The sequence below is a fragment of the Centruroides vittatus genome, unplaced genomic scaffold, assembly GCF_030686945.1.
Source record: "Centruroides vittatus isolate TY-2023 unplaced genomic scaffold, ASM3068694v2 contig_728, whole genome shotgun sequence".
NCBI classification, from domain to species: domain Eukaryota; kingdom Metazoa; phylum Arthropoda; class Arachnida; order Scorpiones; family Buthidae; genus Centruroides; species Centruroides vittatus.
Window position 1 is genome coordinate 165,749 of NW_027122465.1, and position 54,062 is coordinate 219,810.

The window sequence follows — 54,062 nt, forward strand, 5'->3', positions numbered from 1 at the left end:
TTTAATACCATGCTTATTATGAAAAGGTCAAGTAAAGTAATTAATCCGTGTATTTTTTACTCGAATCTTTACATTTTCTTAATCCAAGAGGGCAAAATTGTGTATATATATATATATATATACTCGTCCAACTGGTTTCAACCAGTCGCATCAATTGACAGATCTTCATTCATAAATATACCGAAGATAATTGGAATATAATTATCGACTCGCCAGTTTATCTTCCATATCTGTAAAAGAAAAAAAAAAACAATTTTATATAATCCTTATAGGTGTGATAGCAGTACAGAATCCGACTTTACTACGTAATAAAAAAAGGCAATATCGGATATTTCGTTACGCGGAATTGACAATATACAAATTATTATCGCCAATTATTAAAAAAAGTTCGTGTTCTGTTCCGCTATTTCGCTGGAGAGAAGCGATATTTGATTGGCTACGACCGACTTCCTTATAAGAAAGCAGTCAGACAAGTCTTGAAAGGCGCAGGTTGCTACTACACGGAATAGGTAGATTCTTAGTTAACAAGCACTCCATGTATATAGTATCTTGTGTTGACATCGGACATGTAAATTTATCAAACGGAACATAAAACAGCATGGCCAAGAAACTAAGAAAGTTTCTGATTATTCTAGACAACGAAAGTCTATTATATTTCCCAGGATCTTTTTTATCGGGACGTGTTTTAGTAGATTTGGATGAGGAAACACCTGTTTTGGGTGAGTCAATTATCAAATTTTTATTCCATTACTGATGTTATCTTCGTCTTAACTAAACGAGTTTCTTATTATGTTTCTATTTAATTAAAAAAAAGGAAGTACATTTAGGAATTTAAAAAAATTATGCGTTAAGTTTTGTATTCCTTTTATGAGTACATCAAAAAACTAAGTATGTACAGTACATTTAACATCGTTTTTGTGTTAATGAAGTATCGCGAAAGGAGGATAAAGTTGTGTTTTAGGGAAAATAGTAATAAAAACCAGAGAAATATACATAGAAGGAATGATTTAGGCCTTTAGGAGTTGTCCCATTTTCGTAGTTTGGCATTAGGCCAAATTGTAGGTGGTGTAACCTGCTGGATACAAAGATGTACAAAGTTAATCTCGACCGAATAAAGTTTTTAACAATCAAAATAATCGCTTTCTATCACTCGATCGATTGGAGTAGACCCACCACCGAACTAATCTTGGCCGTGAATAGTGGTGTTTTGTTGACACATAAGCGACCCGTACTTTTTGTGGTCTCTAATGGAATTCCCTTTAATGATACAAAGATTTATAGAACTAAATGAACTGATCGTTTTCTTACCCTCCATTCAATCAGTAAATCGTTAAATATCATTGATAATGCAGCGTGGTAAGTCGGAAGAAAAACTGTTATTATGAATAATTTCAGTGCGATTGTCACACAATATGAATCCTGCCTGACCCCGAAATTTGCGCTACATTAATTTTAGAGCAGAGAATTTTAACGTGCTAATTAATTTTAATCTCCTAGAGACGTTATAAATTTATTTGAACAAATACAGAAAATTAAAATTTCGCTTTAGCGAGAGATTTAAACACCATAGAATATCGCAAACTTAACTAATTAGAGCCGTCAACGTAATTAATTCGGAAGTTATGGCACGTTTCAAGTGTTAATGAAAACCTCATTACTAAAGTTAATAGCAGGCGATTCGAGTGATGCGAGGCAGATTTATAGGGAAGGGGGAAAATATACGCTTACGTAGAAAATATTTAGAGAATAAGAAAGCCGAGTTAAACGGAAACGTGTCCTAAATCGTTCAAAGAAAACAATGTCCTATTTTTCTTCAGAAAAAAAGAACAAAATGTGTGACTAACGATCCAAGAAAGACAGAACGTCAAGACAAGAAGAACTGCAGGAGACATTTTCTAAAAGAACTACACTCAAAACATTTGTTGAGTGAATTATACATCCTTTCGGCTTAAGGACTTCACCTTATTATTATTATTATTATCATTCGACTTGTTTTCCTTGAAAAGAACAGCCTATTACTTGTACATTTGAAAACCAGTAAAATTAAATTTAAAAAATAATAAATTAGAACTACGTTTCATACGTTTCTGTATGATTGGATTTTCTTTTTTTATATACTTGATTAAAATTATTGTGAGACGGATATTAAAATTCTATTCTTTGCCGGAAATAAATATTCAAATAAAGGAAATGAACTGATGGAAAATGAAAAGAAAAAGATCTACAGGAAATATTATTAAATGTGCTTAAGGAATAGAATTGTAAAGTTTTTCGAAATCCAGAATATATAAAATTACTACGTAAGCTCACATCATTGGCGAATTAAGGCACATTAAGAGCGTGGGGCCGGGGAGAATTTGAATTAGGAGGCCCCATGTAGGCTACAGTATTGACTTCGGACATTTTTCTTTTGTTTCTTATTAAAGATTGGTTTGGGGTCCTCCTATTAATGGGAGCTGCAAGCAATTACCCTTTTTTTGCCCATAGGATAACGAGTCCCCTAGGGTGGGACATCTCTTCATAATTTTACATAACGTTTAATTGAACTATTTATAAATTATTATATACAACTGCAACGGCAAAATTTCTTTATTTTTTCCAATTTTGACGACCTGGAGACCCGAGCGTGCCTCACACTGATTTATACGATAGTTTTAAATGAGTAAGAAAAGTAAATAAACGAGATTTATGTACTTACTTCAACTTAATCTCACAAGATATATATAATTCTTATAAATAAAGCATTATATTTTTATAGTTAAAATAATAATATATTTTTTAAAAAATAAAATAAATAAAGCTTTTCATAAAAATAATAGAGGAAACTCGCGACATTAAGAAAACTTATTGATAATATTAGGAGTTATAAAAGGAAAAAATGGCAATGATAAGAAAGCGTGAGAAGAATAAACGAAATGATGACATTGATTTGAAAATGGGAACGGAAAGAAAAAAATGATTATAGAGAAGAAAGGATACCGAATGATATCGAAAAACGTCATTTCGTTTCTTGTTTTCTAAGAAAAACAAGGAAGGCAAATGACAAAAACACTCCAACAATTCCAATAATCTTCACCAACCTTTATTATTATCGTTGTTGCAAGATGAGTCAAATTAATACCTCGTTGCTTTTCATCCCCCGTATAGAAAATATAACCTTCCTCTATAGATAGTCTTTCTAAGTAAGGATTATTTAAGGAAACTAGCATCAAATTTTCAATTATTTCGTCTAAATGCATAGATTATTCAATATTTAATTCAAATTTCAATTTCTACCTAGTGTATAACGTTTAATTAGCTGTTAGATGATAATTAATGCCGGAAATAAAGTACCAAAGAGAAAAATAAGTGTACAGAAACGAATATAAAATCGAATACATAGACTGGTAGAGATTTTCAAATGAATGTTTTGGTAAATGGCTGCATTCCTTGGGGAGATGGAAAAGTTGTTTCAATATACGTCAAACACAACAAATATACTTAAGTTATATATATATAAAATCAACCACACGAAAACTTCTTTAATGAGAAAGGAAAGTTATTAAATTGCCCTAAGGCACAGATCTTTCGTCATAGAAAAATCTCCTGTATTGAGTAAATCTAGGAAACATCAAGAATCCAGGTAATTTCGAACACTAAATCATATTTTATACCTATACCTATATATATTTTGTACGTAAAATAAAGTACAGTACTCAGTTATAAATGGAACAAATATAACCACCAAATTGAACTGTTGAATGCTTACTTAATCACAGAATTTAGTGATTAAAATTCTTCATTAAGTCCAAATGAGACGCAATAGAGTAATGATAACAGTGATAATTCCATGGTGAAGATGACTTTTAAACCAATTTCTGGTAACTACTACCTCAAAATACTTATCAGTTACTGTTACCTTCCACATAAAGTGTTCTCGAAGTATTATTATACTTCGAGAACACTTAAACTTTCCTTAATTTCGTGTCAACCGTATCGACAGCCTACTTTTAACCCATTACACCATACTTTTCTATATGATGTATAAGGAAAATTAAGTGTAATTTTGCAAAATACGTGCGATTGTTACAAATATTATGCAACGGAATCGATTGTACGACAAAATAAATATGTTTTTTCTTTTATAATCGAAGATAATGAATGGAAAAAAGTGACAAACGTTACTTTCAGATCGGCTTATCGTATGTCATCGGATGACAGTTTTCCCTAAGAACGATCAACCCAAACAATTTTACAATGGTTCGATATTTTCATTATCGTCATCCTCATGTTTTCCTGTTTTTTTTTTGGTTAACCCAAGAAATAAATGTTAAAGTTTTCGTTTTACATCCGTTCTTGCGTTTCGTGCGAAGTTATCAGAGCTTATAACAATGAAAATTACAGGACGCGAGCCATTAAATAGGGGGGGAGAAATAATAATAATAAGGTTCCTTTAAAAGGAAATATATAGTAGAAATCACCTAAATACTTGCAAATGAATTTTCCACATAAATATTAAATAGAGGAGAATCCTTTTGCATCTACGAATTAATTAACCAATGTAAAATTTTGCATTGTAAACAACATTATTGCCACCAAACCGTGTGACTTTAGAACATAAATTTAAGCTTATGTTCATTACTACACATAATTCGCATTGTTTGAGACATTTCGGTTTAACGCCACACTCGATTTAGCGCCGATTTCGACTTAACGACGCTACATTTCTGTAACGTAATGGTGTAGCTCTATAAATTAATTTAAGTAAAAACTGTTTACTATTACTGTAAAAGTCACCTTTAATGTTGTAATTATGAGAGTATGTTCGTGTACAGTACGTAGAGTGACACGTTATCGTATGGACAAAAAGAACAATTGCCTGGAGCCCCATTAACCGGGATACCAGGTTTTTGGGGGATTATTTTGGGCCCCAAACCAATCTCTTATAAGAAAATACTTCTCCCAAAAATTCCCCCGAAGTAAAATGTCTGAACTCAACAATGTACAGTACATGGGGTCCCCTAATTCAATTTCGCCAGGGCCCCACGAAGCTATAACGCTCCACTGTTTATGTAGAATTATCTTTAAAATATTTTATATACGCTTTATAAATAGCAACATTTTAATATGAGTTCATTAAAATATATCTAATTTAAAATTAAATTATATAAATTAAAGCGAAAATTACGCAAAGTGAAATTAATTATATAGTCCTTATTATTAAAGTCAATATGAATTAATTTATGAAGTTATTATACAGTATTTAGTTCATTAAATCCCATAGTTTATTTCTCTCTTGTTAAAATGTAAATAAATAAATATCTGTAGAAAATTTTCCCCATTTTTATATTTTATTATTATTATTATTAGGAATAAGGGAATCCACAAGTGAACTTCGATCTACCGGTTGAGAAGTAACAATTTCTCAAGTAATCGATATTGTTAATTTCCCTGCACCCAATAACAATTACTAAACGGCGGTTATCATCGATCTTAAAATGTATAAATGCGCCGAAATTAAACAGGATACGAGAAAATTTATAAGTTTCTAAATTTAGAAACTTCTATAAATGCCAAAATCCAGTTTGATTGTATCGTGAATTCGATCGGAACAATTTCATGCTTAGACAAAAAAAAATGAGAGTTTTCTTAAGCGTAAGAGCACGATAACAACATCCCAATTCCAATATTATCTTAAGAGCCAGAAATATCCTTTCTAATTTGTTTCGCATTATTGCCGAACGAAAACGAAAAATCTTCAACCATACGAGAATTACATAGAAAAATAAAAAGATTTCAAGAAAGTACATTATGCTGTTCAAACATGAAATTCACATACTGCAATGTTTAAAACCATAAAAACAATCTGTTTCCATGCCCACAACGGGAGAGCCCTGTCGACGAGGAATGGGCCTGGTCATCTCTCATCAACAGGTTCTCCTATTGCGGGCCTGGCCAAACCATCAACTTGAAAAATCTTTGGGGTTTTGGGAGTCGGGATTTGATCCCGGATCCTACAGAGCGGTAGATTGATGGCTTTTGAATGTACGAAATATTTCCATATTATTATTATTATTATGAGTGATGCTATAAATAATCATAAAAAGGTATTGTTCTAAATAAAAAAAAAAAAAAAAATTGGGAGATAATCGTAAGGAATAAATAAATACCATAGAATACATTGTGTAGCACACATCAGAAAACAATACATTGCTAGGTCAATATGAAAAAAAAATAATAAAAAATTTATAGGAATTTATTGAACCAAAACTAAAACCTATTTCAAAATTGTATTTATTTTAATTTAATTTAATAAAAGTTAAAGAATTTATTCACTTGTTTATTTAAATTTAAAAAATAGCGTGGAAACACTCGGTTATTAAAATCCAATAATGTGACATTGAAAGAAAATTGCATTTAAACTATTGCAAAATTTGTTCTGTTGTCAACTGCATCCGATCAATTTGATCGATAGAAGAAGTGTATTGATTTTTTGCAACAGCAAAAGAGCAATTGCGAATCAAAAAATACAAAAATCTTTAGCTTTAGCCAGAGCATAGGGGATCGATATCCGATAGTCTTTTGTTGATAGCAAATTGTTTCAGATATAACATTAAAGTGATCTTCCTTTGATTCCGTAAAATATAATTCGTTACAAACCGCAAATATTATAACAACTGTACATAAAATCGAGGAATAAACGTATTTTTATCTAAAATTTCAGCAAAAAATAGAGTTTCTTTCTGTCGGAAAATCAAGTGACAAAGATTCTTGTATGAAATGTTTACAATATTTAAGAAAAATCGTTTGTATATTATGTCATATGATATATTTAGAAAGGATATTATTCGCCACTGAATACAAAATGATTTAAATAAAGAAATCACTCGCAGTCGGAATTAAAAGCACGATTCTTTCGCGTTTCCACAGAAAGAAATAAAGGAAAACAAATCGCACGCTAATTCGATTGTTTCTTCCTTACCTAAACATTAAAAAATCTTATAATCTTATACAAAGCCGAAAGATTCCTTTTTAACTTAATTGATTTTCGGATGAAAAAAGAGAAAAAAACTTTCATTACTTTCTACGATGATTAAAAAACAACTAATTTCTTTCTTTTTTTTTCAATATCGAAAATTGCTTCCAATACCACCGATGATTTAAGTGTATTTCTATTAAGAGAATTACTTAAAAATAAAAAATGTATTCTTCAATCCTTTCAGATTAATGTTACTCGTAATCAAAGAGATTACATCGGATATATTTGTTTAAAAAAGAGAAGAACCTTGAGGGAATAATAAAAAAAGAAAAGATATTTCCCCGAGTAAAAATCAGCAGAGCAAAAAATATGCTTTATATATTCATAATTCAGGAATTTAAAGTATAAAAAGAAAAAAAATCACCCTTTAAATACTCGAGTTACGTAAATCAGTTCATTTGTTTCTGGTGTTCTTCACGTTGCTGTGTAATTTTATTCAAATTTCGAATTCTTCGCTGCCAAATCTTATTGAGACGTGTTCAAATCGATGAACTCGAAGCCATTTTTATCTAGTAAAAAGTTTTCGTTAAAATAAGAGAAGCAGCATCCTTATTAAATCTTACGAATAGTTTCATAATTAAGTTATTACGTAACTTAATAAATATCATTTGAAATATTGATTATCCTTTTTTTAGGGCTCTATTTCCACATCGTTGGAGAGGGTGTGGTTCGTTTATCTAATACCACCGGTGCCGGCAGTTACAACGATAAAGAAAATTATATAGATTTTCGCATGAAACTGCTTGGAGATACTCAACCTAAAGAAGGTAAGATTACCTTTTTTCTTTTCTATAAATTACCTCGGCTAACAACTATTATTTTACTAACAGATGGCAACACTACTTTCAAAGAATTTTGGAAACATTTTTATTTTGGACACTGTAATTACGGGGGAGAAAAAAAGTACACTTCGATACCAAGAAATTACTTTTCGCGACGTAATTAGATCCGGAAAACAATCCGAGATACGGAAAATAGAACTGTTTTTTTTTTTTTTTTGAAACGAGATGGTAAAACTCGTTGATAATTGGACACATATCGGGTAATTCGGCTTTCTCAATGGCATGTGACTACCGACACGTGACGTTTGACACCATCAGATACCATCACGCCGTCCTTCGAAGAAATGTTAGAGAAAACAAAGACTTAAAAGGCAAGAAAAAACAAAGTTCTTAACGACCGAATACATTCGAGCCAATTAAGCGAAGTGTGAGAGAATTTCTGATTTTGTGGCGTGTAATATCAATAACGTAGCTTTTGGAGTTAGCTACTTTAAAGCAATTAGCTTTCTCCTCTAATTGCAAAGATCCATTGATCCGAGCAAAAGTATCTGTGCGATACACTCCATTCATCGTCTCATCCTATGCCATAACCTAACTAGAATACTAATTATAAAGCTTCGGTTAACAAATCTTGACGTTTCTACGTAGATAAGTTCCTTTCGATTGTTCTTTATGAAAACTTATTTTGTATTATGTAAAAATATTTTTAAATTAATTGACTCTGAGGTTATTTCGTGAATATTTTTTGAAATCGCGATTCGGTTTCCATTCGATTAAATAGGAAATTCGAAACGAGTCGAGTCAATAGAGCCAGGGGGAAAAAAAAAAACACCAGCATTTGTAGGTGTTGAAGGTGGGCCTATTTACAAGATTCGTGTCACGGTCAAACAAACATCCTTTCATTTTCCTTTTACAAATTCTCAATCACGTCAGCGGCAATTGTTTTAAAAAACCTCGACATTTAATCTGTTAGCTTTTATTTAATAAGATTTATTCGTTTATAGGCCCACTTCTGTATTTATTTAAATAATAATTATTTATGTTTTAAAAACATTATTTATTTATTTTTTTCAGAAAATTTAGATCGAGTAGTCATTCTATCGCCCGGAGTTCATTCGTTTCCGTTCAAACTGGGTTTGCCTTTAGGCTTGCCTTCTACATTTTTAGGTAAACATGGCTGGGTACAGTACTATTGCAAAGCGGCTTTGAAAGAACCTTCCGGTTTGATACACAAAAATCAACAAGTGTTCATAGTGATGAATCCTATCGATTTGAATCTTGAACCTCCTCTTCTCATGGTAATTTTTTAAATTTAACTCGTTCCTTTCTATTCTATATTTAAATACAGGGTGGTTATAATTAAAGTTTCCCTACTCAGACTTGTCTAGAGCCCGTTCTCGCGATCGTATTTTGATGAAACTTGGTATATATATGGACCATGGGGAAAAGGAAAATGCAAAAAAAATTTAATTCGAATTTTTACCACTAGGTGAAAAAATGGCGCATTAAGAATAAGAAAAACGCAAAAGATTTTTATTGACAACATTTGTTCAATGTGCAACCCATTTGCATCAATTACATATTCAAAATGCCTTACAATGCTGTAAGGCACGTTTTGAACACGTGATTGATGCAAATGAATTGCACATTGAACAAATGTTGTCAATAAAAATCTTTTGCGTTTTTCTTATTCTTAATGCGCCATTTTTTCACCTAGTGGTAAAAATTCGAATTAAATTTTTTTTGCATTTTCCTTTTCCCCATGGTCCATATATATACCAAGTTTCATCAAAATACGATCGCGAGAACGGGCTCTAGACAAGTCTGAGTAGGGAAACTTTAATTATAACCACCCTGTATTATCCAGCTGTGTATAGAATTTTTACATTAAATTTACATTAACCCCACAAGTAACATACTTACAAAAGAATAAATTTAATACGTTAACCTACCCCGTATTATCATTTAATTTAACAAAAATGTACAGAATTATTAATAGAAAAATATTCAAATATATTTTTAGCAACCTTTCCATTGCGAAATAGAGGAAAATCTTGGTGTTCCTTGTATGACTTCCGGTCCGGTTACTTGTAGAGTCCGACTAGACAGAGGGGGATATGTTCCAGGAGAAAGCATTTGTATTTATGCTACCATAGATAATAATAGTCGCGTCACTATCAAGAAAACCAAAGCCATCCTGACCGAAGTAAGTCCATCGTCTTTCGTAATTATTAAAAAGTGATGACTGGCGACATTAATGACCATTCATTATTTGCAGACAATACAATATACGGCTAAAAATAAACTAGTGCACTCGGAAACTCGGGAACTAGCATCGTTAGAAAAGGGACGTATTCAAGCCGGAACTTCTGATTATTGGAAAAATGAAATGTTATACATCCCGCCTTTACCTCCAACGAATTTACGAGGATGTCACTTGATACGTGTTCAATACGACGTTTATGTAAGTTTTTAAATTAATTATTCGATATAAAATAACATAATAACTCTCAAAATGCTAACCGTATACAGTATATATTGTACTGACAATCAATACAATCGAAATTTAATGTAATAGGCTATATTGTTTTATCAACACTGTATGCTTTGAATATGCTTTTATAAAGGATATTATATACAGTATTTTATGTTCTGTAAAATAAAATAATATACGATCTTTACTTATATACTTTAACATGGATTATTTTAGATTTATTACATGTAACAATGTTTTTTTTAGGTATCTTTAATATTGATATTTACCAATTTTTTGTTGTTGTTGAATGAAAATCTCAGTACAGTATTGTTTATTAATAATGTATCTTTCTATTTGATCTTACATTTGAATGATTTTCTTATAGGATTTGTTATTAGATATATAAATAACCTAAGATACATACATTATGTTACTATGAAGAATATTAAATTTATATTTTATGGAATTTTCAAAATATTAAAATAAAATATAAGTATTTAAAATAAATGTAGCAGATATGAAGAAACATTTGTCTTTTTAATTTATTTTTCTAAATAAATTTAATCACTTTTATTTATGAGTAGCTCTTCTTTAAGTAAAATAATTAAAACTGTAATTTTAGAATGACAACATATATTTAAAGTTTTGGTTTATAATTAAAAAAAAAAAGGCTATTAAACAAATTTGAACAAATTATTAAATGTTATAGTATAGAAAAATAAAAAACAATGAGACTAAGGGTTTACTGGCTACAGAATACTTTGTTGTTATCAATTAATGCAGTTCAGTATGATAAGGGTTAATTTGCATATATGTAAATCAACATTGTTCCAAGATATTAATGAATAAAGAAAAAAAAAAGACTTTATTATCAAGTAGAAATGATGTGTTTAATTACTTTCAAAAATAAAAATAAAACAATAGACTTGTTTTATTTTTATCTTTTGAGATGAAGCTCATAATTTTCTTCTGGGAATATATTCTTCTGAAGATAGAATTACATTATTCTGAGAACATTAAGTGTTATAGTAATTAACATTTTCTTAATGTTCTCAGAGTAATATTTTTTTATTTACTTACGTTTTTTTGAAATGTTTCATTATATACCTAAACGTCTACTTTCACATATTTCTACTTAATTAATAATTTTATCCTTTGCTTTCTATAGTTCTTAGTCTCAGCTACATTCAGGATAGTACTTATATTCTAGTTACTATAAGTATTATTATTTGCATTCAACTTAAGTCAAATAGTATAAATTTATTATTTGAAGACAATTTTCTATCAGAAATATTGTTTAATTCAAATTATTCAAGGTGTAATCTTAACATGACAAATATTTATGTATATTTAATAATTTTTGACGTTATTATTAACAGCAAATTTATTTTTTATTCAGCAAGCAAATCAATAATTAATAAAAAAATAAATAATGATTTAAACTAAAATTGTAAGTTTATAACTTCTTTAAAATGTAAAAATATTTTCTAGATTAGAATGAAAAATTTCTGAAGAATGTTGTCATGATAAACATACAGTATATTCAATAACAATTATATTTTACAATTCTTTATCATAGTAAAAACTGACCATAAATGGAAATTTAGTTATGATGTACTACAAAACAAAAATCAAAAATAAAGCATTCTTTAAAAAATTTGTCAGACAGTGCAGCAGTATGATTGTTTTTGTTAAAAATGTAAGTGAACTTACTCTCTCTATTAATTAAATCTGTGCTAATCTTGGTCAAAAGATAGCTAACAAGTTTGTTTACTTGTATTTGAAAAAAATAATGCATAGAAGTTATATTGTTCCAGTTTGTAATAACAGTTATGAGTCATAAAGTCAAAAATTCTGCTTTTACATTTCCAAAAGTTGCAAACAGATGAAAAAATACATAAATACAATTCCAAGTAAAACAATTCTTATCCAATTTTAAATAATATGGATGCTTCTGAATTATATTTTGAAGATCATTATATCAAAAGAAGTTTTGATCATTATATTAATGACATTCCATAGTAACAGATAAAAGAGTTAAATAGAAAGGAAAATGCAATACAAATGTCATTTCCTAACTTCTATTTCATATTAGTAATACTCACCAAATCCATTAACAAACCTCAAACAAAATTAAGCTCAAGTAAAAAAAATCCCTACAGTGACTAATACAGTAAAATCCAGCAAATTTCACTTAAATTGGATTGAGGTGAAGCATTATAAAAAATGAAGAGTTTTACAGCATAGTGATGATGCTAATCTATCTGAATTTTCATAAAGGTATTATATGTGCAAATTCATATATGTATTAACATCTTAATGACATCTGGTGGCTATGAAAAACAAGAGTGTAAGAGATGAGGCATTATGTTATTTATAAACTATGCCATATACAAAAAAGATTGCTACATTATTAATATTTATTACTACTTTTATTCATTTTCTTATTTCTATAATGCAAATTATGAACACCCTACTGTAAAAAATTCTAAGATGAAACATTTTATAACAGTGTATATACTTAGTATGAGTACAATATACTAAATAAAATCATTGTTTTATATGTTAAATAATGTTTATAATGTATATTTAAGGGCATTTTTTTCAAATCATCAAATTTATTTTTGTATTTAAAAGATTAATTTTTTTTTTCATGTTATGAAGTATTTAAGGTCAATGAATGTACAGTATGATGGTAACTTAGCTAGCAGCAGGTTCCAGTCATTTAAGTATCCAAAAATGTTCAGAGTATTGGGAGTAGAATAAACTTCAGTCAGGCAGAAGTGGACCTTGAAGAAAACTAGTTTATTAGGACAAATATTCAAATGATACTCTTCTGAGCTATTTTAGCTCAATATTTCAAACGTACAGGAAAAAACCTAACAAATATCTATTAATGATAAAATAAATAAATTATAATTAAACAAGTATCTCACATTAAATCATATATACTTAGAATAGTTTGGAGCTTTTAGAATTCTACATACATTACTATATAAGCAAACTTTAAGCAATGAATGACTAGAAAAAAATTCAAAACAATGATTAATCTTGTAGATATGGAATATTTATGATTAGCTACATTATAAAAATGATTTACTAGTAATATATATATAGCAGTATTATAGCTTTTCATATATTCTTTAAATGAGTGATATATTAATTCTGTAATATTTTTTTTTTAGTTTTTAGTGCAGCCAAAAGGTCTTGATCGTGAAATAAAATTACAACTTCCTATTATGATGGCGACGTATCCCATTAAGAATACGGATGGAACTTTACAAAGAAGGAAAGGAACTAATTATCCTGCTATGTTGCCTGTATTTCGACCGTGGTTAAATGGAGGAACTCTAAAAAAATAATCTAAATTTTGTCATTCAAGGCCAAATGTTTAAGTATTTGAGATGCCAGAATCAAATTATGTATAAAAATTTTGTAATTCTGATGTAACATTTTCAATATCCAACTGATAATGTATCAGTTAAAGCAATTTAATGTAACACAATTTTATATATGTGAATTAATCAAAATTTAATGTGTGCCATTATTACATTGCCTTACTTTTATAACAAATAAAACAAAATGTACATATAAATTTAATTTTGCATTAAAATTTTTTAATTATTTATTAAGGACTTGCAAATTTTTAATAATTAGTAAGACAAATCTTAATACAGAATTAATATAAAAATTATTATTATTATTATTATTAAAATATAAATAAATCTATTGAATTAAATTACATTAAAAATAAGCAAAGATTTACAAAAACAAGATTATGTATAATTTTTCAAACTGCATTAAAGAATAATTAGAAATACTATAAATATAAAACCACAAACTATTTTTTCTAATCTCTGATAATGAAATTTTTTGACATCAGTCTTGCAAACAGATACCTGTTTCTTTCAAATCATTGTACTGTATTATTAGAGATGAAAAAGAACAATCATCATTGTGTTTTATATTATACGGATCATCAGCAATATCAAATAAAGGCACTTCTGGCATAGTAACTTTTGATAACAATTCATCCTCATTCCAAGAAACATTTATTATATCTTTAGAAGATAAGTCTAAACTTTTTGAATCTCTTTCAGTTGAAATAAAAATGTCATCAAACATAGATTGCATTTCTTGAACAGAGTTATTAAGTGATTGTGATAACATCTTGGCACTATTAATAGAGGCATCTGTAATAAAATAATTTCATTCAATTTTTCATTTAAAAAATATGTTAATCTTTAAAATTAAGGTTTATGTTAAATAAATTGAATACATTAGTAAAATTATAGATTTCAATCATGCTCTATACCAAAATGTACATATTAGCAATGAATGAATATTTAACTACCCATTATTTTTTACACTATGTGCTTATAAGGATTCAAAGTATTGAGCGTGTCTTTTCAAAAATATATGTTATTCATTAGTCATTACTCTTGGAATCTCAACAAGCTAAATTATTTTTAACAGTGTATTTGATTATATACAGTAGAGTCAAAGATTAAACAAACTTTAACTTTGAAAAGAGGGTAACTGAAGATGCTTATTATGAAGACCTTTTGTAAATATTTGAACAATTAATGGAATAAAAGTTATATGAAGAGTTTGGTTTATTTTTGACTCTACCACACACAATTTAATACTTCAAAAAAATATAAAGCCATAAAATAAAACTTATTTCATATGTTAATATAACTTTGTTTTATGCAACACTTTATTGTGTAAAGTAAGTTTCATTGGGATGTAACTTGAATTATAAGTACAAAATTAATAGTAATTGGTTTGTGAAATCTAGCTCAATTTCTACTATAGAAAATGTGAACTAAAAATATGAAATTTTGAACAAAACTAAGACTTATGAAATCTGAAAGAAACATTAAAAATATTATTTCAAACTAATCAATACTTGTATACTGTAGTTTTGTAGTACAAGTAAATTACCAAATACAAATAAGTATTCAATAACAAATACTGAACATCCTGTACTGATACATATCCATTAATCAAAAGTAATATTTTTATATATTATTATTAATAAATATTTATTTTGGGATTCTATAAAATCATTTATCTGTACTTTTCATTTTATATATGGTATTACCATTCATATTATTAAAACTTTTTGTATATTCAGATTCTGAATAAGTTGCTTTCTTTGATCATTGACTACATGATTCTTTATTTCTTTAGTAGAGAAAGAATCTCTTTTGGATAATAATGCAAAGATTATGATATGTAAATGATAATGGAATCAGAAGTTAGCCAATCCACAGTCTGTTTCTTCATTATATTTGTGATTTCAATCAACAAAGCATCCAGTATTCAGTATTGTGAATATTGGAGATGAAAAAGAACAATCATTTATTAAAGTAAAAAAAATTTTAAAAGATAAAATGATATGATAAAAACAATCAAAAAGAATATGCTGAAAATGTGACAAAAGTATCTCTCTCCAAAGAAAGTTTTAAAAAACTTGTCTATTGGAGGAAAAAATGTTACAAGCTATCATAAACAAATCAATTTAATAACTTGCTTCAAATCATTAGTAAATACTATTTTTAATTAGATATATTCACCAGTAATATGTAATAATATACCTAATAATGTGGATTACAATAAATTAAAGTAAATTTCATTATTATTTATTTTACAATGGATGCTTAAATGCTTACATAATGTATGCTATATACATTATGTAAGCATTTATCAGCATAGGCAAATTGCTTATTAATGTTTACTACTTAAATAATATTTGGATTTTAAAATTGAATTCTATAATTTTTTGTTTATCAATGTCTTCTTTATATTCCTAATAAAAAAACCATAATTATTTAAATAAGTGCTATTTAGATATGTTACAATACTTACAATACTGATAACACTCATTTTCTTATGTATAAATTGCTTAGGCCTACTTTTAAAATAATAATTTCAAAACTGGATAAGTTGTTAGGGGCTCAACTCAACTTGAGTGGGTTCAACTAAATAAAGATAATTGATGAAAAATTTGCCAGGTGTCTTCGAAATATACTATAAAACTAATGTTTAATAAGTCAGAAATACAGAAAAGGACATGGTTTCATAAAATAAAATTTTTTTTTGTTAAAATCTTTCTATAAAATCATACTTAAAAATTATGTAAGACAGGGAAGGGGAGGGAATCAAAAAAATATTATGGTTTCTTACGCAGGGGTGGGTGGGGGTCTAGAATGTCCGAAATTGCCCTTATGTAATTTATGGACAGCCCCTTAGTCTGAAATCACAACAACTTAGCATTTTATGAACATTTAAAGACTGGTTCATTTTTTCCATTAAAAAAATAATTCACTACCAATTGTTTTCAAGAAAAATACTTTGCAAAGTCATTAAAGTTAGATTTGATTTGAATTAAATTTCAAAATGATTCATTATGAAAGATAAATATAAAATGTAAATGTTTCATGTTTATAAGTTCCTTTTTTTTAATGAGTTTCAAGTACTAGAAGTTTTGTCATATCAAATACTTGGAAATAGCTATTCAAAATATAAGAATCATCCACAGATTTAAACATAGAAAACAGTTTCTACAAAAGACATGAAGTTCCATATATCAGTATTTCACGGATTCTTTATTGTTTTACCCAGAAAAAAATCAACCACAAAAAGCTGTGTTGGGAATTTTCAGTTGACTACTTATTCATATATGATGTCATATATTTTCTTTCTTTGTGTTTTATTAAAAAAAGACAAGTAATAAAAATTTATCTCTATATTTTAATTTTTGATGATGAAACCTCTAACTTTGGTTTTATATTTCAACAATCATGTATATACAGATATTGAATACAAAGAAAATATATTACAGTAGACTGATTTCAAAAATGTGCACATTAACATTTTTTTTTGTTTGTGAACAAAATGTAATGTAATTATTCTATATATTGACTAACAACTGATTTGTAATAAATAAAAAAAATGTCAATAAAGTGTATATCTATTTTTAACTACCCTGTATGTTGTATGTTGTATTTTAGATATGTTACAATACTTACCCTATATCTTACTCTGTATGATTTGATAATTTGTTAATTGCAAAGAAAAGATTAAAAAGTATGTAATTTATAAGCTTTAATGAATTCTAACCTATTTCTTCATGTTGCTGACAATTTGAATTTATAATACTGGAATCAACTGGTGTTCTTTTCAATTTATCTCTTGTAATAAAAGCACTTCGTTCTGTAAATAAAAACATATATTAAAAAAGCTATAATAATAAAACATTACTTTTTTTATTTAACAAAATATTTATAAATGTTAAAATTATATCATCAAATTACCAAATAAATCTGGTGTTAAATTGTCAACTGAATATGATGGCACATTCTCAAAACTATCTGATTCAGATCCATTCAAAACTGTCTCAACAATCTACATAATAAAAAACATAAATAGGATACTTTCAGTAATATGCAAATATATTTTCTTTGCTATTCATTTTTTAAAATACATCAATAAATAAAAGATAATACTTTTTCATTTTCATTTTTTAATCAATTAAATTTATATGAAATCAAAAATAATATAAAAGTCAAAATTGGCAACTACTATTATGATTACCTTTATTATATCCTTTTTATCAGCTAAATATGGAATAAGATAGTAATTGTTGTAATTAATAATTACTATTAATTATACATAAATATAGAAAAATTATCTTGTGATATTATTACAATGTAAAAATAGAGAAAAATCAAAATTTGAAAATTCTCTTAGAAACTCTTTCAACAAATTCATATTATTGTTAGTAGATAAAGGAATTGAAAAGCATGAATAGAAAACATTATTTTCTATCTTTAATTATATACTATAATGTTTGCTATTGTTTGCGTACTAATTGTACATTTAGTTAATAAATAATTTCAAGTTTATAGCTATCAATAAAAAGCTGAAATAATATTTACTTGATTAAACTTTTAAACTTATACAATTCCATGGACCAGGGAGACAGTTCCACCAACGGACAATTTAAATTTTGCAATGCGTACCTCGTCAAGAGACTTCCCACATTATTGTTAATTTAAATGGTATCCATGTACTGAATATGCAGTATGAATTTCAGCAAGAAGATGCAATACATAGTCATAGGAAGTGGTAAACCAGTTTCAGGTGTCTTGTTTAATTTTTTCAGGCAACACTTATGATTCTCATCAGCTTGTTTTGCATTCCAGTTGAGACTAAAATATGAAGAAATATGTCTGTTGGGGGTGCTTGTTTAACATATAGAGTGTTTAACATTCAGATCTTGGGACTGTGATCAAGTGGAATTCAAACTGTAATCTTAACTTGTTCCATTAACCTCTGGAAGTGGTCAGCTTCAAAGTGGAAAAGTTTAGGCCTTGATCCTGTCCTCCAAATCCCTTTCAGATCTAGCTTCCAAACCATTTTCATAAACTTTTTGCTTCAGTTGATATCAAAATCTCCAAATTGGGCTCAATTGCAAATCATTTGGAATACTGACTTCACCTAAGATGTATTAAATTCCATAATGGTCCAGTTTGGCAACGGTGTTATGAGCATAATGAGTACTAGCTAGTCCTTGTCTAGCCAGAAAATAATATCCTTGGTCAAGGGTACAGTAATTTTTTAGGAAGGATCATCCCGCCGCAACCATCTATGCAAGTCTCTTCGCATTCGACAAACTGGAAGCTTCAGCGAAATCTTGGAGTGCCATTTGAATTTGACTTCAGGATCCACATCTAGCCCGTCTGGTGAAACAGTGATTGTTAGCAGCACATTTGCTTCCATCAAAAGTGAAATAGGACTTGTTATCCATAAGCACATCAAAATTGTTTGATGACTTTAAGACTCCATCAAGCAACTTCTGCAGAAGAACTTTTTCAATAGTAAGTTGCTTCATCATGTATTTTGTAGCAGATTAATCTGGCAAACATATCTGTATGAAATTTTGAACTTTCTAAGCATTTGTCCAACTTCTTCCAAGACCTATTCCTCTCTTTTTTTCAGCCATCTTCTTCATCTTCAACCACTTCCTGTCTTTTCTGCAGTCCTTCCTCTTGCTCTACCCTTAAAATGATGCTATACACTATACACAATGAAAATCTGATTGTACAGAAATATTTAACTGTATAAAATATTTTCCATTTTTGTGGTTTTCAGTATAAAATCTTCCAATTACGTTTCTTTGATTAAATTCATTAAATTCTTCTATTTTTAAAATGGAACATACATACATAAACTTTTTCAATAAATGGAATCAAGAACCTTCTAGAAAGAATGTATGTTGTCTCATGCACATGTGCAATTAATTGAAATTACCAGAAAACAGTATTGAAATTTGTGCAGATTTTAACAACACACCTGAACATACACAGATTAGTTGATGTAAATGACTAGGGAATGTAAGGGACATTCATGGACCTTATTTTCCAAGCTACTATCATCAATACCTATTGTTTCTTCATCCTTTATGCAATATCTGCAACTTTTTTATTCAATATCTCTTTTGATGATTATGCCAATGTTAGCTAATATTAAAACATTTTATTATTAGCATATATAGCTGTGAAAAGTAGATATTTTGTATTCAAATTTTATCATCATCAAATGAGTATCAATCGTTTGATACAATCCTATTTTGTAATTATTTAAATAAATACAAGAATGATAGTTTTAAACTTTTACAAAATGTGCATATCTGAATTTTTTTGTTTCTGAAATCTTTATTGCTAATCAAGTTGTGTATCACCCTATTCCACAATTGGATAATTTACCATTTTTGAAAAGTTACCTTTTTTTTTTTTTTTGAGAAACCCACTTTTAATACTTGATAAATTACACTTTTAATTTTATAGACAAAATAATAGCTTGAAAAGTTGGGCAATGGACAGTGATGTGGCAGTGTAAAATTATATTTGTTCTACAGCCTTAATCCACAATAAATAATTGTAAATCAAAAAGTATCCAGATGTGGAGTAGGCTCTCCCAGAGTTAATTTTTATGCATTTTGGAAAAGGTTTGATCAGGCAATAGAGAGGTGCGGCCAAAGTTTTCATCTCTAAAACATGAATGTCGAATGTTGAGTGCCGCAATCCTGTAAGCCTAGAAGTTTGACAATGATGTTTGGAACATCGAGCATGATTCCGGTGACATTCCAAATGCCATTATCAAACTTCTAGGCTCACAGGATTGCGGCACTCAACATTCGACATTCATGTTTTAGAGATGAAAACTTTGGCCGCAACCTCTCTAATGTTTATCCACATCTGTAATTTTCACAGAAAAGTAATAAACAATTGGAATGGCTTAAATAAATTATTACTCTATTAATATAAATTACTAATTACTATTAATAAATTTTTATAAATTAAAATGGCTTAAATAAATTATATAAATTAGTAAGTCTAATTAACATCATTATTTTAAAAAATAGTAAATTTAAATGTTTTGAATAAATATCTATTTAATCAAAGAATTGATTTCAAATATATGATAAACGTTTATCGATTTTCATTTTCAGACACTTTAATGATTTATGTCTGTTATATATGTTTTTAATTACTGTATAAAATAATTTTAAAAATTGTACATATATTTTTGAAAACTTTAAATCAAGTAAACAATAATAACAAATTACTCAAATCATTAAAAAATAATAAGCACACAAAGCATTGTATATTTAATATTTATCACCATATGAAAAAATTCAATCATAAAACTGAACACAGTTTAAGTGCATTTAAAAGTGTATTATTACTCTTTTATAAATTTTAAGTACTAAATTAAAGTTAAAAAAGCAAATAAACTATGTTCAGTGTTTAAAGAAAAAATTTAAAAAAAAACAAATAATAAAAATTAGAACTAAAGGAAATTTTAAACAAATATTTCAATAATGCAGACTGCAGATATTCATTTTCTCTTATCAATACATAATAATAATATACAATTAACTAAATAAATAATGTTTAAAAAATAATAAATGAAAAAAATTACAAAGGAATTTCATTATTTATACCTTTTCAGCAAATTTACTTTTAACATTACAATCAACAGTGGAAAATTCTCTTTCTCCATTAAAAACGTTCATAAGTTGCTTCCTAGAATTTGTAGATAAAATATTATCTGATCTATTAGCATGATTATATGCTGTAGAATAATAGGAATCAATTTTTCTGACAGAAGAGTCAGACAAATTTTCATTAGAGGAACAATTAGAATGCCAAATGACTTTTGTTGTTTGCTTCTGACCAATCTTTTCTAATTGTATAACAGGAGATTTCCTAAATATAAATAATTATTAAATAATTATATTTAAATTTAAACTATAAGAAATTACTGAAATATTAAAAGAAAAAAAAACCTTCTGTTGTTGGAATCTCTTAAATTTGGACTACAAAGTGGATCATTTAACAATGGGCTTCTAATATATTTTCTTTCTCTTTTCAAAATCACTTCTCCAGATGTTCCTGAATTTTACATATAATCAAAAGTTGTATAGATATAAATATTTATTGAAATCATTTAATTATAATAAAAACATACCCAAAGTAGGAGAAAGACAAAAGATTCTTGAAGGCAAAACAGACTGATCTTGACTTTCTGATGGTGAATAAATATAATCAGGGGTTTGTGAACATAACTGAAACGACTGCTCCTATATTAAAAATTTTGTTATAAATTTTTATTGAAAAACAAAACATAAAATTCACAAAAATTACTAACCTGAATATTAATAATAGAATTCTGGTTTCTTCCATTATAAATCCCATCTAAACTGTTTACAGAAATACCAATACCAGGTAGATATTCTGTATTTAACCTCAAACTAACATTAAAAAAAAACTGTTTTAGAAATATAATCATTTGGTATAACTTAATCTAAAATTATATATATTAATTAAAAATTTATCACCACCTTAATATAGTAACTACTACTCTAGATTTAATCAACACTTTTAACTTTTAACCTAAAAAATAATTTCTATTATGAAAACAATTTAAATTTATACCATTTTCAATCTTATATTGATTACATAAATAAAAATGAATTTTAAAACAAAATAAATTTACATTTAAATTTATATTGGCAAGAATTTATAAGGAATTCTATGAAGGAATTATCTATAATTCCTTCATAGAATACCAGTAAATGACTCTCTCATTTTCCACATTCAATTTAACAATATATTGCTGCTTTACTTTGATGATGACACAACTAAAAAAATACTGATTTTGCTTTTTTCTTTTGCATAAATAAACTCCTTAGGTACAGTACTTTTAGCATGTAAAATGGCATGTTTCTACCTCTTATTGGATTCCCACCAGAGATCACAGATGTCATCAACTGTTAATCAATTAGAATTTTTAAATGCTTCCCTTGTAAAATTAACATTTTTTAAATTATGCTACTGTAATAGATGTTTATAAAGAAAATTATCTAGGTATAGATAATTTTCTTTATAAACATCTATACTAACCTTAACTCTTGTAAGATATGAAGATCCAAGAAAGAGGGGTTGATCATTTGTGAAATTATTTAAATTAATAATTTAAATTTGAATATGAAATGTTGTTTCATAAAATTGATATTTTGTAAAAATCAATGGAAACAAATACTTTCATTTTTAAAACTGAAAGGAAATCGACTTCCTCCTAGAAGATGACTAAAGCTGAATCATAGAACGGGACTTGGCCGTCGGTCGGCCGCTCGTCTCTATTAAAAGGGACATTTTCCTGCCCAAATTGCGCAGTCCTGAGGATAGGAGAAGTATTATAATTGTCAGATATTTGTAAACTTTCTCTCCGCGCTTTACGCTCCACGCGAGTTAGGTAGATTAAGATTAGTTTTAAGATAGATAGTCTCGAATTATTGATAGATTGTTCATTTATCCGCATACTCAATTTGATTGTATATTATTGTATTTATCTTTGGGTATTTTATTAAATTCATTTATTATTTCTAATGAATGACTTTAGTTATTTACGCATGTTATTCTGCGAATAATAAAACTGAATAACTGGTGTCAGGAATCCTGACATGTAAAGGATAACGTTGATCTCCGATCATCTAACTTTAAGTCCCTCCTACCACTTCGGAACCTTAAGGTAACCATCTCCTTAATTGGGTATGACAAATTGGAGAACTGTTCTTACAAACAGTGTCATGTAAGCGGTAAAGAAGATAATTTCCTATCTCTATACCCTCAGCTGCTCTTACACTACTATCAAAGCAAAGCAATGCTATCTGACATATGGCTAATATTTCTTCAGCATTCTCAAAGTTTTTGGAGACAAGAAATAAAGATAGTCAAAATAAAAAGCAAGAAATAAGGGAACAGACAGCTTAAGCTTAACACAACTATTATTATATATGAACTTGTAAACAAATATGACATTCACTGCCACAACCTCCATTAAATGTGTAGAAAGCAGCTAAATAACTGTTTACCAGTGGCGTGCCATGACATTTGATGATAGGGAAGCTATGTTTCTGTAAGAAGCCGACTTTCAGGGGCAATCAATTAATTGCGCGTCAGGGCCCGTTCGTATTCGTTTGTTCGATAAGCCAGTAAAAACCGTATACTTCTTTAAATGTATTTTTAATAGATTATCTGACGTACTTAATAAATAAGAAAGTTCAATATAATTACCTCCGTTATTAGATTCAATAAATTTCCTATGCCCTCTAAATGCCAATTCTTGCTTTGAGAAAAAACATATAACATCTATTAATTTAGATATATCTATTAATCGTAATTATCTTGTTATAATTTTCAATATTTATTTTATATTGTCTACCAATGTTAAATTCTATTCCGCTTTGATTTCCAAATTGCTTCAATTTTACGAAAGAATCGTCATTCGTCATAAATTTTATCGTCAAAATGTCGAAATTTTTTGTAGACGTATTTATATTTAATTTAGGCATTGGTCTTTCTCTTTTAATAATGTTTTCTTTTTCATTATATGGTCTCGAGCCAAAACTTTTTTAAAATAAATTTTTTAATCACTAGCCACAATATAAGGGCTAAAATTAAAATTATCAGAAAAACTTACTTGGTAAAACAAAATGTGTGACAAATATACATACCTAGTACAAAAATTCTTCAATTGTATGAATATACTTTTAATGAAACTTATAATTAAATATAACTTTGTGAAGAAACGTACATAAAAATAAAATATTCTTTACTTTTTAAATCTTAAAACAATCCACTTAGTGAAATAGCTCCCTACGAGTGGCTAATGAATGGAATCAGAGACGGTCCAGGTAGGTGTGTGTGTGCCATATCCCGAGGGTGCCTGCCGATACCGGTCAATGTCAAATGCCTCTTTTGACGCATCACTAGTATATATCAAAGGACGCAACAGAGTTGTTGTAGATTTTAAACGTTTCTCACCATAGCTGTAAAAATCTAAATATGTTAAACTTAATAGATTGTCCGTCGTTCATTTTAGGACCAAGTGTTCACGGAAATTTCCAAAATTTACAACTTTTTGGTCACTCTCATTGAACTGGAAAAATTTCTGTCTTTATTACATCTAATATTACGAAGAGATCAGACTCCACTGTACTCGGCAAGAGATTGGTTCGGTTAAGCTTCTGTTTAAGTAAAATTTCGGCTCTTTCATCAGAGTTTTATTTATGTTTCTAATTTCCTAATCACTTAATTATTTAACTACTTCTTAAATAGAAATAAGTCAAAACCGACTACTTTGTACTTGAATATCTGTAGTTTTGGGAAAGAAGTGGAAAGAAATTTTTATGACAACCGATACATAAATTCGTAAATTTAAGGAAAATAAATTCTAGAGCTTTTTTTGTACCATTGTACCATTCATTAAATTTGGTTGTAAATAATGCTGCCAAAGTAACAGTTAATTTTTTAACACTGTACTAGAATTGTACACGTTTTTTCTGCATCCCCTTACAGATGGGACATACTAAATTGTAATATCACTGGTTTAACATTGAAATCCGTAAGTAATATAAGATGGGAGAGCAGAATAAACGCAGAATAAATATATCAAACATTTTAATGGATTTTTTTTAAACTCCTGTCAACTATACAGAACTATCATAAAACCATGCCAGTAAATTCCTGTCGGTTGGGTTAAGTTATAAATCTAGTCTACAGTGGGCAACCTTTTTTATAACATGGGCCAGAATAAATTTTACGTTTTTTCCGCGGGCCATAGTAGTTAATTGATGCCTTCTTGTGACTTGTAAGGTTTTAGTCTTCAAATATGAAATAAATAAATAAAAAGTTAATTACTACATTTATTTCTCTTATCGTTTTCGAAAATTACAAAGAATTGGAAAAATAACTATTAATTAGTTATTTTTCCAATTTAATAATCTATTAAAGATCTAGCAGGCCGGATAGAAACTTTTTGCGAGCCGTAGCTGGCCTGCGGGCCAGGGTTGCCCGCCGTTGATCTAATCTACTCATGATTCACATAATCGGGTGAGGGTGGCTGAACATCTAGCAGGCAGGCGGCTAACAGCCCACAACTGGTCCGGAATATAAAATTAGAAGCTTTATGCGTCTGTTGCTTCTACCAGCTAAACCGAGTGAGGTTGGTGCTCTGTAAAGCGCATGTGCCAATGCCTATATAATCTGGCTGATTGGAAGTTTACAGGCAGGCGGCTAACAGCTCAGAACCGGTCCGGGATATAAAATTAGATGCTTTATGCGTGTGTTGCTTCTACCAGCTAAACCGAGTGAGGTTGGTGCTCTGTAAACCGCATGTGACAATGCCTATATAATCTGGCTGATTGGAAACTGACCCGGTTTCGACACTCCTTCCGCCACCGAATTATTCAAATATACAATAGCAATTTAATATTAGAATACAATAGCAATTTAATATAGAATACAATAGCAATCTTATCGTTTTTTTCACATGTAGTATAGAAATTTGTAAAAGATACATAATGCAGTTATAATAAAATATTAATTTAAATTAATGCAAAGTACGTTAAAATATGAAAATTTATATTTTATAAAATACAAGGGAAGGTCATTGAAAGGCGGAATTGGCACTTCCATCGCTTCCAATGACGGCACGCCACTGCTGTTTACATATAACATAAAGTTTTGCATTTTTTAAATTTATATATCTAAATCAAAAATACATATAGTAAGATATTTTAAGATATGAATTTTTCATGTTTAAGAAAGAGAAGTTTCATAAAGAAAAAATTTACATAATAGGATCTAGGTATAGAAAATTTTCTTTATAAACATCTATACTAACCTTAACTCTTGTAAGATATGAAGATTTAAAATGTGGTTTTCTAAATAATTTTTCAAGACAGGAAGCCATTGTTTTGCATTTGGTAATGTTACTGAAAATTAAAAATTAAACATTAAATTTTTTCCACAAAAATAAAATAATAATAATAATTGTAGTGTTTATGAAACCGTGCCGGTGCTTACTCTGCAACTTGAACACAAACTATATGGTGTATTTTCTCGGACACATGGCAAATTTCATCACTAAGTTTTCCTCAGTTGAGGAAAACTTAGTGATGAATTTGCCATGTGTCCGAAAATTAAAAATTAAACATTAAATTTTTTCCACAAAAATAAAATAATAATAATAATTATTGTTAACTACGAAACACATGTACAATAAATAACTTCCATGTTTAAATACCTTTCTTTAACTGTTTTTGTTGAAACTTTAAATATACATTCCAAATTCCTAGTATACTGAAACAAAGTCAGAAATAATAATGATAAAAACTTAATTTATAATTGAATATTTCATTTTATTCTAGTTATCATATTCTTATAAATTCAAGTGTCATTTATTTTATTCTGCTATTATAATAATTCAATCAATAAAAAAACTGTCCTAATAAAGCATATTTAATTGATAATTTTTTTTATAAGTTATAACATAATAATTTTTAAAATAATATTTATTAAGATATCTAAATCATTGTTTTACACAACAGCATTATTAAGAGTAAATGTTTTAAAAAACATTTCAGTATCATTTCATATACAGAAAGAATTAAAATTTATTTTGGTAAAGTTAATTTTCTATTATCTTGTTATATTTGAACATTTTTACAATTATTTCATTTTAGAAATAAAAACAAATCAGTTCTGTAATAAAATAATCATTTAATAGTTGCTAAATAATTGTAAATTAATAAAAAAAAAGAAAAAAGGCCACAGTTTATAAATTCATACTAATGTAGCTATTTTTTCATTTCATCTACAGTTATTTAGCAACTATTAAATGATTATTTTGTTATAAAACTGATTTATTTTTATTTCTAAAATGAAATAATTGTAAGGAATTTATAGATCTACAGTTTTTTAAAACTGCAGCCCATAAATTTTCAAATATAACGAGATAACAGAAAATGAACTTTATCAAGACATCAAACATTAAATGTGAAGAGAAAAAGGAAATATCTTATGAGCTATCATAAAAGCAATCATTCTTAAAATATGTTCTTCATATATGAATTAAAAATGCATCAATTAATATTACTTTAATAATATTAACCAAAATGTTTGAAAATTTAATGAAAATTAAAACATACCATAAATATTATAAATTTGTTTATTTAGTGAAAACTTCCAAGAATGCACTCTTGCAAGTTTTTAAAATGTTTATAATTATTAATATAATAATAAACAGTAGTCAATATTAATGAAATCATTAATTTAGCAGCACCTATTGTCTCTCAAAGTTATATATAAATTTTACTATTATGTTCCAATCAATAGAAATGAAAAAGTCAATTCATAATTTTATGAAAAAATAAATATATTATAAATTATACAGTGGAACCTCTTTTAACGAGCATAATTCTTTCTAGAGTCTTACTCGTAATGCAAAACACTTGTTAAGCAAAACCATTTTTCCCATAGAAATTAATGTAAAATATGATAATTCATTCCACGCCATAAAAATGCTCAAATGTTTTATGTACAACGTTTATTCAAAAAAAATTGTACAATATACACTGTTAAGTAGCATGAATCATCATCATCTTTTCTTCTAGCACAGAATAAATAATCCTGGAATGAGAATTCGATTTGCAGAAACAAAAAAAAAAAAAAATATCACAGTTAATATGTTTGATAAACACTCCAACTGATATGCCAAATTCTTGGGTTATGTAAAGGCTATAATTAAATATTAGAAATTAATTAATTTGACTAGAGATAGGCAGTTATGTTTCCATCTCGTATTAAATTTAATAATTATAAATAATTAATTTTTATTTCAGACATTTCTAAAATTTAATTTGGAATTGGTCATTAAATTTAATGACCGAAAATTTGGCTTATCATTTGGCATGTTTATAAAATATGTGATCACAAGTGACAGTAAGATGCTAGCAGAATGAGTGCTAAACACAGACTGATGAAACATGGCGCATGTGCATAATTCGGGACTTCCCCTCTCCTCATCACTCGTTATACGAAACATTGCTCATAAGGCGAGGCAAATTTTTACAATTTGTTTTGCTTGTTATGCGAAATACTCATATGAGGTGCTCATTAAGTGAGGTTCCACTGTATTAACTTAATAATTATTTGTATAATATAACAATATATTAACAGAAAAATAATCTAACTAGCATATTTAACAAACTAATAGCTAACTAAGATTATCTACATCAACCAACAGCTGAAATAACCAGGGAGAAATTATCCTACAAATATTATTTTTAGAAATTACATGTTAAGAACAACTAGAGGTAGACATTAGGTGCTATTGATAGATTATCTATATTATATAATAATGTATGTTAATTTCTGCTAGCATTTTTCCTGTTAAAACAACTTTAAATATATAATAAAATTTCCTTTTAAAAAACATATACAGGGTGCAGCACCAAAATCCAGACAAATTACACATTTTTTCCAAACATATTTTTTATTGCAAAAACGAAAAGGTTTACAAATTTTTTTTAACCACATTGTTTGTAAGGCCATAAAGAATACATTTACTCAATATATCCCCCTCCTGTTTGAATGACCACCTCCATTCTTGGTCTGAAGCATGCACAGGTGCACTTTAAAGTGTCATGGTCCATATCGGCAAATGCCACTTCAATAGTGGCTCTCAATGATGCGACGTTTGGAGATCTGGACTTGTTTGTGACCCTTTCAACTATGCTCCATACACAGAAGTCCAAAGGATTCAGATCTGGACTGTTAGGAGGCCAGAATTCTTTTGACCAAACTTGTCGACGTTGTCCATCAACCAATTTTGCACCAAATGACTTACATGGCAGGTGCACCATCCAGCTGGAAAACATATGGCTTTCCAAATGACAGTTTCCATCCACAGCTTTACTACATTTGTCAGAACATGCAAATAAACTTTTGTGACATTTTCCTCTTTGTTAAAGAAATACGGTGGCATGACATCACCCTCGCTGGACACAACACATAGCACATGAACATTTGCTGAATATTTCATTCTTGCAATAATGGGGACATTTTTGTGGGCGAGCCAGTGGTCATTCCTTCGAGTGATTTTTGCATCGACAGTAAAAATTTTCCCATCAGAAAAAAATCTGAGTCATTCGGCAGCATTGTTTCTTAAGGAACACAAAAGCAGGTTACAGTGTTCAACTCGCTTTGTCCTGGCAGCTTCGGAAAGCATCTGTCTCAGTTTAATTGTGTAAGACTTGTAGCAGAGATCCTCCTCAATGATTCTATGCATAGTTTTCTCGCTCACACCAACAACCGATGACAATTTTTGGATCTACTGACCTGGATCCTCAAAAATCAGCTCCTGAGCCCGTTGAATGATTTCGGGCATCCTGACAATGCACTATTTCAAGTGAGTTTTCCTTGCCAGTGTTGTAAAACCTTTGTTGGACTTCTCTGACTCATTGTACTTTGTGATATACAGTTGATCTCAGGCACCTAATGAACTGAATGATTTCTGTCAATGAGTGCCCAGTGCAAACACTTTTGATAATCACAACTCTTCGGTTATACTCCGCACTTGGTTTCAACATTGCAACTGTTTCGAGGTTATGATGGTTTAGTACATGTGTCAAGCTATTTGAACACCAAACATGACATCTACTGGTGGTACAGAACAGTGTGAATTTGAAATTGAATTTTGTCCAGATTTTGGCACTGCACCCTGTATGTGTATGTTTAACACTAATTCACTCAGAATTATAGTATGAGAAAAGCATGTAATGATTTCTTTTTACTGTAGTAATAATTTGAGAAAACAGTAGATACAGGCAACAGATATTTTAATCTCAAGATAATGTTAAAAAGTTATTCCGGTTTCTGTTAGTTTATTTTAAAGTTTAACATAAGTACATAAAAATATTTATTTACAATGTTATTTTCAACATAATGTTTTGTTTTAAATACATTGAATTTATTTTTTAATAACATTAATAAATCAATTTTCTAAATATACAAACCTGTTAATATTTACTTTGCCATTTTTGTATGTTTTTGTTATTCCTTTCTGAAAAAATTCAATAAATATATTTCAATTTTATTTATTGCATATAGTATGCAACAAATATAATACTACTAATAATAAAAAATATAATAAATTATATTTTTAACCTGTAATAATTCCTCTCTACATTCTTGCAGAAAAGTATCAGGAATATGAAAATTTAACAATTCTCCTTCTAAAGTTCTTGAAGAATTATCATCATCTATAACAGAACTTATAATCTCCCAATAATTCTTTTCTTTAGCCTGAAAATTTTCAAAATTCTTCCACATTCTGCAAACCTATCATTAAAGAAAATTTCATAAAACTTTTTCTTGAAATATAATCTCTCAACAGCTAATAAATATATTTCATGTATATATGTTTCTAAAATATATCTTAAAAAAAAACCATGTACAAGAATAGGAATGTTCACGATTAAACATTTTAATACACTCATTATACAGTTTTTATTATTTTTCTACTAAATTATTATTACAATTAATACTATTTTTAATTTATTCATTGTTATTTTACTCCTACATTAGAACCTGGTGTATTAGCAGATCTTTAATGTAATAAACATTCACCATTAATACCACACACTATACTGCATTTTATTGAGGATGGACTGTATTATTAAGTATTAGATTAAATTAAACTTTATTTTAAAAAAAATTGTAAGATTTTTGTTTGAAACAAAAAATGCTGTACCAACTAATGAAAATTTAAATTATAAAACTTACTTTAATATAATCTTTTATATACAAATGTTACAAATCTAAAAAATTTAGACAAGTTTTTAGGTTTCAATAATAATTACATTATACTAATAAAAAAGAATGTATTAAATTACTTTAGAAAATAAAAAAATAATTATATCATTTGATTTCAAGATATTTTGTATATCTTAAAAATAATTAATTCTGTCCCGGAATTTCCCAGGATCCTGGGACAAGCAAAAGACTGGGAAATGAGAAACCCTAACCATAATCTTATAAGTAAGTAAACACATATTAATAATAACATTCTACATTAATGTTTTAATTCCAATTATAACAATAATACATCAGATAACTGTAATGGATAGAATACAAACTATTATCAATGAATATTTCCAAATTTTATTGTGTTACAGAGGATACTAATGAGTAAAAGAATTTCAAAACCATCATAAATTCTACATATATTTAAGTTTTATTAAACCTTTTAACATATAAATGTTTTAATTTCAATTGCATATTTGCTATATTTAACAAGTTTTCATATCAAGATTCTTCAAACTGCATTTAAGATACAAAACAAAATAACGTAAATCAATGTTACAAAATTTTTATCATCTATGGCATTTTCCAATTTTTATATTTGTAATGCTACACAAGTTATTAATTTTAAATTATAAATATATTTAATCAATGTAAAGAAAACAGCAAATATTAACTTAATATGTATTTTAAAAGAAATTATCATTGGTATTATATTAGATACTGGTCAATTTTTATTTCTGTATGAATAACAAATTTAAAATAAAATGAGTAATTATTTATTGTGACATCATCACAATGCCAATTTTTAATAATCATATTTTTAATTTATTTAATTTAAAATATATGCTCTCCACCTCAAATTAGTAGTGTCTTGCCCCTGTACAATGGAGATGACTTAAAGGACTGTCACAATGACTTAAAGGAGTTATAATTATATCATTCATATCATTTGATTAGATTAAATTAAATTTTATTTTAAAAAAATTGTAAGATTTTTGTTTGATACAAAAAATGCTGTACCAACTAATGAAAATTTAAATTATGAAACTGTAAAATACAAATCTTGATAGTAAGAATCTTGATATGAATCTTGATCTGAGTCATCTATCTAACTCCTTCAAAGGGAAAAGTTTTGAATTGAAAAAAAGTAACTTCTGGTTTCCATATCTGGTCTTGACTTTCATGTATCTAACTTCTGTTCTTGAGATTAAGGAAGAACAGATAGACGACAATGGGAATTTATAGATCTACAATTTTTTCAAATTGCAGCCCAATGAATTTATATTTATAATTTCATTAAAATTCTTAAATTTAAATTTTTACTTGTCTGCAATAATTGAGTGATGTTACCATTAAATATTTTATTTCTATTAATCTTTTAGTATTCAAACTAGTACAATTAAAAAATAAACAAAACTTACTTTTTTCATTTTTTCATTTTTACTATTTACACATTTTTCTAATTCTACTTCCTGATTTTCTCTCTCTACTGTTTTCAAACTGAGATTTTTTTGACATAAACTATATAACAATAAAAAAAAATGTATAAATTAATTGGAAATTAATATGTTATATTAGAAATATTAATATATTAATTTACAGTTAATTACATAAAGATGAAAATACAGCAAGCAGTAACCAGGGATGAAATCATCTCATATCAAAATTCTTCTTTTAGTGTAATATTAGAAACAATTTTACAAGTGATAAAAATAAATAAAACAAAATATGTTACCATAAAGAAAATGAAAAATTTAACTTTACACAACACAGATAGCAAACTTAACCATTGCAATGTGAGAGTTTAATCTTTCAATTAAGTGTCTCATAACTTTATGTGATTTAATATATTCTTGTGTATGTCTCTTTAATCCAGATAATAAATTCCAGTAGACTAGCTTGAAGCTGTAAGATAGTCTACCGGAATTTATTGTCTGGATTAAAGAGACATACACATAGACAGCTACCAAATTACAGAAAATTGTGAATGATTTAATATAGTCATACAACCATACAAGAAATCCAAAATATATACAAAAATTCTTATTCTTGGTTAGTATAAAATATTTAATTAGTCAATTTATTACCTAGCAATAAGTTGTTTTTGTTTTTCTTTCAGTAACTCTCTTTTCTCTGTAATTCTTCTTTTTAATGATTTATGAATGGAAATCAAGTCTCTGAAATAAAATTATATGAAATATTTGAAATAAATTTTTAATATATCTGTCCATCTATCACAAAGTGACATTTTTGAAAAAGATTGAAATACCATTTAGCATCATCTAAATAATAATTAATATAACTATAAAAGTAAATAAATAAAAAATTGCTAGATTACTAATAATTAATTAGTAGTTTTAATATTTAAAAAATATAAAATATTTTGAATTATATATTACTGAAATGATGATTCACTAATGATTTATAAAAGTTCCATATCATAAAAAACAAACATTTCAAATTATTTACACAAATTATAATACAGATTCTATATTTTATCATTATTAATATTGATGGGAAAAATTTTCTAATAAACAGCTTGTTGCTTGTTTTCATTTTAATGAATGAAATTTGTTTCTAACTGAAATTCAGACAGCAAAAATTGTTCTTAGATACAAAATTCAAGTAAAATTGACTTCCTTATTTGAAAATTAAGAGTCAAATCTTAAAAATTTCAAGGCATGATGATTTTTTAATGTTGAAAAAATGTAATGAATAATGACCACAAACACCAAGCATATTTAAATAAAGTAAAAATACTCTCTTTTGGTGTTAAAATTTTAATACAATTAAAAATACTGTATTTATTTCAATTAACAATGCAGCTGAAAGATGAAAAAAGCTATAGATAACACTCTCTAATAGTAAGTGCATTGTCTATTGGAGAAAGATATCCAGTTAAAATATATAAAATCAACAATATTAACTCAGCAAATGTATATTCAAGATCAATGAATGTTTTTCCAATTTCTTGAAAATTTATTCTAATAAATAAAAAATGTAACATTTTAATGTACAGCTGACCCTTGATAATCCGACAGGTATAGGACCAAAGGGGTGTCGGATTACCGAAAGTGATTACTTATTTGGAATTGTTTTGCTAGCAGTAGCCTACAGTATTCCTACATTTTATGAGTAAAATGCTGCCTAGGTTAATATGGAAATGAAACACCCATTTCAGTTAACTAAAACATGTTTATTAAATGAAATATGGAAGCCAATAAATGTACGTACAGTATGTATAGGCATAAATAATACAGTATGTACAGAACTGCTCACGGAAAACACAAGAAATGTGTGTCATTGTGTAAGAATTGGGTGGGGAGATTCATGTCGCGACATCCTTCTGTGCAAGCAGACACGTAACGGGACGGGGACTATGGTGACCTTGACGGGAGGTCTGTCAGACTACTGAGCATGTTGGATTACAAAAGTGTTGGATTATCAAGGGTCGGCTGTATTTATTTTTTGTTATAAATTTATACATATATACATTAAATCCTTAATTTAACAGATTTAAAAAAATTTTTTTTCCTAAAAGAAATAACTATAAACCCTTTCCTTTACTTGCCAATAGAGCATTTTAAAAGAGATCGGGTCAATAAGTCAATGGATCAATGAATTAATGATCATAAATTACTCAGTGCACATTATAATCATATTTTATTTATGCTTGTATATTATAAAACTATTTTAATACATCCTGTACATTGTAATTTCATTATTAATGTATGCTTATACAACACATTTTATTTAATAGACTTTCAGCAATAGTGGACACTTCATTCCTCCAATTAGTTCATTAAATGAGAATTTATGAGTGTTCTTTTACTTACCTTGCATTTTTATGCCATTTTTTGTGCAATTCTTGTGAAATTTCTTGTAATCTTAAAAAATTACAAATGGATTTATCTGTGGATAACTGAAGAATGGTAGTTGAAGCTTTTGAATATTCAGGTGAAAACAATGGTAAACAAAGACCATGTTGCCAACCATATTCACGAATGATCACTTTTCTCATAACATAGCGAGAAAAACAAAGATATAAAATACAGAATTTATCTCCACCAGGAGATAAAAATATAGAAGGTACAATTTGAGGAAATCTTGCTTCAGAATATTCCTAAAATAATCAAAATTTCATAAGAACTGAATAGTCAAATTAAAATTTTAAATATTTCTTGATATTAGAAAAATATTAAAAAACTCATTACAAAATTTTAAAATTATTATTCTTCAATTATTTTTATCTAAAGATTTTTAAATTATTAAAGATTTTGAGTTTTTAAAATATAATTTCAGAAATTACAATTTCACATAAAAAGCTACTACTTCTCTAGCTTTACAATAAAAAACTGAAAACACACACATTTTCAGTCTTTTAACAGTTCAACTATTTAATACAAATATTCTTATTAGTTTTATTCAAATTCAACATTCATATGAGAATTCCTTAATAAAAAAAAAGCAAATCTATTTCAGATCTTTTTTATTACAAAATTCTCATATGAACATTGAATGTGAATAAAACAAATGAGAATATTTGTAATCCTTGCAACCATTCAAATATAAAAACAAGTAAAATTAACTTGTTACTTTTATATAACTTACTTTGCATTTCTCAAATAATTGTTTGTGTTTCTGTGTATGTGTGGTGTTTATGTGTGTGGTTTTTTCCCCTCTTTATACTAAGTACATATATATAAAATTAACAATATATGAAATTGATATATTTATATCCTTTAGTTCAAACAACTCTATAATATCCTAGACACAAGCAGTTTGGAACACTGACATGTTTTGATGTTTGATTTGAAAATTAAACGTCAAAACATGTCAGTTGCTGTAGGCCTACCAGTAAGAGATTCAAAGCTGAGACAAACAGTCTTGAAAAACATAAAAGTGGACTCCCCAACTAGTTTAGCATCTACTTTTTATGTAAATGATATATTTTATACATTGTTAATTTTATGTATATATTTTATAAAATAAACTGCTAGAAAAATTATTACGATTAAATACTTAATATTTTTCAATATAAAATAAATTACAAAATTAAAATGTAGGCTTATTATCAATATATTCATATACAGTAAAATCTGTATGAACCAGACTTGCACAAGACCAAATATTTTTTCCAGTTTGGCTGATTGGGTTTAAACAGGTTTTACTGTAGTATGATATATATTCATATATCAAGTGACTTATTTTTTTGTCTGTTGTTAACTCTGTTTAAACCAAATGTTTAATTGATAAGCTTATTATATTTCTTTTACAAAACTACTGAATACAAAGTACAGTAAGACTCCGCATAATGCTGCCTCGATTAACGCTGATCCAATATAATGCAGTCTGCTCGAAACCTAAAAAAAGCTCAAAATTTACTCTGATTCAAATTATCGTGGCATTTCATTGATTCATATATAATACGATTATTCCCAAACATGAACCAATCGGCAAAAGATAGAAATTCATCATAGTGCTATACTTTCCTTAAATCTAGCCTATGTTTGTTTGGTGCAATTTTGCATGGATGCCATAGGTAATATCAACTTCACTTAGCAAGAATTAACTGATAAATGCAGGAATGAAGTGTAGAAGAAGTTATGGCTGAAGGTATCCAAGAATTCTCAACGAGAAGAGCCTATCACTGTATCATTAGGTTGATTAAATTCTCAGCCTAACTGATACAGAAGGACTAGGAGATGTAGACAAGCAGGATATTGAGAACTTACTGTGGGTTTCTGGTGAGAACCTTACCAACGATGACCTTCAAGAACTGGCATAACAAGGAATTCATGTAGAACTGGAAAATAGATTCTGAAAACAAAGAACCCAAAAAACTTCTCTACAGATTTCCTCAGTAAAAGTTTGGTAAGTCGTTGATCAAATGATCCAGATTTTGAAAGGAGTGCAAAAGCAAGACAAGGCATTTTGGATGTGATATCCTACTACCAGCATTTGCTAAAGGAAAGAAGAAAAGCAACAAATGAAACTACGCGACTTTATGGCAAAAAATCAATTTGAGAAAAGCTAGGACTTTTCATCACAAAAAATGAAGTTTACATTTCTGTGTGCATATGTTTGTGTGTTATTTAACATATATTATTATGCAAATTAATATTAAAATAACTTAAAATTAGAGTAAAATCTGTTTATTTTCAGTTGCATGTTCCCCTTTCCCTATTTACTCTATGTTAAAATTATCTTTTTTAACACTTTTTTGTTTAGTGCTTTGTCATCTAGAAATGCATAGTTTAACACGTTGACTGCCATCTACAAGATGACTCGTAGTTACCGTTTCTGCCTAGGACGCCACCTACGAGTTATATCGTAGTTTGTTTCCTTGCCATATTTGTGCAGCTACGATGTAATTCGTAGTATATCAGTGTAAATATGAATAGATAGCTTCAGGGGCAAGAACAAAAAATCAAGTTTGGCTTACATGAACAGAACATTTATTAATAAATGAACAGAAAATATAATCATAAAAAGTTTATTCAAAATCGAAAGCAAAACAATATTTTTATTGTTTGTGATAATTTATAAAACAGAAATATAAATTTAAATGAACAGAAAATATCATAAAAAGTTTATTCAAAATCAAAAGCAAAACGATATTTTTATTGTTTGTGATAATTTTTAAAACAATCTTCTACGCAAAGGGCTGGCTTCTCTAGACAGATTGGACAGAAATAACGCGTTTCTCGGCGTTTTTTAGCTTTGGTACAAATTCGACATGGCTTTGTCGGATGTTGTTTTTTCTGAGTAGGTGGGATACTCTGTAAATAGTGAAGCTCTTGCAATTTAATTTTTTTTGAAACTGGTTGAATCTCTTCTCCAATCAACGCTTTGACGAAGCCAATGCTTCTCTAAACTTTATAAGTTTTATTTTAGAAGAAGTTGCTTTTTGAAAGAGTTTGTGCGCATTATGTATATATATTTCTATAATATGTAATGCAACCTTTTTGGGCCATCTAATAGTCTTTCTTAGAGCTGTGTAGTACGATAGCATTTGATCTGATCGGTCAATGCCAGACATTCCATGATTATAATCTCGAATTATATTCGGTTTCATCGAACATTTTCCATTGCGATTGAACACCTCTACCATTTCAACAACGTGCATGTTTGAAATGGTAAGGACTTCTCGTTTGTCTTTCCATTTACATACAGTAACAGGACCATTTCGCTGCCAAATAAACTCCCCCTTTTTCAGTTTTCGATTTACCACATCTCTGGGATTCCCCTTTCTGTTATTTCGCAGAGTTCCACACACACAAGTTTTTCGTGTAGTCAGTAATTTCGTAAGAGCAACAGAATTATAAAAATTATCCATGTATACGGTATATCCCTTATCAAGATAGTCTTCAAGTAAGTGTAAGACAACATCAGTAGTGTGGCCTAAATTACTGTCAATTCCTTCAGATTTTCCGCTGTAAATTGATATTTTCATAACAATACCATCGGATTCACATAGTTCATACAGTTTGACACCGTATTTGTGTTTTTTATTTTTTATGTACTGGCGAAAATGCAATCTTCCACGCCACAACATCATTGATTCATCGATACACATATTTTTATCAGGCACATAGTTTTGGTGCATAATATTATTGAAATGGTTTAGTATAGGTCTTACCTTATATAATCTGTCAGAAGATGGTATTGAGCTATCAACTAAATGAAAATAACGCAGTAACAATTGGAATTTATTTCGACTCATATGTGATCGCCAAAACATTATATTATACAATTCGTTTGTGCTCCAGTAATGTTCTATTGAAGGAAAAGAACAAGGACCCATTTGTAATACAAGTCCAATAAAAACTTTCATTTCTGCAGTGCTGACGTCTTTCCACTGTGATACCCTTTTAGATTTTTTTATTTCTTTATGTTTTGCAATTTCTTGTGCAGCATACAAATTGGTTTGTTCGACCAGTAATGCAAGAAATTCTTCCGAAAAAAATAGGTCTACCAGCATTTGCACTGTAAGGTTTGTCATATCCAATTTCAAACCAACATTTTCTTGGAAAATAAATAGTTCAGGATTTTGTTGAGTTTCTGTCCACAAATTATCGTTTGGATTTGATGTGGTTGCTTGAGACGCATCGTCATTGCCTTCAGGTTCGAGAATAGTCTCATCTTCAGGTTCGGAGACGACGTCATAATCACTGTCCTCACTTGAATCCTCAGATGGTACATAATCGCTACTGTCGTTACCATCCTCACCAAAAATTTTGTCAGATTCTGAATCACTTAGATTAGTGTAGTAATCAAGTTGTTTTTTAGTCAGTGGTCTTTTCTTATCCATATTGGGATATTTATAATTTGATTATAGAAATAAATAAAAAATAACACTCTCAAAAAAGACGTAAATGTGATGTGCTCGCCTCTATATCCGATTTATTACTAATGAATTTAGACGCACATCTCCAACTGGCTGTAGCGAAGTGACAGGACGAATCGTGTCTGTGCACGAATTGACTCATAGTTTGGCTTTAGCAAAGAGCTTTCTGTTACATAAGCCAACTACGAGATAATTCGTAATACCTTTATTTTAAGAAAAACACATTCTATATGCTTTTTGATTATTACTATGTACTCTGATTAGAGTTTTTAATAATATAATATAATTAAATTAAGTTGGCGTTTTACAACAGAATCCTGAAAAGTCACGTGGCAGTCAACGTGTTAACTATGTGCAGTTATTAAAGTATTTAAATTTATTGAATACAATTAGATATACCATATATCTCGGCAGATAAGATGATAGTTGAATCATAAAAAAAGGCCCCCAAAATCCAGGGTTGTCTTATAGGACAGATACAAGAAATTAGATTGAAATTTATATAAATTAAAACCATTATAAAAAAACGGACAAACCATAATTATTTACTAGTAGAGAGTAGGGTATGTCCACAAAATAGAATAGCCCATATGACGTTTTTTTGCGAATAGTCAAGGTCATTACCCAAATGCCAAATCAGTGCGAATGCTTGCAACAATCGCAAGGCAGTGCTGCAAGACGCAAGAAAATAAATTTGTTCATTTGAAAAATTACAAATAGGACATAATTCCATATATGCTAAACAGTATTATTATTCAGATGATGATCACTGATCTAAACTAAATTCAAAGGCCGTTGATAGTTTGGGGGTCGTCTTATAGGACAGATATAAGCTAAAACTATAAAACTTTGACTAAAATTTATACCTTATATTCATCTTATCTGCTGAGATATACGGTACTTATTGGCAAAATAATTTATCTATGAGCAATTTTTACAGATTATCAATTATATACATGCATAATTATCTCTGTGCTCTTATTTACAATATATAATAGAATGATCATATAAATACTCACTACAGAAATATCCTTTAACCAGTCACAACAAGTTTTACGAAATTCTCTTTCTTGTTTCTTATCAAAAATTGGCCAGCAAAATCTGAAAAATTGTTTTATAAGAAATTTTAAAAAACAATTGTGTAATTGTCTTTAAAAATAATATAAATAGAATATTAGAAGAACCACTCGATAAATTTTTACAGTCAGATATATCTGAATAAGATGTTTGAAAGTTAATGTACAACTGAAATCTATGACATTTTCTATCCTTACATAAAAAGTTTCTTGTAAAGATAGTTCAAGTAACTACCATGGAGTTCACAACTGAATAATCCTGCACTATTATCCTTTATGCTATATCAAATTTATCCCCAAAGAATCAACTGAATGCTTGAAACAAACTTTTAAGAATATGGAACTTTCAGACAAAACCATTTATAACTAGTTAAATTTTATCAGGAACAATCAATACAATTATCCCTAACCATCATGGCTATAAGTAGCTTGTTGCCAGATAGTTATGTTTATTGACAAGTAAAAGAAGACTGTTTGGAATGGTGTGTATTTAAAAATTCAAAGGAACTTTCAAATATTCAATGTGGGACTTTCAACTGGCAATAAAATTTGAATAAACAGTTTTGAGCCTGAAACAAAAAACAAAGTAAAATTGTTACATCATCACAATGCCAGGCTGCAATTTTTAATCATATTTTAAATTTATTTAATTTAAAATATATGCTCTCCACCTCAACACTTTGTACTCCACCTGGGGACCTGTTCTGAGTTGTATCGTTAAGCTAACGAATACGATAAAAACCAGTTTCTATCGGAACCACGTAATTTGCATTTAATCAATCGTAAAAACACTATTCCAAGCCGTACGTTTCATTTTCAGTTCCGATAGCCATGTGCGATAACTAAGCTTTTGTTATCGGTCACTCTCGAGCTGCCGTTAGGAACGTAACAAAAGTGAAAACAACATGGCGTCTTTTGTTGTAAGAATGATTTTACTTCATGAGCAGTTGGAGAGAGAGTTAATAAACTATATTGTTGTACTGCTTAAAAATAATTACCGTAACTGTTTATGAATATTGTATGAATAATGTAATTGCTTTCTTGTTAAAATTTAAAGTAAGTAGCTATAGCACAAATATTATTTCTGAAATAGGTTTCATTTGCATATGTATAAATTAAAATGATAGTCATATATTTATATACGAGGCGTGTTTTTAAAGTAAGTACCGTTTTAATATAATGCTGCTGGAGCACTGCAGTCGGCACTTAGTGCATGCACGCTGTGTACCTACATCTGTTGGGAAGCCACAAACGCCATTACGGAGCCAGTTGACTGTGTTTACTGTTGGTTTGTGTGTTATTGAAATGTCCCCGCTCATTGAGAATCCCGCCGACTGCAAAGTGCATGCCGTTATTCGTTTTCTGTGCTAAAGGCTCGAAAGCGGCTGAAATTCATCGTCAAATCAGTGAAGTTTATGGTGAAAGCGTTATGAGTGATGGAATGGTACGAAAATGGGTTAGAGCCTTTAGTAATGGCCGCACAAACATTCACGATGAGGAACAAAGTGGGCGACCTTCAGTCATTATCAACGATTTGATTGAAAAAGTGGACTGTAGAGTGAAAGAGAACAGACGATTCACGATTTCATCTTTATCTAAAGAGTTTCCTGCAGTTTCAAGAAGTGTTCTCTATGAAATTGTGACCGAACGATTAAATTATCGGAAGTTGTGTTCCCGTTGGGTGCCGAAAATGTTGACGGAGCACAAAACCAAACGTTTGGCCAGTGCATTGACTTTTCTTGAGTGCTACAGTGACGAGGGAGATGATTTTTTAAGCCGCATTGTTACAGGCGTTGAAACGTGGGTAGCCTACATTACACTGGAATCGAAGCAACAATCCATGGAATGGCGACATTCATCATCTCCAAGGAAAGTCAAGTTCAAGCAAACAATTTCTGCTCAGAAAATCATGTGCACTGTCTTTTGGGACAGATACAGAGTGTTGCTTGTTGATTTTTTGCCTCATGGTGAAACGATCAATTCAGCTGCATACTGTGAGACTAAAAAAACTGCGCCGTGCAGTACAAAACAAAAGGCGGGGCTTACTGAGCAAGGGTGTCATTTTGCTCCACAATAATGCTCGTCTACATACGGCAAATCAAACTCAAGACCTAATCACATCATTTGGTTGGGAACAATTAGACCACCTTCCATACAGTTCCGACCTAGTGCCGAGTGACTATCATTTGTTTCTGCATTTGAAGAAGCATCTGGCAGGGCAGCGCCATAACAATCACGACGAAGTCAAAACGACCATTCTGCAGTGGTTGTCTCATCAGGCGGCAACATTCTTTGAGGATGGAATACAAAAGCTGGTCCCACGATACGATAAGTGTCTCAATATTAATGGAAATTATGTAGAAAATTAGTGTAAAATATGGGCTTTCACATAAATAAAAATTTTGTTAAAAATGTTTGCTTGTTTTTTTTATATTTCAAAACGGTACTTACTTTAAAAACACGCCTCGTATTTATATTCAAAGCTATCAGTTACTTTTTGCCAACTTTCTGGATCTTTTTGTGAGCAGACTCCATCGGAATTCAGATGATCGGCTATTTCTTGCCACAATTTCTGTCGATCTTTTATGGTAAAGAAAGCATCTAACTTCCCTGACATTAATTTATTGTCTTCCATAAAATTAATGAGCATCTCGAATTGGCGACTTGTAGTTCGCTGGCTTCATTGTCCTTTCTTCGACATTTTAAAACAAAACTATTTCACTAGCACTAATATATGACAATGCTAAAACCACGTGCTTTGCTTAGAAAATGGCAGGTTGTAGTCACGTGACAAAAATACAATGTTAACTAAACTATGATTGGTTAAAGCGTAATAGCTATCGATAGCATAGAACCCAGACTCATCTCGACTGACTACCTGTAGCGAAACCCACTTAACGTGGAGTACAGAATAGCAATTTGTCTAAGGTTCGTTAACTGCCTTTCACTAAGGGGACTTATCGAATGTCCCGTGTATCGCTCTCGTTGAGTTATCAGAAGAGTTCAGAATAGGTCCCCTGGACACTTAGCACTTAGTACTGTAGTGTCTTGCTCCTGTACATCATACTTTTCCTTTAACAATAGAATTGTGCCAGTCATCTATCAACTGCTTTCTGGGGAAAAATTTTGAATTGAAATAGCATGATTTCTGGTTTGCATCAGAAGTTTGTATAAGAATAGAAATATGGTACTTAAAAAAATGCAAAATGGAGGCCATAAAATTACCAACATTAAGTTTACCTGTGAGTCAGGTGAAAAATAAAGACTGTTTATTCTGATTTGTTTTCTTAATTTGCAGAACCAGTCCTACAGTATAATAAGTCCTAGTAGACAATTAAATTATAAAACTATAGTTAAGGACAAAGGCATAAAACTTTTGTAAGTTTGATTGGTCTGTGGCAGTGTAAATCTGAAACTATTTGAAAATAAACATAACTCAAATTTAAAAAATATCTTTAAATTAAAAAACACTATCAAATTTAATTTAAACAACAATGAAGATCATTAAAATAATTTGTTTTAAAAAATCTAATTTAAAAACAAATTGTAGAAATCTCATATATGTATTCATAAAGTATATTGTATAGTGGTACCTCATACTTTGACTCTAACTTCAAATGCTTCAGAGATCAAATGCTAAATTTGACAAAAATTTGCCATGGAGTTTGAACGATGCTTCAAAGTTCAAACTCTGCACACAGTGAAAAAAATGCCCTCAAATCATAAGCACAATCTGTTGTGTGCCTAAGTATCTCTTGCTCTCGCATTACACTCATATGTTTTCATTGCTTTTTCATTTTATTTTTAATGTGTTTGGTTATGTTATGTGTTATTCATTGATTTTTAACAATTTCTTCCTTGACAGCTTTTGGGCACACACTATGTTTTGTATCATTTAGTTCAAAATTTCCCAAACAGAACTTTTTAAACCACGTTTGACACATTTGAAGTTCAGGAGCATCTTCCCTATACACATTACAAATTATTTTTACTGTTTGTACGATGTTATTTTCTTTCTGAAACTTATAAAGCATAATATGCTGGACATGCTTTCTGTCCAAAGACATTTTGACTTGATTTTATTCAAACAAAATGTGAGTAAAAAGTTTAAATAAGTTTCTAATCAAATAATACAATCTCAGATTAGCAATAATATGTTAAATTTCACAACTGTTATAATTAAATCAGTGTTAAGTAAGGACGTCCAGCTGTTAAAAATACAGAAAAACTATCTGTTCAACCCAATATACTCTTTACCTATTTACTATGGCATCCAAGAAGGGTGCAGAAGCAACTAAGAGGAAGGTTGTAATATCAATGATTAAGATGAATTTATTGCAGAGTGAAAGCAGTACACATTTGAAGGATCTGGTGGTCATGTTTAAGATGTCAATCAAAAGATCAAAGTCAATAGTGTGGGACCATTTACCAGTCCCACACTATTGACTTTGACATCTTAAACAATTTTCTGTTTATTATGCAGTATTTACTTATTTATTTGTTGTTTCATCTTTTAATTTATTATTAGGGCATTTAATGAATCAATTAGGGCATTTAATGAATCAATTAGAGCCTTCATAAATTATAACCACTCCGAAATCAGCCTATCTGGAATTTTGAAGACCCTGATAAATGAAATAAAATTTGAAAGTGAAAAATCCAAACCATTTCTCAAAACAATACTAAAAATCAACTGTTTTCCACTTTAGTTTACTAGAGATAACTAAAAGTTCATAAAACACGAGAAATGACGTTGCAACAATTGTTTCCAGGGTACAATTGGCATCAAGTTACACACTCCATTAAGTCTATTGTGTGTTTAATGAAACAAAACCCTTAAGGCCACCACACACGTTCAGGAAATCCTTTGAGGAATAACTGTGCAGGCCTGGCCTTGAGGAATTCTTGTTAGTGTGTGGGGGAAAACTGTACAGGCTGCCGGAGGGGAAACGAAAAACCATTTGATTTTCCTGCACAGTTTTGGACTGCACAGGCCAACTGAACGTGTGTGCTATCAGGTCGTTCAGTTGTGAGGACCGCCGAGTAGTGAGAACAATGTCTTGTGAATGTTTGGAAGAATTATTTTTTATAACCTTTTTAACTTTTATTATTTACTAGCTGACCCGGCCATGCATTGTTGTGCATGTCAAAATGTATCTATTATAAATGTATAACACTTCCCACATGGGAGAATTTCAAAAAATCTCTTCTTAGTGTACATTCTCTTGACGTACCCTATTAAAACGCAATAAAAAACGCATCTAAAATAGTATAATAAAAGCCAAGTTCTTCACAGTAAGCCTTAATCCTGTCCCTCTACCCCGCAAGGAAATATCGAAAAATCCCTTTTTAGTGTATATTCTGTTGACGTAACCTATTAAAAAATAATTAAAAACGCAAAAAACCGCATGTAAAATAGTATAAATAGAAGCAGAGTTCTTCACAGTAAGCCTTAATCCTGTCCCTCTCCTTGCTGGGGAATATTGAAAAATCCCTTTTTAGTATATATTCTGTTGACGTAACCTATTAAAATGCAAAAAATTGCATCTAAAATAGTATAATAGAAGCCAAGTTCTTCACGATAAACCTTAATCCTGTCCACCTCCCCCCAGTGGGGGAAATTTCGACATGTATATTATATAAAAACACGTGCGTATTTGAATGCAACGTTGTGTTAAAATTTCAAAGGAATCGGTAGGAACAAACAAACGTTATATTTTATTTATATAGATAGATAGAAAATGATCTGCTTTAGTCCATTCTCATAGAAAAGCAAACTTAGGTCGTCAGAGTTAGCGCCATCTGTTGGACATAAGAGCCTTAAATCCATATATAAAGATATTTTTGGAAGGGGGGAAATGGTGGTCTTCACATATGCCACAAACCTTTGCAGGAGTGTATTAAACAACTTCTCAAAGTTTCATGACAATCGGATAAATGGTGTAGTAATGCACGAAGGACAGACATACAGACATTCATTTTTATACATATAGATAACCTGAAATTTACTCTGAAAATTTGATCTGAGAACCTACTATTTTCAGATCAAAAATTTCTCAAGTATATTAAAATTATAAATAATTTTAATATTTAGAAAACTTTTCAGTTCACTTCTTTAGTTTTCATAAAACATCTTGATACTCTATATCATTTTCTTTTATATTTAAAAAAAATTATTGTTTTAATACCTATACCTGTTTAATACCTGTTTTAATGTTTTAATGTTGTATTAAAACATGATCACTTAAAATAATATTTTAACAATAAGACAAGGTAAAATAGGGAAATAGTTTAATATAATAATTATTTAAATTGTATTTGTTACTTATTTATTAAATATCTATACAACATATTAATTTTGAAAATATCTATTTTTTTTTCAATTAAGAATTGTTCGTAAGATAGAATGTTGCAAAAAGAACAATGCTTTTTAAAATATTTGTGGTAATAACAATTCTTTTTAATATTATCTGATCTAGGACACCCAAGAAGTTCAACATCTAAATAACTGTAGCTCCAGTTTTTAAAGACATTTTCTCCCTATGTATCCACCTTTAAATAAAAATAATTCTTTATACGTTGAGAAATAATTTAATAAGTTTTGTAAATTACTATGTTTGATCCAACCAGTTATATTCAATGGTTTCTCGTCTATAAAATTTAACCCGTGAACTTTTTTGGTAGTAAAATCGACTTGTCATTGATCTTTCGCTGGTAATTGATGCTTTTTAACAGAATCTATAGCCCAAGATTTCTCTTGAAAAATTAATTTTGTGATCTGAAATAATGCCATTAAAAAATTATTCGTATGAAAAATTAATTTTGTGATAAGTGCTTCCCAAACCACTACTACTACTACTACTCTTTACACACAGACTACTACACACATGTTTTTTCCTGCAAATTGTTTTAATACAATTTGTTGCCAATAAACATCCAAGCATAGCCAGTACGTCGTCATCAGATGCCATGGCCGAGTGACTGACTGACAGAGATTTTCCTCCTCATCTGTGGGTGACAGGAAATTCTGAATTTCCTCAAGGCCAGGCCTGCACAGTTATTCCTCAAAAGATTTCCTGAATGTATATGGCAGCCTTTAGATGCAAATATCTCACCAAAGATTACAATTAGAGATATGGTTTTCTTGAATTTCTTGACTTTTTGGTCATATAGGGAGTCTAAAATTTGGGGGAGTCCACTCCCCTCATTCAGAACTGCAATTTTACCTTCCATTTCATTGTAATATTTAATTAATTTTTTAAAATAAAATGTTATTAAAAATTTAATAATAAAATATCTAAGAGGTTAAATAAAAATGCAAATAAATTTTACAAAAATTTACTTTCAAAGAATCATTTATGACTAAAGTACCTGAATCTTTCTTTACACAGAACCGGATCCAAATTCATAAACAAAAAGTGACTAACAGCTTCAAAGGCTTTTCTATTTGGTTTCAAAAACATATCCCTAAAATAATCACAGTTAAAAATTAATTATTATTTTACACATATAAAAAATCTTTTATTTAATTACACAGAATTCATATTATATTTACTTATGAAATTTTATTTGATGTTTTGTTTCCATGAAATCGGGATCAAATCCAAGATAAAGCAGATTGGTGAAAAATGTTTGATTAATATCCTCCATGATTGTTTATGCTTAACGAAAGTCTTAAATTATAAGAATTCGAACAACCGAATTTTATTCTAACACTTCACAATTAGAAATTATTAAAAGTAACAATTCATATTTGTTAATATGACGTCATTATTCCGCCAAATTTTAACCATGTGACGTCATTAACTTGTTCATTACCCATAAAATTCTTCAGTTGTCAAATCTTCAAATTACTCCAATGACGTTATTGTCATTTATACTCGACTTTCTAGTTTCTGTGAAACGTAATATTTAATGTAAATTAATTTGATTTATCAATTTGAATTCTCGGATATTATTCGAAAAATAACTGGAAAAAAAACGTAAAATACAGTTTAACTTTACCGCTTCTGCACGAAACATGGAAACTTCAGTTCCTACAGTGTTGCCAGCTTTCGTATAAATGTAATTTTAAAAAATTACGAATTTAATCGAATCTTTATTATTATTATTTTTATTATTTATTTACTGATTAAATGTAGTATAATATGATAGTATAATATGTAGTATAATAGTAGATTATGTAGTATAATAGTAGATTAAATGTAGTACAATGATAAAATGTAGTATTTCTTAATAATCTAATTGTTCTTATTTTTATAAAATTACTTTTCAATATGCATTCGTATATTTTAATGTAATATTATATATAATAAATATTCCATGCCCATCGTGGATTCGGCCAAATTAGATGGTGAAGGTGGACTCTACATACTTATCCAGAATAGATTAGCTATAAGATTCTGGATCGAATGAGGATGGGTAGTTGTCCATCCTCATTCGACCCCAGATCACAAAGCGGTAGACTGGCGCTTTAACTGCCTTGACCATCCAGTCTATATAAATGAAGAATTGTAGCTTATACCTTATAAAATATTTAAAATATTTCAAACTCATTAATTATGATTTGTAATATAAGTGTGCAAAAGTTGGAATTGACAGTAGGAAACCTGTTTTCAATGCAATAGAATTTTTTAATGAAAAAAAGTAATAAGCTTAAGAATTAGTTTTGTTAAATTTCTTTCCTGTCATTACCTGTGCGTGTAGCAATGATTTGTATTATGTAACCTTTGTATTATTTTTTCTTATATAAATAAACGGCCATGATGTGGCGCCTCTAGGGAGCCCGCCACTGTTCGGTTTGGTATAACTTTGCAACGGACCAACGTAGTCGTGTACGATTTTTTAAACTTATTTGTAAGGTATCCTGCTCACTATCTGCGAACATATAACTTGCAACAGTGATAAATTTAACAGGTTATGGGCCCAGACACAGGTATTTACTGAGTGAATAGTGAGACAGAGTTTTATTTTACGTAACGGGTTTATTTAGCGTACGTGTACAAGAACAAAGACAAGATGGCCGACAGTGTGAAAACGGTTATCACGAAGTTGAACAGGAGTAATTATCCGACTTGGAGGTTTAAAATGGAGCTGCTACTTATTGACAGTGACTTATGGGATGTTGTATGCAATCCACCACCTGAGCCACAGACGAATGAATGGAAACTAAAAGATGGAAAAGCAAGAAGTAAAATCGGACTCATGGTAGAAGATTCGCAATTACAGCTCATCAAAAAGGCAAAAACTTCAAAGGAAATGTGGGAATCGTTAGAAAAACATCATCGAAGATCAACACTTACACAAAAAGTAAGTCTGTATAAGAAATTATTTCACTTAAAGTATGAAGAGGGGCAGGATATGGAAAGACATTTAAATAGTATAGAGGATTTAGTAGATGAGTTAACCGCTTCGGGAGAACAAATGAGTGACAGACTCATGGGAATTCTTATGTTGGGAAGTTTGCCTGATAGTTATAATACATTAACGACTGCCCTTGAGGCAAGAGCAGATACGGACCTCACTCTTGGATTCGTAAAGATTAAGATCATGGAAGAGTATGAGAAGCAATCAAGAGGATCGATTGGACATACCATGAATACGGATGAAGCCACGGCTTTGAAAACAATGGTCCGTAAACAGAAAACCGGATGTTACTATTGTGGGGGTCCCCATTTGAAAAGAGATTGTCCTGAATTGGGCAGAGGAAAGAAAAAGAAAGAATACAAAGTAAAATTAACTGAAGTCCAGGAAGAGTATGATCCGTTGGACAATGATGAAACATACGAATGCCACTCTGCATGTGTGAGCGCACAAAATATGCCATTAAGTATGAAACAATGTCTTGCTGTGAAGACTACAAGGGATTGGTATGTTGATTCAGCAGCAACAGCTGACATGACAAACAACAGGAACTTCTTCAGAAAGTTGAACAACAACAACCGTGAAATTGTTCGTGTGGCTGATGGAAGAGAAGTGCCTGCAAGCGGAGTTGGACATGGTGAACTAATTTGTAATGAAGATAGTTCAAATGGCAAGTTAAAATTAGATAATGTGTTATATGTACCACAATTAAATGGGAATTTATTGTCGGTCTTAAAAATGATGCAAAGAGGTTATGATGTGTATTTCGACAGCAAAACAATGCAGTGCTACATAAAACGAGATGGCAAGACACATGCAAAGGCTGAGCTTCGGGGATCACTATTTGTGTTGAGCCAACACAATGCTTTACAAGTATTATCCATGCCCAAGAAACAGTGCGTACATCTGTGGCACTTGAGGTGTGGCCACCGTGATCCATCTGTAATGCGTTATATGGCTGCCGAAAGTGTCGAGGGTATGAAAATTAATGAGTGCGGGTGCACTGTGGGATGCGAAAGTTGCATGAAAAATAAACCGCCGCGGAAACCATTTCCAAAAGAATCGATGAATAGAAGTAGTACAAAGCTTGAGCTCTTGCACAGTGACTTGTGTGGACCCATGCAAGTGAGAACCCCTGGTGGAAATAGATATTACATAACGATTATAGATGATTATACTGGTTATACCAAAGTTTATCTGTTGAAGCACAAGACCGAGGCTAATGTAAAAATAAAGGAATATGTAAATTATGTTGAAACACAAATGGGATGCAAGGTGAAAAAGTTCCGATCTGATAGAGGAACTGAGTACATGAATGAAGACCTGCGTAAATTTTTCAAAGAACATGGTATTAAAATTCAGACCACAGCACCAGATTGCCCTCAACAGAATGGCAAGGCAGAACGGAAAAATCGCTCTCTTTGTGAGATGGTAAGAACAATGCTGCATGATGCAGAATTAGGAAAATGCTACTGGGGTGAGGCATTAATGACGGCAAATCATATCCAGAACAGATTACCATCAAAAAAGGATCCAATCACACCATATGAGAAATGGCAAGGTAAGAAGCCAAATATTGAGTACTTCCGCCGTTTTGGATGTATTGCTTACACAAGAGTTCCTTTTGGAGTAAGAAAGAAACTGGATGTAAAGGCAACTGAAACAAGATTTGTGGGATATGAAAGTGGCAGCAAAGCTTATCGATTGCTGGATATCGTAACCAAGAAAATTAAGATAAGTCGTGACGTTGTCTTCATAGAAGGAGATCCACATGACAACATGGGCTCGACCAACAATTCATCCCTCCCACATTACCACAGTGAAGATGACAGCAAAAGCGAAGTGGAAGTTAACCTAAATGAAAAAGCCATCTTTAACAAGCAATCTGAGGACAATCTGCCACTCCGTCGCTCTACGAGAAACAACAAAGGTCGTCACCCAGACAGATTGATTGAAGCAATGCCAAGTACGGTTGTTTCTGAACCGAAAACCTACGATGAAGCCGTCAACGGAAAAGATGCGAATGAGTGGATAAAGGCAATGGATGCGGAAATTTGTGCACTCGAGAAAAATGGAACATGGTTGTTGGCCAATCCACCACCAGAAGCAAATGTTGTTGGAAGCAAATGGATATATAAAATTAAACGTGATCCACATGGTAAACCGACAAGATACAAAGCCCGTCTGGTGGCACAAGGCTTCAGTCAAAAATACGGGGAAGATTATGACCAGGTATTTGCTCCAGTGGCAAAGCCAACAACCCTTAGGATCTTGCTCACTTTAGCAGCTAAACGTAAAATGCATGTGAATCACTATGACATTGAGACAGCTTTCTTGAATGGCGACCTACACCATACAGTATACATGCAGCAACCTAAAGGCTATGACACAGAGGAACCGAGCAAAGTTTGCAAGCTTGTGAAAAACCTTTATGGATTGAAACAGGGAGCTACTGAGTGGAACAGAAAATTGCATGAAGTACTGACTGAATGCGGTTTTGCGCAGAGCATAAATGACCCCTGTCTGTACACCGGAAAAAGATGCTATGCAACAATGTACATCATTGTACATGTTGATGATGTAATTGCAGCATCAACCTCCAAAGAAGCGTTAGATTGGCTTGAAGTGGAAACTAACAAATATTTCCACATGAAAAACCTCGGAAATATCGATCATTACCTCGGAATCAAATTTGATCGAGATGGTGATGGAATATTCCATCTAAATCAAAAACATTTTATAACTGACAAACTAGTAGAATTTGGACTCCAAGATGCAAAAACCAGCAAGATTCCCCTTGATCCTGGATATTTCAAAATTAAAGAGAGGGGACCAAGGATGGAAAGTAACAAACTGTACCTCAAGGGTATAGGTAGTTTACTGTTCCTTGCAACTAACACACGCCCAGATATATTGGCAGCAGTTTCCATCCTCGCCCAGTGTACTAAGGAACCAAGAGCAGCTGACTGGAATGAGGTGAAGAGGGTGTTTCGATATCTGAAGGGAACAGCTGATTGGAAACTGAAATTGGGTGAGAAGAGCAACACTAGAACCACACTAGAATGTTTCGTCGACTCAGACTGGGCAGGTGATAACACAGATCGAAAGTCGCATACAGGGTATGTCTTTAAATATCAAGACAGTCCTGTATCCTGGTACAGTAAAAAGCAAAGTAATGTGACACTGTCCTCGACTGAAGCTGAGTATGTTGCACTTTGTGAAGCCGCTCAGGAGGCTACTTGGCTGAAGCGAGTGTTTCTGGACCTCGGGGAAGCCGTCGATAAGAAAGTAACTATGTACGAGGATAACCAAAGTTGCATGAAAGTGGCAGAGAATGATCGTGTGAGTCAACGTACGAAGCATATTGATGTCAAATATCATTTTGTAAGAAATGAAGTGAAGAATGGGAATGTATGTATTATGTACTGCCCTACCAAGGAAATGGTAGCAGACATTTTAACAAAACCAGTGTGTACTGGAAAACACGTTAAATGTGCTAGACAACTTGGACTCGATGACTGTAAGCAAAATGGGACAAATCATTGAGGGGGAGTGTTAAATTTCTTTCCTGTCATTACCTGTGCGTGTAGCAATGATTTGTATTATGTAACATTTGTATTATTTTTTCTTATATAAATAAACGGTCATGACGTGGCGCCTCTAGGGAGCCCGCCACTGTTCGGTTTGGTATAACTTTGCAACGGACCAACGTAGTCGTGTACGATTTTTTAAACTTATTTGTAAGGTATCCTGCTCACTATCTGCGAACA

General features: G+C 29.9%; 2 protein-coding genes across 3 annotated transcripts; one reads left to right on the plus strand and one right to left on the minus strand.

The window, feature by feature from the left end:
- Nucleotides 1–471: 471 nt before the first annotated feature.
- Nucleotides 472–13,902, plus strand: Vdup1 (arrestin family protein Vdup1). The gene is made up of 6 exons (XM_067277093.1): nt 472–719; nt 7,654–7,785; nt 8,875–9,098; nt 9,824–10,006; nt 10,079–10,264; nt 13,462–13,902. The coding sequence occupies exons 1-6, from the start codon at nt 599–601 to the stop codon at nt 13,636–13,638; spliced, it is 1,023 nt and encodes a 340-aa protein (XP_067133194.1). The 5' UTR covers nt 472–598; the 3' UTR covers nt 13,639–13,902.
- Nucleotides 13,883–48,942, minus strand: dgt6 (dim gamma-tubulin 6). Of its 2 annotated transcripts, none has more exons than XM_067277079.1 (17): nt 48,485–48,942; nt 48,301–48,396; nt 40,873–40,954; nt 35,340–35,626; nt 33,591–33,680; nt 32,925–33,024; nt 30,865–31,038; nt 30,714–30,760; nt 26,942–26,997; nt 26,540–26,630; nt 22,001–22,103; nt 21,821–21,932; nt 21,639–21,744; nt 21,294–21,558; nt 17,599–17,689; nt 17,405–17,497; nt 13,883–14,469 (listed from the first exon to the last, which is right to left on the minus strand). In XM_067277079.1, the coding sequence occupies exons 1-17, from the start codon at nt 48,577–48,579 to the stop codon at nt 14,156–14,158; spliced, it is 2,202 nt and encodes a 733-aa protein (XP_067133180.1). In that variant the 5' UTR covers nt 48,580–48,942; the 3' UTR covers nt 13,883–14,155. The 2 variants fall into 2 exon arrangements, 1 of the variants encoding a protein (XP_067133180.1); XR_010881616.1 differs by lacking the exon at nt 13,883–14,469 and adding an exon at nt 17,879–17,901 and having other exon boundaries at nt 17,479–17,497.
- Between the last annotated feature and the right edge of the window lie 5,120 nt (nt 48,943–54,062).

Bases quoted from the DNA above. Each gene is read 5' to 3' on its own strand.
- Vdup1 (XM_067277093.1), top strand. From the start codon at position 599: ATGGCCAAGAAACTAAGAAAGTTTCTGATTATTCTAGACAACGAAAGT. The intron at 7,786-8,874 runs GTAAGATTACCT...TATTTTTTTCAG, and splicing joins AGATACTCAACCTAAAGAAG to AAAATTTAGATCGAGTAGTC. The intron at 9,099-9,823 runs GTAATTTTTTAA...ATATATTTTTAG, and splicing joins TTGAACCTCCTCTTCTCATG to CAACCTTTCCATTGCGAAAT.
- dgt6 (XM_067277079.1), bottom strand. From the start codon at position 48,579: ATGGAGGATATTAATCAAACATTTTTCACCAATCTGCTTTATCTTGGA. The intron at 22,104-26,539 runs GTTAGTATAGAT...TTTTAATGTTAG, and splicing joins CATATCTTACAAGAGTTAAG to TTTGAGGTTAAATACAGAAT. The intron at 21,933-22,000 runs GTTAGTAATTTT...TTTTTAATATAG, and splicing joins ATTCTATTATTAATATTCAG to GAGCAGTCGTTTCAGTTATG.